This window comes from Thermobia domestica, chromosome 8 (assembly GCF_964235325.1).
Source record: "Thermobia domestica chromosome 8, izTheDome1.hap1.1, whole genome shotgun sequence".
NCBI classification, from domain to species: domain Eukaryota; kingdom Metazoa; phylum Arthropoda; class Insecta; order Zygentoma; family Lepismatidae; genus Thermobia; species Thermobia domestica.
Window position 1 is genome coordinate 278,970,838 of NC_137461.1, and position 72,089 is coordinate 279,042,926.

Genomic DNA, 72,089 nt, shown 5'->3' on the forward strand with positions numbered 1-72,089 from the left:
GTACAAGTATTTACGATACCTTTTGTACAAGGTAAAATCGAAAAGTTATTACAGTTTCGAATTATCACTAGCGGTCAATCTATGGATATTATAACTATTTTAGCTGTAGCAAAGACCAATAATAAGTAGAGATTATGCATCGATCTAAGGACTGTTATTCAACATTCAATTTTGCGGCGGATTAAACAGGAAAACATAGATGATTTGTTGGCCAAATCACAGGGAAAACGGTTTACCAGCTTCTTGTCGTACCATCAGAGTGGTGTACATCTGAAATCCAAATCATACACAACGTTCAATTTTGAAGGAGAGTGTCTTCAACATCAAAGAATACCCTTCAAATGCCGTAACAGTAGCATAGTTTATATACGAAAATGCCTTATATGCAATTTAAATTTTTATTTGATTCAATTGATTTGGACAAATTCTGAACGAGAATAAAATAACTCTAGGACATAGGGACGTCTATTACTCCCGGCGAATGCTAAGGAAGAGTTCCAAAGTACAATCAAGTAACACACTATTGATTTTGATCCAACTCATTGCAAAATAATTTTGTAGTAAAGTAATATATGAAATATATACCGAGGGCTACAGTGCATTAGAAAGGCAAAGTGCAATTTTAGTTATGAAAATTATTATCCATACTCCGTGTTCTGTTTTTGTGTTCATTTCTTCTCGTTATTTGTTATATATTAGTATTAAGTATATATAAGATTATAATTAAGATTTAACTGCAAATGTTTCTCTCACACCAATGACGCACTTGGGGGATTAGCACTGGAGAAAAAGTTGCCGGGATAATACCACATAAATATCCAGTTGCTGTGCCAAACAATTCTGAAGAGTAAAGATGAGTCTACAGCAAATTAAACAAGGAATTCTCCAAAGTAGAGTGCTGATATTGGAGGCGCGTATATAACTGACATGTACGCGAAAGGTCTGCGGACCTGAGACTTCACTACTTGGGGCTAGCCGTAAGAAAACGTCATTCGCCGGCTAATAGCTTATTCCCCTTAACACAAAATTATACATAATTCCCTACGCAACGTGCGTGGTGGCTGCACACAATACCGGAGTTAAACCCCCTGAGTACCAAAGCTCAAGGTACGGGTTGCAATGGTGGACTGAAGAGGGTTGGCAGTTTATTTCAAAAAACACTCATTTAGATCACCTGTATGTACATGCAAACGGAATATAGAAAATAATTTATGTTGATTTTAGTCTACTGGTTACGATGCACGATACACTGCGATTACTGCTTGAGAAAGTACAGATACCGAGCTGCAAAACCAGCGTGACTAGCGTCACTTTGGTCACTTGAACATCTGGTCAGCCAGTATTTCTCTAAACTACTGCAATGTTTGCATTAGCGATTAAACAAAGCACTTAATTTAGGTCCAAATAATAATATATACTGTGCATAATAATAAGTCAGGGAGAACATTGTTGAGGTTCGTCGCTGACAAATATTCTCCAGTTGTGTGGGAAAGAAGCAATTTCCCCAGAAGAAAGAACTTATATGCATCGCAGAATAAAGTATAAATCGAAAAAAATAGTCAATGTCTTCACGAAATATACAGAGCGTCCAAAAATACTTTTATGTCCTGGTGGCTGTTATACTCCTATGCTTCGAAATGCAGTCATTATACGTTGCCTCATATCTTCTGGTGTAATTCGTCTATTTGTGTAAACAAGGTCCTTGAGTCGAACTCAGAAGTAACAGTCCATGCATGTCAGGTCTGGAGAGCGAGGAGGGAAAGAAGTATTGGACCCTCTTCCTAAGCAACGGTGCGGAAATTAAGTATTTAATGCACCTCTGCATATAGGAGCAGTATGTGCTGGACAACCATCCAATTGCATCCACATATTAGGCCGCAAATGAAGTGGGATGTTTTCCAGCAGTTGCGGTAGATGTTCTGTGAAGAATGGATGAAACAAAACCGACGTTAATTTCCATCAATAAACCATGGCCCAATTACATGTGTTCCAATGATACCATCCTACACATTGATGCTCCAGCGTCTTTGTCGGTCTATCTATAGTGTCCAGTGCGGATTCTTCGCAGCCCGATAATGCGCATTGTGTAGGTTGACATGACCACACTTGTAAATATTGCTTAGTCTGTCCACAGCACCTACATACTGAAAAACGTTGGGTTTTCCTCAATTTCTGACTGGCCAAATTACAAATGGAAGCCCTCTTACACAGACACACACACGCACACACACAACAAACACACAACTTAATTCGTACCGTGCATTACTTTTCCACAACACAAGTACTTCACTACAATTCGTACTAACAATCCTTCAACAAAGCCTGCTCAACTTACTGGAACAAATTATGTTCCAGCGTACCTCACGTTCGTGCCTTTCAATTCTAGGTTGTCAGCGACTGTTTCCCTCGAAAGTTGTATGTCTTGTACAACAAACATAAACCAGCAGACAACACAATCCAGTTGCAGTTAGTGTTATCAAAGATGTGTATGTTTATTCATTTCGGTGTTTTCTTTGTGGTTATAGGTTTCACTACATTAATGTCTCATGAATTTCACTTTTGCACGACGGATAGGAAAGAAAAGGACAGGTAATGACAGGGCTGGAACCTTGCGTTAATCCCATTACTGAATACTCAATTTCCCAGATTCGTTTATCCCAAGATGTTTGTTTTTGTCCAAAACATATTCTCAAAGAATTGTTTATCGTAAACACGTATATTTCACTCGGATTCGACGCCGCGTGGTATGGTGATATACTTATGTCCCTAATTCCATTTCCATATATAAAATCTTTAAACTTAGCTGATATAAACACCAAGTGATTGGCATGACCTATGGAAAACAGAAAACCGTTTTTACACATTAATTTATAAGGTTTGTTGATAATGCTTTAACTAGAAAGGAATTTTATTGGTTCAAGAAAGACTCTTTTTGAAAATGAATCCACGACTATCAGACAATAACGTCCTGATTTACTTTCTACCATTGGGCCTATTAGGTCAATTTGCCAACATCCACTTACTATCTTCTCATACTGAGAAATGAACTTTCCTGCAGGTTTTACATTATTACTTTTATTTAACTGATATTCCTTACAAGCAGAAACATATTCCCTAATTTCTTTTTGCATCTCAGGCCACGTAAAGATCGCACAGATTTTCCCAATAGTTTTACTTATTCCGGCATGAGATCCGGGTAAAATACTCGCGTGGAAGAACTCAATTATACTTGGAACTAACATTTTAGGTAAACAAATCTTATACGGATTTCTAATAGCTTTAGTTTTACGATACAATATATTATTAATCAACTTATATACCTCAATCACCCCTTTTTTAAAACATTCTCTAACATAATATTATGACTCTCTATATCTTTACTTTTAGAAATTAGATCGTCCATATACCACTCTACACCTTCCTCTTTTAACGGATATAACAATTCAGTTAGTATTTTTGATAACACATGACATCCTGCATCTAATCCAAATGGAAGTACCTTAAATTCAAACAAACCCCTATGCGTAAGAAATGCCATCAAATGACGACAATCCTCCGTTAATGGTATTGTTAAATATGTTTTTTCTTATATCAAGATTGGTATAGATTTTAACATCTGATAATTCAGCTAAAATATCCTCAATCCGGGGTGTAAACTGTGTATTTAAACAAAGATGCCGATTCAAAGCAGAACGGTTTACGACTATACGTTTAGATCCATCGTTATTATTAACAAGAAAACAGGGAAAAGCATATTCACTATTACTAGGTTGGATTTTAACACCTCATCAATAATTTTATCGAGTTCTCTTTGAGATGCTCGTGACATGGGATATTCTTTCTTACGAAAAGGAGTATAATCATTTAAGATAATTTTGTAATTAAAATCCTTAATTTTTCCTACATTGGGTGAAAATACATTAGGAAATTTATCAAGTATCTCATTCACACACCCTTGTAATTCCGGATATTCCTCCAAGACTTCCGGATCCACTCTCAATTGACATGGATTCTCGATAGACTGCTTATTTCGACTGGTATTTGAAAAACCAGTGGTCTCCACTGAGCTGGGAACACTGGAATGTACCCTGGTTGGTCCCTGAGTAAATTCCCTAACATGTGACTCCCGACAAACGTTTGGATGTAACTCGCTTAAAGATGTTTCCCTCAAAAGTAATTTTGTTGAAATTTGGGATGGTTCTTTGCAAAACAAATCAACAGCATAAGTATCTTCACTTAAATCAGATGGGGGGGGTCCCTTAATGAAAAGCTAAAAGAAACCACAGAGTTCTCTAAAGGAAGAATTAACTTGTTGGTCACTAAATCGATCTTTGCCTTTAACTGTTTAAGTTCATTAATTCCCATAATAAAAACTGGCTCAAGATTTTTCACCAAAAAAATTTTATCGATACACTCGATTCTTTAATTTAATGGGAATCCTCACACATTGTTCTAAAGTCAATTTCTGTTTATCTATTCCTACTCCTGTAAACTTTTCAGTAAATACTTGCAGAGGATATTTTAAATTTTGATTACATCTATCAAAGTTTTGTTTATCAATAAGCGAAGCTGATGAACACGTGTCTAGCCCCCCACGTCTACGAGTTCCTAGCACAAAGCATCGACAAAAGCTGCAATTAGTTTTCCTGAAGTATTATTTTCTATTGTTCCATCCTTTTTTTAATATTCACTGTTTCTATCAACAAATTTTCGGGGTATTATTCCTCCCTCTCCTCCCTCTCTGAAAATACGAAAGTTGTATTATTAGCAGGTAACGAACTAAAAACGTTTAAGTTCTCATTTTCTACACCATTGCGAGACACTGAAACTCGATTCCCTTTAAAATTATCACTATGCATTAAATTACTCACTGGTCTAGATGCATAATGCTTTGTTTTTATGTTGTTAATTTGAAAAACTCCATTATACACACTATCACTCACATTAGGGTGTCCATGTTCAATATTATCTACCGGGATTCGAACTTCGGACCTCTCCATAGGAAACTATACTGCTGCCGATCACTGTTAGCTGCAAAGCGTCTCTTATTCCTCCTATCAATATTCATAAACTGATATTGAAAGAATTTGAAACACCCACACCATTAGAAGATTGAACACCGGACCCAAGTTCCTGATTCAGAGCCCTTACCGGTCACTATTCCATGCAAAGCATCTTTCCATATTCATCCCCATGTTCACTTTTAACAACATTTTATTCAGCAAATACTGTTTATTAGCAGGAAAATTGGCTACTCGGTTCAGTCCACCAAAAAAAATAACAGGAAACCTCTTTACGCTCTTCACCTCCTCTACTTGAAATCTTGGTTAATGCACTGTAAACTTCCAAATTGCTTTGATGTAAGTCATATTGATTTAATTCACTCAACAATTCATCTAATGACGTAGCGTAACGATACTTATATATGTCATGTTTTAAGTGGGGATTCATTCCTTCCATAATAATTTGTATAACTTATTTACTATTCCCATAATTTAGGGATCCATAAGAAACAATATATGAGGCTATTATTTTGTTTACATAAACTAATAATGTTTTATGCATAACCTTAATACATCTATTTATGATGGCTCGCTTACCTAATAGTATAATGTATCTTTGAAACAAATGACCTGTAATTTGTGACCATTCGATAGTCATTTCATATAAGGAAATTAATTCCTGATTTAATCTACCTTGCGCTTTTCCTAACGCAGCAATCAGAACGGTTTCTACAGGAAATACTTTCAATTTAATAATACCATAGACTACACTCATAAATTGAAAAAGCTTTACATCATCTGATCCGTCTACTACAGGAATTCTACGTACGTGTTCATTAAACAAATTACAAGAAGCATTAACCGTTAATTTCTCCATATTAAAATTAAAAGGCGCAAAACTATTCAGTAAACGTACGTTCTGAGGTTAATTACGAATAATTTCAACTTTATTTTTATCACAAAATGGATTTGTACTTTTCTTTTCTTTCGCAATCGCCTCCTCAGCTGTTTGATCAAGGTCAATAAACAGATTAAGGGAGCTACGACTACTTGTTGTAGACACACACAAAGGTTCCAACTCCGCTGCTATTAGAAAAGTTAGAACACACAAGGCTAGTTACATTATTAGCAGTGAACGACTATAAATGTTGCCTACTTGATTCTGCACCCCCTTCCAAATACGACAAATCCCAACCTTGACCTATATTAGGCGGAATAAATACTCCCCATTCTCCTCCTACAAACCCAATTAATACTAGCTGACCAGGCCTTCCCGCATGATCTTCCATATTTATGAATAATGAAGAAAGTAAAAGTTAATGCTATAATATACAAAAATATTCCACAAGAATAATATATCTGCCTAGTAGTGACTGCATACTTACAAGCATTTGTTTCGTACAAGAAATCCGGTTTTACCATACAGCCTTCTAACCATCCAGAATTCAAACCTTTTTTCCTACAAAAAGAATGCATATATATATTTAACAACTCCAACAAAAAACCTATAAAGTAACGAACAAATAAATGTATATACATGTATTACATTGTACGTTCCTACCTATAGTCTCAAGGATATAGGAGAATCTTCCAGAATTGAAACATTTTTTACTACAAAAAGAATGCAGATATATTTAACAACTCCAACAAGAAACCTACAAAGTAACGAAGAAACAAATGTATATATATGTATTATGTTGTACGTTCCCTCCTATAGTCTCAAGAAAACGGATTTTACTCCAGCACTTTAAACCTATCAAGTATGTAAGGCATGTACTGTAACTAATTTCAATGACTTTTATTATTATTATTATTGAAGATTCGATTGCTAATGTTTGTAACGTGCCTTAGGTATGGCTCCGTCGTGGGCCACTGGCCGTTAATGACCAGGACAAATATCTATAAAGGGAAACATATCCTACAGTAATAATTGTTAAGTGAGGGAAATTACGCGAGATCCTCCTAGTGCAAATCTTAACTATATTTTCTATATTAATTCTCATCTATAGGATAGGATAAAAAAACATGATATAAATAATCAAAAAAGATGCTGTTAGGATATTGAAATAAAAGCTTGTATATGAGAATTGAAAACCTTATAACAATAATTCAATCAAGCAACATATATTTTCAATGGATTTGAACAAGAATAGCAGTTTCTACATATGCAAATTTATATAATAATATATATATTTTTATACTAGAAAAATTTTTTTCTGTATATATTTAAGGAGTCTAATAGAGTAGCAACATCTACCCTACCACAATTTTATAGCATTGATTTTCTTTTAAAAAAATTATATTCAAAATTGTTCTAATAACACGCTGTTAAATCATTCAAATAGATGTAAAATATATTTACTCCTAACTAATGTAATACCTTAAACCAGAGAAAATAACAAATTAGTATAACAACTCACCCATTTACAAAAGTGATATATAATTCCATTCACTCCCGATTTAATTAAGTTGGTGTCACAGTACATAACTTTTATCCACAAAATTTCGCCAAACCGAAATAACACTTTTCGGGAACTAGATACCAATACTTTAGAAAATATCTGAATATAGATTTCTTTTTCAGGAATAAACTCTAAAATTCACTAATTCTGAAACGCGGGATATATATTAACCTTATAAACAATTGACTATAACAGAACAGATAGTGCCCACTTGCACAGTTACAATCGAATAGCTAAGCCGTCGTAGGTACGTGATTCACAACTTTCCGTCAAAGGCACTAAAACGATTACATCTTTATTTCGGGTTGCATACTCCTCAGCCAATACACTCCAAGATTCTTTTAAATGAAAGGGAGGTTAAAATTTTCGCACGTAACAGTGCGTATTCAAATTTTTATGTTAAGAATCCTGCGACATATCCGCAACAATTTTTATAGACATACTTTTTAGTATTTCAAATTATATGTCCGTAGCCAAACTCTCTATATAAATATTGTTGGGTGAGTACCGCAGGATGCTTTATCATGAATTGACAAGATTTATAATTCGATGCTTTCTTTATTATGATATTCTTTAATTGTACACCTGCATTAACACAATTAAGGTGTTATACAGATTCTGTTATTCCTGTGTTTTGTATATTGTTGTATGCTAACGATCACGGTAAAAATTTTTGTCTAGCGTCTTTCTTATTCATTGTGTCATTCATTGTGTATTATTCAACGGGTCTTACTTTCGGGAAACCGTGTATATATATGTGTGTGTGCTTGTGAGTTTCTGTGTTTTTGAATTCAATTTTGAATGAATTGGAAATCATTTCTGCTCTAAACTGTATACATATTTTTCTTTTTATGTTACTGAGCTTTTTATGTTATAATCTTTATTGATGATAAAGACAGAATCTTTCGATGTTTTTTCTCAGAATGGAATTTAGTGACACCAACTAATATGTCACGTTAACACAATTTCTAATGCCTATCCCAAGTGATTACATCCTATGAAATTTTAATTTTCACATAAATTTATATGTGCAAAGTCAAGAGTGGTAATACTCTTACAGCACTAATCACTTAAATTACAAAGCAACGGCGTGGAAATGACTGCGAACAAAGAGATAAACCTTTAATGTTGCATGAAGGTAAGAATGAAACTCATATTACTCTAGAAATATTGTAGTTCAATTAACTATACATTGCTAGCGAATTACTAGTGTATATTTCTTATTCTCACACACTATCCTCAAATATTGATTTGGAATTTAAATTAATATCGATGTAATATACACGATTTACTTTTCTAGATGTTTGTAAACTCACCAGATGAATTCCCTCAGCGAAACAGAAACGAATTTGTACACGATGGAGGTAAAAACAGCACATTCTTTATGTTAGACCTTTATCCAATGTTAAGTACTCCAGAAGTTAAAGAACTTAGTGTAAGTCAACGAAAGTGTATTTGGCCGAAGGAAGAGCAGTTACTTGTTTCTCCCGTTTATAACAGAGCTGCTTGCAGATTGCAATGCCAATTTCAAAACGTCATGCGATATTGTGGTTGCACCCCGCACCTGTTATATTCTAGTGGTAAGTGTCAATTAGTTTGATGACTTATAAGAGTAGATATCCAGGCGTTAATCCCGATGGGAAAATTTTGGCCCCGAAACCGTTATTAGAGTGCTCTAACCCGGCCTAAATCAGTATGTTGCTATGCTAGAATAACGAAGTATACTCTTGGACGCCTTCCAGATGTAGAAACAAGATCAAACATGACTTTTTTCGTCTCCTCATCTTATATTGTTTAGTTATTTGAACCGCCGCCACCCTGTGCTCCTCCTGGAAAGCCAAAGAGCATAAGCGTTTTAGCCCCTTTTCCTATTCCCACGGAATGCCAGTAGGTTATGAACGGAAGGCATGATATTCAAATGATCGAAGCTTCTCAGCAGATTGTATGAAATTGACCTTAGTTGCTAAGGTAAATATTATATTTCATGATTTTTTTAAAAAAACGTGGGATTAGAAGCAATATATGAGTCTCATGACCAAACACATACGCATACAAAATCGTGTCGCTTAGCCCCCTTGGTCCTATTCTCACGAAGTGCCTGTAGGTTATGAACTGAAGACGTGATATTCAAATGATCAAAGCTTCTCAGCAGATTGTACGAAATTGGTCATAGTTGCTAAGGTAAATATTGTATTTCACTATTTTTTTAAACGTGGAATAAGAAATAATATATGAGTCTCATAACGAAACACATACACATACATTCCTTCCCCATCCTCCTGCAAATGGATTCCATTGATTAAGCATATTCTAATCGCGGAAGCTTCTCATAGCATATCATATTGTTTTAAAAACGTAGGATGTGAAATGTGTTATATGGATATTCACATGATGATGTCTGTTATGACAAGTAATTAAAATCACTTATGTAGAAAAATTAAAGATCAAATTATGTCAAATGTATTTGCTGCTTATGTTAAAGCCGTGATGAGATATTGCAATATAACATATTCCCATACCACAAAAAACTACGCATCGAATATTAGAATTGAAATACAGTCCCATAGAGATACCTGTATAAACAAAATGAAACATGACTTTCCCAAGTCTTGATGTGAAAGATATTATCTTATGTATTGAAATCGTAACGAGATGTTTTCGATTATGGTAGGCATGATCGCACTTGTTATGACAAGTTTCTCTAAGGCAAACACCTGTGTGTGTGTGTGTGTGTGTGTGTGTTTGTATACAGAGAACATACGTGATTCAGAGTTAGAAGAGTAAACGTGTGTGTGGATCCTCTTCCGCGTAAAAACTTTCACTTCATATTTGTAATAGTGAGTGTGTGTCTTTGTGCGTGGTTGATCCGTTGGACGACTAGAGCTGTGGATAAGTGTTATCATCAGACGATTTTATTAAAATAGGTAAGTAAAAAATATATTATTAAAAATATTACGGCCTATGATTATTCCTGAAAGAATAAAACAATATGTTAGGTCTTCATTTAATTATAAATGTACTGGAGACAGTGTATTTACTTTGCGTTTTCGTGTTTGAAAATGAGATGAAATTCTAACGTAAAAAACACATACATATAAGCGACTTTGTATGATGTATGATGCTTCTGTTCCTTCCATGAAGAATTCTGAGAAAATGATAAGTTGGAATTCTTGAATGTTTTCTGACTCGCGGCCGTGAGCAATGTCTGGTGTTTTAATTTTGAAAATTTCATGCGTTCCTGTCTGTTTGTTTATCTGTCTGTAGTACGTGCTCGGGGCCAGCAAACATTAAAGGCGCGTACAATGAAATCTTTGAGTTTAACGTCCCACGATTATGCCAGCGTGAACAATGAAATGAAATCTTTGAGTTTTACGTCCCACAATTATGCAAGATAGGCTAATGGGAAATTTTTGAATTTTACCATCTATGGTTTGAAATCTTTGAGTTTTACGTCCCACATCTATGTCTGCTAGGTTAATGAAAACGGTGAAGATGAGAAATGAATGACATGTTGGAATGAAGAAAGTGGAAGGAAACCGGAGAACTCCGAGGAAATCCATGTACACGGCTTTTGTCCAGAATAAAGTTCACTTGGCTGAAACAGGATTTTGAACCTGGCACCCCCATGCACCATAGGTGAACGCATTACCACTGAGCCAGCGAGGCCCCCTGCCGAAAAGTTAACAAAATTTGGCCATGGTCTCAGAACAAGACGAAGCGAAGATATGTGTGTATTAACCATTGATAATATCATATGATAGTTTTAAATAAATTGCATATCTGTCTGTGATCTGGGGAGTCAGACAAGGGAGCCAAAAGGTTATCAAAATTTGGTCATGGTATTAGACAAAGACGCGGCGTTTTGGGGAGTTCAACCTGGGACCCATGCGCACCGAACAACCGAGATCCATAAAACGAGAGAGAGGTCAAACCACAACACTCATGCAGGGTCGCTGTGTTCAATGATGATACTCTGAACTCAATAACACATCATCTAAGGGGGTTGAAGATGGGGGTCTCCAGGGTTGATAGAGAGACACGTAAAAATAATTTAAAATGAACGATATTAGTGTCAAATATATAGTTTTCGGGGTCGCTGTGTTCAATGATGATACTCTGAACTCAATAACACATCATCTAAGGGGGCTGAAGTTGGGGTCTCCAGGGTTGGTATCAAGACACGTAAAAATAATTTAAATTCATTGATATTAGAGTTAAACACATATTTTTCTGGGCCTCTGTGTTCAATGATGATACTCTGATAGTTTTTGGGGCATCTGTGTTCAATGATGATACTCTGATAGTTTTTGGGGCATCTGTGTTCAATGATGATACTCTGAACTCATTAGTACAGTATCTAAGGGGGTTGATTTTGGGGGTCTCCAGGGTTGGTATCAAGACACGTAAAAATAATTTAAAATATTGATAATAGTGCCAAATATATAGTTTTCGGGGACTGTGTTCAATGATGATGCTCTGAACTCGTTAGTACACCATCTAAGGGGGTTGAAGTTGTGTGTCTCAAGAGTTGGTATGAAGACACGTAAAAATAATTTAAAATCACCAATATTAGTGTCAAATACATAGTTTTCGAGGCCTCTGTGTTCATTGATGATACTCCGAACTCGTTAGTAGACCATCTAAGGGGGTTGAAGTTTGGGGTCTCCAGGGTTGGTATCAAGACTTGTAAAAATAATTTAAAATTATTGATATTAGTGTCAAATACATAGTTTTGCGGGCCTCTATGTTAAATGGTGATACTCTGAACTTATTAGTACACCATCTAAGGAGGTTGTTTTGGGGGTCTCCAGGGTTGGTATCAAGACACGTAAAAATAATTTAAAATCATTGATATTAGTGTCACATACATAGTTTTCGGGGCTTCTATGTTCAATGCTGATACTCTGAACTCGTTATTACACCATCTAAGGGGTTGTTTTGGGGGGTATCCAGGTTTGGTATCAAGACACGTAAAAATAATTTAAAATCATTGATATTAGTGTCAAATAAATAGTTTTCGGGGCCTCTGTCTTCAATGATGTTACTCTGAACTCATTAGTAAACCATCTAAGGGGTTGAAGTTGAGGGGTCTCAAGGGTTGGTATCAAGACACGTAAAAATAATTTAAAATCATTGATAATAGTGTCAAATACATAGTTCTCGTTGCCTCTGTCTTAAATGATGTTACTCTGAACTCGTTAGAACACCATCTGAGGGGTTGATGTTGGGGTCTCCAGGGTTGGTATCGACATACTTAAAAATAATTTAAAATTATCGATATTAGTGTCAAATACATATTTTTCGTGGTCGTTGAAACTCTGAAAGAATAAGTAAAAAATTCATGTACAGAAAGTTTATACACTAGACAACACACTTGAAGCAAACTGTAAACATACACTTGTTTCACTCCCATGGCATACGAAAAAAAGTTACAAACCATTTTAAATACTTAAAAGGTATGCTATTTTTCTTTGAGACTTCTGCTTTCCCGTATAACGAATTGAAATGATGTGTATATATACTGTTTATATTTATTTGGATTATGTGTATAAGTAACGAAAAGAATTTCTTTTTTATTTTAGGTTGAATACAAATATACGCGTATCAGGCTTTCCTTATCCTTACCGATATTATTATTCCTTCGTTAATTACTTCTATATAATATTTTTATTTATATATATATATATATTCTCTTAAACACTTTTATTGATATTCCATTTTAAATAACACTTATATTCTCTATTCACTATTTATATATTCATATTGGAATTTTTTTGCATTACGTATATACATCTGTGAATTAAAAATGGAAAACAAGTGTACGCAGGAGTTATTAAAAGAGATTACTGCATTTCTTAATGACATAGAAGAAGAAGAGGAGGAGATCGCAATAAATAAAGAGACGCAAGTTCTTCTAAAAGAAATATTTACCGTAATTGGAATAGAAGAAGAAGATCATCAGGAAATAAAGAACAAGATGAAATGAAGAAAGGTACCCAAAAGGAGGAACTCATAGAAGAAGAAGAGGAAGAGATGATCACCAATGCCGAAGAAGAAGAAAGAGATGCAGCTAGTGAAATTCAAATTGCAGAAGAAACAGAAGAATATGAACAACTATTAGAAATATTGGAAAGTGCAGGTAAGAGAATGATAACAGAAGAAGAAGAAGCATCCGACCGTATTGCCCAAATTAAAATATGGTTAGGAGATTGAGCAAAAGAAGAAGAAAACATCGAAAAAAGAACAAAAGAACAGGAAGAATAAGAATTGCTGAATCTAACGTTCTCCCAAATAAAAGGAGAGACTTACAATGAGGAAGAGAAGAAGAAGACAGAAGAAGATGAGTTCTACGAAACTGAGCTAGAAAAATGGATTACCAATTTGCTTTCTAATCCTGAAAAAGAAGAAGAAGAACAACAAGAAGTAATATATCCATCAATTATGGAAATATTAGCAGAGGCTAATACAGAATATACAGAAATAGAAATCGATTTTGAGGAAATAGAGAAAAGAAGGGACGAGTAGCTATCCGTATTTGAAGCAGAACGAAACTCAAATGTGCAAGTAGGATTTGGAAATAACAGACGTAATGATGGAGACGATAGATTTCATATAATAGAAGAACGCAGAAGACAATACAGAAGATACAATATGTAGGGTACAATGTTAAGATTCCTCCTAGACCCCGTACGTGCAGGTGAAAATCCTTTTACTGGAATTGAAACAAGTCTACCGGCTTGAATAGATTATTTGCTACGTAATGTGGACCAGCATGATTACGTAGGAATAACAATTACAAATGAGAGAGAAGGACTTTGCCCTTTTTGGTTGTCGTTCAGAGGAGCTAGAAATCTCTCAGCAGAAGTTCTATGAACAAGTTATGAAAAAGTACTGCAAAGTAATGCAGCTTTTCTTATAAATGAAGATTACATCGTGAATTTTCATCATGTAGGCATGCCGAGAGGACAAAGTGACTTGAAAGAACATATTATGAATGTCGAGGAATACGTAAAGGCAAAACGTGGTATTTGTTACAATTAAGAACAAAGGTACAAGGTGTTTAGCACATGCAATTGGATGCCATTGGATTAAAAAATACAAGGGAAGAAATGAAGCCGAATACAGAAGATATGTAAAACAATATAAATATACAATTGAAAAAGAAGCAGAAGACCTATGTGAATCTGCTGATGTATATCTCAGTCGTGGTGGTGGAATTCCTGAAATCTACTTAAAGGATTATAAAATTACACTGTATAGGGGATTTTCAGGAAGTGATGTTATGTTTGAAGCACCATCAAGTGATAATGAAAGAACACCTTTAAATTTACTCTTTGTAGAAAACCATTACAACGTCATTGAAAGCTTGACAGCATGTTTTACCTGTAATTTTTATTGCGAAAGTTGTCATAAGAAATACGAGAAAAAGCATGAACGTTTGAAACATTATAAAGCTGTATGTTTTCGTTGTCATCAGAAGCCACCATGTGACTTTAAAGAAACCCATATTACTTGCAACGATTGTAATCGAGTATTTTATGGCCAGTCATGGTATGACTATCACAAGTCAGCGGCGTATCAAAATGGAAAACCTTTATGTTCAACTGTAAAATGTTGTGCCCAGTGTTTGAAAATTTATGTAGTGAAGGAAAAAGGCTCTCACGTATGTGGAGAAGCTTATTGCAACATTTGCTATGATATAGTACCACCCAATCATGAATGTTACATGAAAGTGAATGAAAGAAGAAAATCAAAAAAAGCCAATGAAAAAATTATCATGGAGAAGAAAGCTATGATTGTGTTTTGAGATATTGAATGTACACAAGATACGAAAATAGTAGAGAAGGACGCAAACATATATGAGCATATACCTAATGTCTAGGTTAGTCAGCATACATGTTACAGATGTTATGAATACAACGACATCAAAAATAATTGTATCGTTTGTGGAAAACGAGAAAATATGTTTCACGGAGAAAATGTAATAGATGATTTTCTAAAACACCTTCAACAGCGACGTCCAAACATTAAATCAGTAACATGTGTAGCCCATAATTCTAAGGGCTATGATGCACATGCCATCATTAAGACCATGGTTGAGAAAATGAATTGGACTCCAGAAGTAATCATGAATGGGGCGAAAATTATATCTCTTAAAATGGGGAACAAATATTCCTTGATACAGTATGCTTTCTTCCTATGCCCTTAAGTAAATTGAGTGGTGCATTTGGTCTTCAATCGTGCAAAGGATACTTCACACACTTTTTCAATCGACGTGAGAACCAAACATATGAAGGTACACTTCCAGGCATTAGATATTATGGAGCAGATACCATGAAAGTAGACGAAAGACGCAAGTTTCTCCAATGGTATACTGAACATCGAAACGATACCTTTAAAATGAAAGAAGAACTCATCAAATATTGTGTACAGGATGTTGGAGTATTACGCCAAGCATGTATTTCCTTTATGAATACATTTGAATCTGAACCAAAGGTAAATCCCTTACTTGAATGCATTACAATCGCCAGTGCATGTAATTTGGTGTATCGTAGAAATTTCTTAAAGGAAAATACGATTGGTATCACAACAAATAAAGGTTATCAATGGAGAGGTCTACAATCGGTTGAAGCAGTACAATGGATAGCTTGAAAAAAAACAAGAAACATACAGATAACCAATGCTGCTCGTAGTAAGGGAAAACGAATTGCATCAATGAAAGTAGATAGTGTTTGGACAGATCCCAACACAGGAAGAATACACGTGTGGGAGTATGAGGGCTATTGGGTCCATGGATGTATCTACTGTTACCCTAACGACAGAGATAAACCCAACTATAACAATGTTACAGATACCATGGAATTTCGATATGAACCAACAAAGAAGAAAATTCAAAAATTCAAAGATTTTGGCAGTGAAGTGCATGAAATATGGGGCTGTGAATTAAAAAAAAACAGTTGGCAGGAAATGAAGAGATGAAGAAGTATGTTAGTAACCATCCATATACAAAGGAAACTCCACTAAATCCTCGTGGCGCTTTTTATGGAGGACGTGTGAATGCCATACACTTGTATCATAAAGCACAAGAATCTGAAGGAGAAACAAGGATGTTATTTCGTTGTACCCATATATTTCTAAGACTAAGCAATTTCCAATTTGTCATCCTACTATCTATCTGCCTGGAGATTCAAATATTGCCACCATTGAAGAAGTAGAACGATTAGTTTAATTAAGTATTCTAAATCTAAAAAAATATCTTACACGCAGTACTTCCTTACAAGTCAAATGATAGATTGATGTTTCAATTTTGTCGTACATGTTGTAATGAATTAAACCAGTCATTTTGTAATCACAGCGAGGAAGACCGAGTTCTAAATGGTACATGGGTAGCAAATGAAGTAAGAAAAACATTACAAAAAGGATACAAAATATTATATATTCATGAAATTTGGGCATATGATGTTGTTCAATATGATGAAACAAAAAGTGGTGGCTTATTTGCAGAGTACAAAAACACCTCCCTGGAAGCAAAAACGGAAGCTAGTGGATAGCCATCGTGGTGTGAAACAGATGAGCTAAAGCAGAACTACATTCAGCAATTTTATGAAAAGGAAGGCAAACGTCTTAAAGAAAATGAAATTCAACACAATCCAGCACTTAGAAGTTTAGCTTAATTAATGCTAAATTCATTTTGGGGAAAATTTGGACAACGTGAGAACATGGTTCATGTAAGTATTATTAATGACCAAAGGAATTATATGAGAAATTAACATCTCATGATATAGACGTTCATCAAATATTTCCAGTAAATGATGATATGATATATGTATATTGGCAATACACAGATGAAGTTCATGTTTCACTACCAACAGTAAATGTCGTCATAGCCGCGTACACAACAGCTCAAGCAAGATTAGAATTGTACAAGTATTTAGATCAACTGCAAGAAAGAGTATTTTGATACTGATTCAGTCATTTATACGCAAAAACCTGGTGAAACTACAATTCCAACTGGTGACTTTTTAGGCGATTTAACAAATGAAGTACTCGAGTATGGTAAAGATGCCTATATTTCAGAATACGTCTCGGCTGGACCCAAGAACTATGGGTTACGTATTTTTGATCCCAGTACGAAGAAGGAGTTTCAAGTATATAAGATACGGGGCTTTTCATTAAACTATGAATCTTCAAATCACCTAAATTTTGATGTAATGAAGAAAATGATAGTAGGCAATGAAGAGGATGCGGAAGAAGAAGAAGAAGAAGAAGAAGAATCTCGTCACACTCAAGTCAAAATTACCAATGAGAAAAAAAATTGCCGCAGGAAAGACCATGCTATCGTCAGCATGCTCGAAACAAAAAATTATAAGACATATTATATAAAACGACGTAGAATACCAAATTCATATGATACTCTTCCATATGGCTACACTACTTCCAACAAAAGAAGAAGAGAAAAGCAATAAGGCCCTTTATAAATATATGTATGAAGAAAAGTGATCATACTCTTTAACATGGATACGACGTGGAAACATCCCTTTTCATGTATTGTTGCCGGATCAAGTGGATGTAGAAAAGCCTCCTTTGTAATACGATTCCTGTCCAATATATCACGTATGGTTAATACATCGTTTCGTCATATTTGTTGGTACTATGCAGAATGGCAAAATGCATAGAGAGAAATTTTGACAAAAGTACAATTTATTGAAGGATTACCTCGAACAAAAGAGTTTTTACCTGAAACTGAATCACATCTTATTATAATTGATTGTCAAATGTGTGAAGTGAACCGCAATATAGTTGATTTCTTTACAAAGGGTTGACATCATAGAAATCTTAGTGTACTAAATATTACAGAAAACATATTTCACCAGGAAAAAGGAAGCAGAGATATAAGCTTGAATTGTTCTTATCTCGTATTATTCAAAAATTAAATAGATAAATCACAAATTAAACATTTGAGTTATCAACTAACTCCTGAGAATCCAAAATTTCGTCAAGAAGGTTTCAACGACGCAACAAAGTTACCATATGGATATTTGTTTATTGATTTAAAACAGGATACGCCAGATGAACTTCGTTTTCAAACAAATATCTTTCCTGATGATATTTATCATTACGTTTGTGTTTCAACGAAACAGGAGAAGAAGATGTGTTTATAATGTTGGTTTTAAACTGTTTCTTCATTCTGACAATATGTCTCCAAGAGTAAAACACGGAGATCTTCGTACGCTGAGCAAAGCAAATCCTAAAATACGTAAACCTATAGTGGCCTATGCAGGCTCTTCAGTGATTCGAAGTTTTTCCGAAAGTTCTTATAATGTATTAAAAGGGAATGTACCACTTACAAAGACAGAAAGCAAGATTAAAGCGATACAAGAGGACGCTTCGATATCTTGTGAAGAAAGGAAACTCCATCCGAAAGAAGAAGAAGCATTTATTAGTGCAGCAGCAGGGTGGAATCCTACCGGCATTATTAGCTCCTATTTTAAGTGGTGCATTATCAAGTTTACTATTCCGTTAGTACAATGGAACACGCAGAGATGATTTTAGTTCCACCTGAAGTTCTGAATCGTATACAAACACCACCATCATCATCAGGCCTGGAGAAACGTGAATCTAATTTGGATCAAGAAATGCACGATATTTTACAGTTATCATTGCTTAGTGACCAAGAAAAGTGGAATCAATATAATAATATTCTTCAAAAATATTTACATTTAATACGTAAACAAGAAGAACCTGTGACACTTTCAATTACGTCATCTAAATCAGAGAGGCCTGAAGTAGAAGAAGAAATATTATTATCTATACCCAAAATGTTTCATAAAAGAGCTGAATTACTACTACATAGAATGAAACATGATGATAGTGCCACGTGGGATAATAAAGGAACTGTTTACATCAGAGGTGGTAAACTAGAAGGATCTCACATTGTAGATCTCCCATTCTACCGGGATGGGAGAAATTTTGTAATTATTTATCTTCTATTAACACACCTCAAGAACTTATTGGAAATCCAAAACATTTGTCATATATTTTACGACGAACTCAAGCATCACCAATGGCATCATTGTCAAGGGAAAAAATACCTCTGAAATCATTTCCAGAAGACGACGAAGAAGCAGAAGAAGAAGAAGAAGAAGAAGAAAAGGAAAAAAGTAGTATCTCCGATAAGGAAAAGGAAACGTGCCTGTAAAGGTCCAGTATGGTCAAGATGGAAACCATAAACAAACAGTTAAGCAAGATTTAGTACAACACTTCACATCCTGCCTCGTTTTCAACTGTTAAAAATTGTAGATAGCTACAAAGAAGAAAATTCCTATACATTGTATAAGAAAATATTTACTGCAAGAAACAACATATACGTTAACAAACCTGTACGTTGTCGCTTTAAAAGAGGTTTTTATGTAGTTAATAACATTGATGATGAGTGGGAAAGTGATATTAATGACCTTCAATCTCTTCATAAATTTAATGATGAATATCGTTATATTCTTACAGTGATAGATGTGATCAGTCGATATGCATGGGCTGTGAAATTAAAATCTAAAAGTACAATTGATGTCTTAAAAGCATTCAAACTTGTGTTCAAAGACAGAAAACCAATTACGTTCCGAACTGATAAAGGAAGTGAGTTTACTAATAAAAGAATAAGAAGTACTTAGAGGACAACAAAATAAAACACATTATAACTAAAAATCATGATATAAGAGCTAGTACTGTAGAACGTTTTAACATAACTCTAAAAGAAACAATGTGGAAGTATTTTACAAAGAATCAAACGTATAATTGTTTAAATGTATTACCTCTTCTTGTGAAATCATACAATGAAAGTCATCATTCAAGCATAAAGATGTCACCTGCACATTTCTCCCAAAATAACCTATTACATGTATGGCATAACCAGTATGATAATAAAATGAAGAAGAAGAAGAAAAAGAAGAATCCAAATTTCTCAAAACATCTTAAGATTGGTGATACTGTACGAATTAGTAAATCTAAACGTACATTTGATAAAGGATATATGCTAAACTGGACTTGGGAAATATTTAAAAAGAAGAAGATAATATCAAGAGATCCACCTGTTTATGAAATTGAGGATTTAAACAAAGAACCACTGGATGTATTATTTTAGAGAGATGTGACGTTATTAAAGACGTTTTACATAGATAAAATCATACGTACAAGAAGAAAAGGCAGCAGGAAAGAATATCTTGTTCATTGGAAAGGGTATCCTTTTTCTTTCGATTCCTGGATACCTGCATCAGACGTAAAGAAGATCGAGAAGTACAATGGAACCTGATGGAGATTTTTACGGTACACTTCCCAGTAATAGTTCTATGGAATATTTTCCTGACAACACCTTAACATTATACACTACGAAACATCAGCAAAGAATGGAATTCCTCGAAAAGTGGGAAGTGGCTATTGTTGAAATTCATGATCCTCATTCAATATTAAATATTAATGAAGAAAATAATAAAATTTTTTGCAAAAATGTAAAAAGTGATGAATGGAAATTTATAACTATTCCTGTACGTTATTACACTGACATATCAGAATTGATAAAGATACGTACAACAGATTCACAAATTTACATATTTCCTATACTCGTGAGAGTAATACCCGTTTTATACGACGTCTTCATAAAGACATAAGTGTAGACGTTGCATTATCACCAAGTGATAGTGTGATGTTCGGGTTTGATCCAAACGTTGATTTAATGATATGCAACAAGGCCAAAGCATTCCAAATGTGCGTTTAGGACTTCCATCTACAATGTATGTGTATTGTGATATAATTCCATCTGTATTTGTTGGAGATACAGTAGCACCATTATTACGTATCATAAATATGAATCCTGTGAATCGTTCATTTGGAAGTAGTGTTATAGAAATTATTAATCCTCCACATTATGTATAAGAGGAGGATTAAAAATCCATCTCCTATGGAGAAGATGCATTTTTTACACATCAAAATAGATATAAGAGATAGCACAGTCTCTCCACTGGCATTCACTTTCGGAGCTGTATGCGTTAAACTACATTTTCGACCAGTGCGTCAACATCAACAAATATGAATAATCCATATTTACAATATTATCAAAAACAAGCTTTTTCTGGAACTGGAAACGCTTATGTTGAATCCTCTTAAGTTGGACATGGAATTGGAAGTTTCCTTGGAGGATAACTTTGTTCTGTCATGCCATTAGTAAAACATGGAGCTAAAACTGAAAGAAAGGAATTATTAAAATCTAAAACAAACGCTATTAGTGATGTCGTCGTCGATAAACAATCCATTAACGAACCCTTTCATCAACGAATGGGTGAAGCGAGATCCGTCTTGCAAGACAAAGCAAAAAATAAACTGAAATCTATGCTAGGATCTAGATATCTATTAAGGAAAAGAAAAATTACACATGATTCCATCTTTAACCCTTCATCATTACACATCATCAAGCGCAAGAAGAAGGGAAAGAGGAAACGTACACAGAAAACAAAGAAAAATCAGTCGTATAAGAAGAAGAGGAAAGTATCACAGGATATTTTTGATTAAATCATCATCATCATGGCTTTCTTACATCATCAATCCTGCGAGTGTGTAAAAAGTGAACTAGATATTTTTTCTACAAAACCAACGCAAACCAGTATATTGGATAATCATGTTGTTACATAAAAAACAATCAGTTCACTAGCTGTTAATACTCATATAGAATTTGTCATCCAAGGAACAAGTGATGAATACATACATCTAAGACATACTCTTCTTTACATCGAAGCTCAAATCGTAAAGCCTGATGGATCAGCATTTGTTGAAAGTGATAAAGCTGTGGCTCCTATTAATGACTTTTATAAATTCTATGTTTAGTGAAGAGGAAGTGTATTTAAATAACAAACTGATTTCATTTCCATCTCATAATCATCCATATCGATCATACATTGAAAAACTGTTAAATTATGATGTTTGTGCTAAAAATACCCATCTTCAATGTGCATTCTGGTTTCAAGATACTGCTGGACATATGGATGGAACAACTAGTGCAAAAGTGCAAAATGCGACATGCTTGGACATTTTCATTGTGATATTTTTAATCAAGATAAATTTTTAATCCAAGAAGTAGAATTACGTCTCAATTAATTCCTGTAAAGCCAAACTTTTGTCTCATCGCTGGTGATTCGTCTGTTGAGGCTAAAGTGAACATTTTAGACGCTGTTTTACATATAAAAAGATTAATGTTAGTGCTACAATAAAACTAGTACATAACAAGCTTCTACAATCAACAACAACCAAATATCCTCTCACAAGAGTGGAAATGAAGTCATTCGTCATTCCAAAGGATCTTCAGTCAAATAAATGATAATTTATTTATGGGAGTATTACCAACTCGAGTGATTGTGGCGTTTACTCAAAATGATGCCTATACAGGAACAATAACTTTAAATCCATTTCATTTCAAACATTTTGACATCAATTTCTTGTCTCTATACATTGATGGAAAACCTGTACCTTCAAAACCATTACAACCAAATTTCGAAAATAACCTCTATGTTTCCTCATATCAGATCTTACTTTGTGGATGAGGTATTAACTTTTCCAATCATGGCAACAATATTCCTCGCTTTGCATTTCATCAAGGATACACTATCTTTGTTTTCGACATTACTGAAGATGGAGAAGCCAGCGCTGTGCAGCATTGGAAAGTTATACGTCAAGGATGTGTTCGTCTGGAAGTTCATTTTACGAAGCCTCTACCAGCACCTATCTCATGCATTACGTACGGTGAATTCCAATCTCTCTTAGAAGTGGATCATTAGAGGAACATCATCAAGGATTTTTAAAGGTACGTTATTTAAATATCATACCATATATCTACAAGTCTTCTTTTTTATACATGATGCCCTCTACACTAGATTTATTGAATGCTTTGCAAACAAATTCTTTATTTCACAATCATTTCGTTGGCGTATATGCAGCAATCAATTACCAACACATGTTCCACTACCTGCGGCTTTCATCATAAATACGATCCCTCTGAAAAACTTGACACACACTGTATTTTCGAATATATATTCAGACTGATGGAGGTGCCCACTACTTCGATATATTTGGATTTCCCTCATATGTAATGCAACATATTCAATTTCTACGTATAAATTCCACTTCTTATAAATTTAATAATAAACAATTTCAAAGTGTGAAATCGTCCCTATGTGGGCATTATTCATATCTTTTTTCCTTTACTTCAAAGCTAAAGGAAATTCCTTAAATGAACTAAATAAATGATCACACTTTCTCATCAACTCCAGAAAAAAATGATCGTTGCTTGCTGTATTTACTTTTACAGGTAATCATTTCTCCTCTATACATATCATCATGTCTTCTTCTTCTTCTTCTTCTTCGCTTATTTGATTTCTTTTTTCATTATAGATAAAATTCTAGCTATTATTATTATTATTATTATTATTATAGCGGGTAGTCATTTCTTCTTCTTCATCTTCTTTATTATAATGTGTTTCTGTATATATAATATCATTTGTTGTTTTATTTGTTCATGATTATAGATAAAATAAATTTTATATTACGTTTTTCAATTTTTTTCATGTCAGAGAATAAAAGATCTTCATGGATTGTATGGACATCATCATTGTACAGTATGACTTCTATCTACGTTTCATCACCATCAACAGCAGTAGTATCATCTGTGAAGTTATCATTCATTGAACTGTGTAAAAAAAGACAACACAACTGTGTACATGTGTATGGACAGCATCAGTGAACACTATATGGCAACTGTGAAGTTATCATCAACTGAAGTTATCAAATCTAACGTAATCTCTTTTAAAAATGCAGTATACTTACCGTCGTTTTAATTTTGTAAATAACATCATCAACATCAATAAATACTTTGTATTCTTTTTCTCTTTGAAAACAAATGTTTCATTTCTTATTTTCCCCATTTCCTAATAAATAAATATGTTTTATGATCAATTATGTAATTAAATACACATATAAAACATACTTTTAACTCATTCAATTAAAGAATTTCATCCTTTTTTCAAAAAAAAAAGATTCTAAATCTGATTTTTTTTAAAAATTCAATGATGTAATCACATAACTACATAATAATAATAATAATAATAATAATAAATTCAAATACTTAATCAGATATTCTTTCGTCAATTAAACAAAGTATGTGATTTCAATATTGTTATTATAGGACTTTTTTTTAAATTTAATATTATTTTACTTCCTTTTTAAAAAACAAAAAGGTCCTTTCATACTTAAGACAAAGTTGTATAATAATAATTTCAAACACTAACTTTTATTTTAACATTCATTTCAAGAATTTGAATTCATATATTATACATATCACTAATAGTACACGAGGAAAAAATGTTCGGACTTTTTTCTTATCATAAAAAATTAAAAATCCTATCATATTGAGGTGTATGAAACGAACACAAAACACACACACACAAATAAAACATTTCACTTTCACTATATATTTTATTACATTTGATATTACGTTGCTTAGTATACATGAAAGAAACAAATCAATTTTCTTCTTCTTTATGAAGAGACGCTCACTTCATTGATACCCTCCGAAGGTTGATTGTCGGTTTCCCCCACCATGGCTTTGTCGGTACACTATCAAATAAATCACTTATAATTGAGTCTATTAGTTTTTGTTTTCAAAATACTTTCATTTCCAATTTTAATCGTTCACCATCAATGTTAGCATCACTGTTCTTATCAAGAGAGACACTTCGAAAACTGATGTTCATACCATCAATAATACTCTGTTCATCTACACAGGTATGGATTCCGGCCAGTCCTCTGCATGTAAGACACTGCGATTGAACATGATTACGAATAGTATTTGTACACAAGTCAAAATATTCAAGTAGCACAACACTGCAAACTTTACTGTTTTTCACAGCATGTTCAATACACGGTAATATTTCCAAGAAATAAAGCCAATCACTTGAAGCTAAGTACACAGTGTTTCGAGGAGGAAAAAGTGATCCTTTCTTCTCTAACATCACTAATTTTTCACCCATTAGTTTTCGCACAACCAGTTAGTTTGTTCGACCAAGAGATTTTATAAGTTAAGTTCCACTTGAGAATATAAATAGTCCGTAACAAATGTTGTCAAATGTACAAGTTTCTTCCATCCTGCCAAATATAACTCCACTCCAAACACAAGTCCTTTGCCAACACGAATCACTGGTTCAAATGTATCACTATCCAGACCAATAGAAATTAATTTCGTTTTCATTCAATTAAGTCCATAATCAACATTTAACAAGTACTCTTTCTAGGTGTCCATAGTTGATGCACAAACACTCAAAGACATGTTACTCCAGTAGCTGGTCAACACAGAATAACGACACTATGCATACAGGTGCCTGTGTATGCATGAAGAAGAGGGGGGAAGAGGTAAATTCATGTTTCATCTTGTTTGTACATGCCACCATACATTTTTCGATTAGTAAACCAGTTCAGTAAATTCAAGATCGTGCATGTTACGCCCAGATACATTAATCTTCATTCTTTTATATATTAAACAGACATTCCCTCTTTGTAAATACGTTAATAATGTACCATTATCTGCTTCCAATTTTTCAGTACAACGTTCTGGTTAAATCACTTTTTCGCCTCCTTCAAATGTCACACATGCCTTCCTACCATATACCGTTGTAATTATCTTACAGTTTACAATACGAAATGGTACTCCAATCTCCAAATCTCGCATTTTTGTAAATTGTACCATTGATGGCATTTTAAGCTTATCTAATAAACTCATTGACGATGACATCTTTAAATTTGACGTTTCTTCCTTTGCTACAGCTGTTAACAGAAAGATCTACACAAGAACATACGTTCCGCTTACGCACTTCGCAGGAGGGGTGGGGGTTTGGGGATTTAAATTACTAGCCAATACACGACAAGAACACGAAAAAGGCATGTTTCATCTTGTTTCTGCATCTGCTAGGCGTCCAAGAGTATACTTCCTTATACTAGCATAGCAACATACTGGTTTACACCGGTTAAAGCCTTGTGGGAAAATTCCCACGGCCATAATTTTCCCACGGGGATGAACACCGGGACATCTATTATAAGTATGCCTTTTAGAATATTGTTTTCATTTTCAATAGTTTTCCTGAAGTTTTGACTTAATGCAAGACAGGTCGCATGTTTCGTCACTTGAAAAGTAAAATTGATAAAAGCCTAAAAATGTACAAAACCTCATTTTTGAATAACGTTTCTCTTGTGTAGTGTTAAGAACGTTTGAAATAAGATATTTTTAAACACACTATTAATAAAATTTTGATTGGCTTCGGAGCAACAATTTTAACAGTATGTTGAACGGCTTTCAAGGTTTTTTCGATTAATGCTATTCGACCAAAAATTGAAGTAATAGCAACAGATATACAATGTGGTCAGATAGTAAGTTTACATCCCTGTATTGATCAAGTATACCATTCTAGCTCATAGGTTTATTTGTTTCGGCTGGTCTAAACTTAAAATATAAGTAAAAAGTCATTAAGAACAAATGATAAAGAAACTATGTCTACATAAGGTACAACAATAAGAAATGATATGAAAACAATGAGTTAATGAATTGGGTCTTACTTTCGGGAAACCCTGTATATATATGTGTGTGTGTTTGTGAGTTTCTGTGCTTTTGAGTTCAATTTTGAATGAATTGGATCTCATTTCTGCTCTAAAATTTATACACATTTTTCTTTTTATGTTACTGAGCTATTGGGCGATTCATACTAAATTGAAGATTGAAATTGTTTCAGGAATGTATAAGGAATGTGACCACAAAGGATTAGTATGTATTTCGGAGAACTTTAGCCGTAAGTAATATTTAAGTATTTAATGATATACATGTTTATCAGAAAGACATTGTTATATATCGATAGGAATATTAACCAGACTTAAATAACATTATGACAAAACATGAATATATTATATTCAAATGTAAACTCGCTCATGAATAAATGGTTGTGTTTTTCGCCGGCGTATAGTTATATAGTTTGGTTTATGTTAAGCAGTAAGTAAATCATATGTATACTTATTGATGAAAGTTGTAAGAATACACATCAGCAATTTGTGACATAAAAATAATTAAAATAGGTTCCATGAGAGTAAGAAGACACACATATTGCACATTTCAAGTAATTTCTATGGCACTGATGCCTAATACCATACAGTATATTTTTCTTGGGTACACCTGGAAGTCAGAAATCAGGCTTTAAATATTTTGTTTGTTGTCTTTGATATAGACCACCCACTAATTTTCTATATTGTATTTGAGTGATCCAAATAATAATTACATGTCTCGCAAAATAAACCCCATTCCGCAAAGTAGTGAGCCAATTCAAAGAGTAAGACAGAAAGATTTATACTATATATAATTTCTTCAGAGAAATATTGTATAATAATTATTTTGTTCAACTTGGCATTTTTTGCTATATATTGTGCAATTGTAGTATCTACTTGAGTACGGCATCGTTGAATTTTCCCCTAGGGAAAGGATGCAATACATATTATCAACTTTGAAGTAAATTTAGGTAAAATGATTCTATAAACTTAACAAATATTACCAGGTAAAACGGTGGTAAAATTCACATATTAATGAAAAAATAAAGATCTCACCTTTTAAAGAATTTCCTGAAGAAGATGTCGGTTCATAAGTTTTAGTCTCAACAGTACGTTCTTCACTGAGACTGAATATTGACTAAGTACTAAATGAAAGTTCTACCCTTTCTGTGTGAGACTCGATACTGCTTGGTTTCAGTATTTTCTCTTGTGCATTTTCATCGAAATACTCTATTTCAGCATAACACTGAGTTTAACTGACGAGCGAAGAATTTCAAATATGTCCATCAAACAACTTAGCTTGGCGCGATCTTCTAGTTTTCTGTGGTTAATTTGAAGAACATTTGGTATGTTACAAATGGCTTTTTTAAAAACAAAAGCTTCCTTGTTGACAAACTATGAGGGTAATCATCCTTGGCACGCGAAACGCGGCTTCGATTCCCTTGGGAGATCACAATATTCCAATTGAATGTTAATCAGTAAGTCTACGTTTCATATAGCTTTGCTTTTGAAAGGTACGTTAAACACTAAATCAACTCAAGTCACAATGCTGACAACAAAATGTTCTGTCATCATAGTCTTTCGATTGACGTACTTATATAATCCCAAGTGATCTCTATGACCACTTCTTATGTAGTATAATACTTAAAAGCATATGGACCTTAGGCTATACTGATTGATTACTAAAATACATACCTTGGAAATATAATAGCTAATAGCGAGTGAACTCAGTCACTTCCCGATACCCTAAAAGCACTATATCGTCTAAAAGAAAACTAATTATTACATATATCTGTCAAGATAATCACTGTTCGGGAACTTTAAAAAGAAGGAAATAATTAAAAAAAAGTGTTCAGAGTGTGAGACAATTGGACATTTATAATTCACGTAATACGTAGGGGAGATTGTATCTGTAAATAAGGAAAGATTAAGATTATGGTTTCTACATACTCATAGATTATGGTTTCTACATACATGTCATACATACAAAAGTATAGGAGTAAAATGAAAATATAAGCAAATACAACAAATTGAAGCACATTGCATAGATATTGATCTTTTGTATATCTAAAGTGGTATATGAAAATTTAGCACGATCATTTGACCAAATTAAGCGCGATATTACAATTATGAGTAGTTAAAATACTTAAAATTATATTATATTTTATTAGTTTTTTATATGTTATATAAAAAATTATATTATTTTTTTATAAGTATTCTTACACTTCAGAGAGATACATCGCTTTCTATACTTTCCATTATGTTGTATTTCTCTACTTCCGTTTTCGAAGTTAATAAGATACAAGATCATTATATTGCTAAATTTAGAGCTGTAATTTTTCAGTATATCTACCATAAAACGTTCTGCTTTACACTTAAGGTAGTAAAGTAACAAAGGGTTTTCAGTTGTTACGTTCCATATAAATCTTTATGTTACTTACCTCATTGTTATTACGTGAATCCATAACTAATTTAACCCTAAAATAATGTCTGTTCTATGTAATTTTTATATGGACTTAGCAATATTGATAGAAATGTTGCCAATTTATATAGAGTTAACGTAGAACCTCGAACGTTTCGTTTTACTGATCCACTGAATTCTATCAACAAATCACAATCACTAACAAAGAAAATTTAGGCGGCATTACCTTTCCATTTTCTTAATTCATTTGTGGTACATCTGATGTCGAAACACACTAATATTTTATTTGGAAATCACACACTTTTCTTTCAATTTAAAAGACATGCACTGTAATTTTGTAGCGACCAAATCATCGACAAAATTAGTATCAGTTTCAGAACCTAATTCAGCTTTATCTTCCTGGAAATCATTACATACAAAACCTAGTACAATTATTTAATATGGTAAAACTTTGTCATATATAGGTATAGGTAGAGCGTTAATAAAAAGCGTGTCCGGAATCGACTCCCACTACCGACTTTTATTACAAAATTTCTCACTATATTAGTATTTTTACAAAATACTACACAAGTAATCTCTCCAAATTTACAAGCTAAGTTATACGTAGTCTTTGACCATAAGGTCACAGACAGGATCTCTACAGAGTCCCGAAGCAGGCTAAGTAGAGTGGAATTTTGGAATCTGTGCTCTGAAGCAAGCAGAGGGAAAGTTAAATGGCCAACAGAGCCCCGGAGCAGGCTAAGCGGCTATGGTTAGGATTTTCAGTGAGAGCCCAGAAGCATTCTAAGCCAGGAGAAAGGATAGGCGTAGTCTCGCAGCAGACTAGAGGCCCTGGGGTTAAGTTACAAACGGTTCCTAGAAAATAATAGGAGGTTTACCAGAAAAGTGATACAGAATTGCCGTAGTGCATCCAATTTATAGCGTTCTTTGGGTGGCGGTGGCGCCGCTGTTCCGATGTTGTCTTCTGCTCCGTGGGAGGGGCTAGAATCCGTCGTCTTCAAGTGATTGTAGATCCATCTGGTGTAAAATATTCTTGCCAAACCACATGGTAGTGTCTGTAAACATTGGCGTGTGGGAATGTTTGTTTACCACATCACATGGCACATTACAATATTGATATAAGTCTATTCTGAAATATTGCATCATTGACCATTTCTTAGTACACTGAATAGTCACTTACCTGTTTTCTGGTTAATGTCATTATAATTATTAGGATTACCGGCCGTTGAACATGTTCAATTTCTCATTTCTGTTATTGTAATGGTTGGATTAAATTTGATGTGCCCTATTTTCCCTAAAAGTTCATCTATTTTGTGAATTTATGTCGTGTTGATGTTAATTGATTATAAGAAGCTTAAGAACAATTTACCTTATTATTCCTGGTTATTTGGTCGTGAGACTCTATTCGTGAGTATCTGCTGTTATTGTTCAGGATAATTTACATGATTATTCTTGGCCATGTGGTAATGAGACTTTAGTCGTGACTATCTATTGTTATTCTTCAATAGATTGATAGTCTACATAAGTGTATACTTTGGATTTTTTTTCAAGGATTAGGGAAATAACAATAGACTACATTAATAATTTTTAAATTACCATTATATCTGGATGGGTTCACCACATAAACCTGTCACGACACTGTAACATTTCTTTTTTAGTATTCATGTAAGCACTTGAGGCCATAATAGTAGTCAAATCAAAGCTACGTTGATTAGGATTTTTATCTAAGAGAATGCCGCATAGAGCTTTCAAATATTTCACACACATCTTATTAGTCTAGTCCGAAGAACGAGTATTCTGCTAGTATTTATTTATTCACACTGTACTTAAATTTGCAAATCTAAAATTATTATGTTCTTCTTTGCAGAAAAGGAACTCGAAAGAAATTGTGTCTGTTATCCTCGTTGTAATAATGATAATTATATATTAACCATTATTGGACAAGGAAGGTAAGTAAAAATCTGGTAACCTACTCGTACACTTTAGAGATTCAGCATTAATGCTATTTTTCCTTCGACTGGTAATTTTTTATCCGAATTTAATTACTATTAATTTAGAAACAAATACCGAATTAGGGTTTCGAAAATTTGCAAATTTTGATGCATATAAAATGGGATTAGAGAAATAAATATGTCCAATAAAAATCTCTGTATGAGTAATATTGTCTTTGTTATAATTTGACTTAGTATTGTGACTTTAACGTTAGGTGAACGTTAATTTTTTGATTCACAATTACAATTAACGTAGAAATAGTACGTTCCAAAGTTAACAAAATATCTATATTAAAATATACTTTGAAATCATATTCATTATTATCGCTATTTTTAATGTTTGCTTTCATTCTAGTACTAAGTAAGTGAACATTATTATTTTTCAATTGTAGAGCATGTAACGTCAAGTATTGAACACAATGAAATAATTCGCATAATGGAATATTCAAATATAGCTTTATTATTAAATAAAAGCTAATTAAAACTGATTTGTGTGCTATGTTACTAGGATAATACGATCACTAATCTTTTATCTTCCGATCCTTAAAGAATATCACATTTGAGCTGTTAGTAATCATTTTGAAAATTTCACCGAAATATAAAAATTGTAATTGTTTTGAAAAATAAAAATGATACATTATGTTATTGTATCGGAGGCAAATCAGATAGCGAAAGTTAGAGGAACAAATAAATATCAAACGGTTATAAATATGTTCTGCAAATGTAAACAAAGGTCTTATTATGCGCTTGGTAATTAAATAATATTGTCACGGAAAATATGAAATTAGACTGACACGAGAAGGTCCAACTAATTCGCTCAAATGTGTTCGACACAAAGCACACCTGATAGAGCATCATGAGAAATGAAAATATGGACCAGAATTTATGGACCAGAAGGGTAGGAACTAAGTTGACTTCAAAACGTATGGCAAGATAGCCCCCACCACTTTAGAAAATTGAAACGATGACTAGGTTATTCGTTTGTACTACGTTTGTACCGTTTGTACAGAAAATATTTTCGTTTGTACCATTTTCCTTATAGGGTTACTTGAGAGGTCAACTGGGGGGCTATCTTGGCCCCAAGATTGTAATAAGTATCTAACCGATCTATTTTTATTGCGGAAATATATAGGTAGATATGACACTATCTCCTCTTACACATGTTTGTCTTCCTATATTACGGGTGATATATCGAAATCTGCATTAAACAGAGGCACATCATATAAGTTGGAAATTAGAAAGGAAATCGGTTTTCAAGAAATTCCTCTCGAAATACATAAACGTTTTTGCTTTTGTATATGAAGACTGTCTAAATTATAGCGTTTACGTCATATGCACCTATTTCCCTCCATTTTATCCACCTACGCTTCCATTCCTCATGCTCAGTACAAATATAGCATAACATATGTGTTTAACGATAAAAATAATTAATGATAACTCAGTTATTATATAATGGATTGAAAAAACAACGTAATATAGAGTCCAATTTTTCATGCGTAGATTTTCAAAACAGTCGAAATAAAATAATAATTTGAATTACAAAAGAGAACCATTATGTAAGACACAAATCAATAAGAATAAATCTATTAAGAAAGTTTACTATTGATGTTTTGACAATAGCAAAATAACATGGAATATGGTTAACGACACACATTTTAAAGCACACATGAGTAACACAAGTTAATGACACATATAAGTATCTCTTCTATTTTATTTATTTATGGCTTTCTTCAATTTTAATATATATTAGCGAGTATATATAATTGTGCTGAACAGAATTAGATGTTTCGTGGCAAATCGTCATGAGATAGGAAGCGTTTTTGAGGCACTAAAATTATACCATTACACATCAATAGTAGTCGTAGTCATTACATATTCAATTCGAATATTCAATTTGAATATGTTTCAAATCAGGTATCTACATCATAACGTTTATCACTTCAACTATCCAAAATATGTTAGGAAATTGAATCGTAGCAAGACATAACGACTCTACACCGCACTTTTGCTATTTTCAAAATTTATACTGTTTTTATTTTTTAAATAGTACTCATACTGTTTTATTTGCACGCAGACTCAGTGGTCAGTGAATGCCAGTGTGTACGAATGCATAAATCAGAGCGTGAAAATCTTCCGAACTGAATTAATCTTCTAGTATCATTAATATGTTTCATATTATCCATAGAGCACAGCCCTATTGAGTACTTTGAAAGTTGCACTCTCTTTGGAATCCCTGATACTGTCTTAATTTATCTGATCTAGTAGTAAATTTGCTGGTCGGTAGTATATATATATATATTGTTTGGCACCTGCACTTAGAGTAAAAGCGGTTAAGAATTTGGAGAAACGACTATCATGTTTATGAATAAAGTAACAGTTGGAGTGAAAGTTAGAACGGCTCCTGATCTATGAATACGGCTCTTGAACGGTTGTTCATATATATAAATTGTTTTTACACTCATTTTGAGTACAAATGTACTCAATTGACTAACTGAACACAAAATGCAGAATTTAAGTGAGGGTAATGTCTAATATAGGCTTGGTTTTGTGGTGAAATATTTAATCATTAAAAACGTTCGATATATGACTAATACTGTATGTCTCGCAATAACTATATGGTGTTTATGTCTTTTTGTGTAGTAACAAGTAGTGTTTACATTTCGAAATATTTGATTATTCATGCATATACTTTAGTTAATATAGCGTCACAGTCGTATGAACTAGATTATTGTTTCATTGTTTTCTTACAATCTCATATCTCTAAAAGTTCATACACTAATATTATTTTTCAGAGTGGAGGAGGTAAATGCAGGAATGATAGGGGGAATAATTTCTTTCCCGTTCTATGGTTTCAAGAGAGGCGTCATGTTTGGTAAACTGGAAATGTTAGGTATTGCTATATATAAATATTACTATTGTTGAGACGCATGCAGAAACTGTTTTCTTAGATTTGGTAACACATTAAAGCATAGTGTACTCGTAACAACTATTATAATCAATTTTACTACAGGGATTCCGAATCTTATTATTAGATCACGACAACTTTTGTTTGCCGATGTCGTAAAAGTCATATTCTTCAATGTAGAATCGAAATGTGGCAGTCGTCTTCAATTATTTGCTACATCTTTAAAAAGCTATTGAACCTTCGGAAATATTAAGTCACAAAAATCGTAAGATGCAAGATTTTAGCATTTCGGCAGCTCACAACTTATCACCTCCAGTAGTTACATTAACGTTTGTTTAAATACCCAAGTTATAGAAGGAGTGTTACTTAGAAAGATTCTTGTATCTCTTTCCCACCCACAAAATATTCCAGTAACGTTAGCATCTCGATGATGATGTTCAATTGTAAATGGGGTTCATACACTAGTTTCATTACTACGACTGACTGTAACAAATTTGAAATATAAAAGTTGTTTCTACAATATGAAATGTTAAAGAATTATTGTGCAGAATAAGCAGAAAAGTAATACGACTGTGCAAACTGTGTGCCATTATATGTTTCAAAGTACTTTAGTGTTCTAAGATAAGCACTCTATGAAGACTTACTGCATGCACCTCATATTTAGATGTCTTTGGTCCTTCGTTTTTAAAATGGTGATAAAAACAGTATCGCTTTCATAGCAACTATTTAGTAATTTTAGAATTTAGTTTTCTGGTATCATAGAACGTTCTTATGACAATATAAGGTGAATTATTGTCTGTAACATAAACAAGTAATAGGAATCATTATAATATTTAATTGAAGTGAAAAATATTCAGCATCGGTTAAAGGAGCAGTTCGACTTAGAAATGCAATTTTTACAATTAATTTCCATTTGTAGAGTTGAAAATTCTAAAAGGAATGGTGTTTGTTTGATCGCGATACGTTCACTCGTTAGCGAGTAAAAGGAAGAAAGATTTTGTGATGACGTCATAGGTGGGCAAAGAGCGAGAGCAGGCTTACAATACATACTACACACTGCCAAGCATTTCGTTTGTGAGAGGTGCGGTGGCAAGTTCTAAGTGTGGTTTCCTTTGTCAGAATTGGTTGCAAAGACTTACAAATATCATCTGCATGTAAAAAATGATATTTGATAGTGGGCTGTACAAACATTATTATAATATTATAAAACGTATCCTATAAAGCATGAGTTCAGCGTTTCAAAAAAAATATGTAAATAGATGGAGGATGAGATTGCTGCAACACCTAAGTACTTTTCCTTTAATAATTTTTCCGATTTCCAAACATAAGTATGTTCATTTTCACGTTTTGTTGCAACTTTTAACGCTCACCCTATAATTTTGTTCTTCAAGGTATGTACACGAGTGCAACATATGAGGCAAAAATGATATAACATCTGTAAAGTTTGTCAGAATACGAAAAACACTTCACCGGTTAAATATCTTTTATTCTCATAGCTGTCCACGGAACAACTCTCATAACCCGTTTCATCATCATTGTCACATGATACAGAGAAATTAAACGATGAATCAATGTCTTGAGGAACAGTCATCGTCACTGATTCCTTCAAGAAGCAGGTATATTTCACTCCCTAATTCACACTGTATAGCTGATTTCAAATCAGTATCTTGAGAATCATGAATGACATCGTCTCTATTACCTTCTAATGCCTCGTCTTGAGTACAACCGTTAATTGCGTCTTGTACGATATTTGTACGTTGGTAACTGGATATAGATCGGTGCTTGTTCAATGGCTCGGATTTTAAACCTTTCAATAATATACTTGGAACAGCATTCTTTTTCAGTTTGCGTGTAAATAATTCTCCAGTCATTAGCCAGAAGTGGATCTAGACGGTAAAACCTCATGGGGGGAGGAGTCAGAACCCAGACTATGATATGTATATCATGTTTCCTAAAAAGTTTCAAAATATGTAAATAATAGGTTAAAGCAATTTTGTCACTCAAAACTGGGGGCCTAGGAGTAGGTGGGCGGCACCTGACCCTCGGTAGGTGAATAATCGCCTTTCTTTGCAGGGTCTCCTGAGAGCAAGGACTCAAGTTTCCAGTGTCTCACGATACGCTATGGCCCACGCACCGTCCACCCATGATCTTTTACGACCTCCATTTTAGAGGTGTATTCGTTCACTTTTATGAGCACTTCTTAGGGGGTGTATTCATTCTCTTTTATGAGCATATTTTCCACCCCTTATTTTAACATAGCAGAAACTACGAACACATAGCAGAGCAGATAACACATAAGATTACGAAACACAACAGGGGTTTACTCGTTCCGTTTTATGCTCACTTTTTCAACCCTTCAGCATAAATCTATGTCACATAGCAGAGCTAATACAAGAGTATGACTTATTTTCCAACCCCTATTTTAACATAGCAGAAATTACTAGGACTACGAACACATAGAAGAGCAAAGAATACACAAGACTCATTCCCTTTTATGAGCATTTTTAGGGGTTGTATTCGTCCTCTTTTATGAGCATATTTTGCAACCCCTATTTTAACATAACATAAATTACGAACACTTAGCAGAGCAGATAACACATAAGACTACGTAGCATATCAGGGCTGCATTCATTCCCTTTATGATCACTTTTTGGGTTGTATTCGTTCCCTTTTATTATCACATTTTCAACCCCATAGCAGAAACTACGAACAAATAGCAGAGCATAAGACTACGTAACATAGCAGGAGTGTATTCGTTCTCTTTTATGGTCACTGTTTCAACCCCCATTTTAACAGAGCGGAGAATACGAACACATAGGAATACACAACTATTTAACATAACAGGGCTGTACTCGTTCAAACCCTATGAACATAGCAGAGGTAATAACCATTCTTTAACACATAGCAGAGCAGATAATAAGGGGGTGGACTCGTTCCCATTTATGATCACTTATTCAACCCCTATTTGAACATTTTGCCATAGCAGAGACTACTATCACATAAGACTACGTAACATAGCAGGGATGTATTCGTTTCCAAAACTTATATTAACATACAAGAACTAGTAAAAAAGTGTGGCTTATTTTCCAACCCATTTTCTTAACATAGCAGAGCAGAGAATACATAAGACTACGAAACATAGCAGGAGTATATTCATTTCCTTTTATGATCACTTTTTCAATCAATATTTTTAACTATAAACATAGCAGACAATGAATACTTATGTAACATAGCAAAGGGGTTGTGAACACACAACTATTTAACATAGCACTGATTACATAAAAAACATTTGTTCCGAACCCCTAATTAACATAGCAGAAATGACACACCCCCTTTGACCCCAAACTACTGACCATCGAGAAAAGGTCACTCAAAAACGGCGCCACATTTAGTAATAGGTCATCAAAGGCCACATGTCCCAAAAGTGATGACCATCGAGGTCAAAGGTCAAAACGCTTAAAATCTAATACCTCGGAACGGAGATACATATAGAGATGATGTTTCCACATTTAGTAATTGGTCATTATCTACTACAAGTTCCAAAAATAATGACCATCGAGGTCAAAGGTCAAAATACTTAAAACCTAATAACTCGAAAACGGAGCCACATATTGAGATGGTGTTTCCACACTTAGTAATTGGTCATCAACTGCTACAAGTTCCAAAAAATTGACCATCGAGAACAAAGGTCAAAATACTTAAAACCTAACAAATCGAAAAAGGGGCCACATATTGAGGTGCTGTTTCCAAATCTGGTAATAGGTCATCAACTAGTACATGTTAAAAAATATTGACGATCGAGGTCAAAGGTCACATATTTAAGCCTCAATAACTTGTAAACAGCGCGTCGGAAAAATTTGTTTGACCTATTAAGTTTTGTACCAAGCAGAAAAAAGTGAAGAATGAATAAATTTGAGTGGCTTATTTGCTATTGTACTAACGAGAAAGAAACCAAAGATATAAAATTCTCAGCTAGTTAAAATGTCATATAATCCTGTATAAACAAAAAGAGATAAATTTGGGTGACCTATTCAAAATTGTACGAACGAGGAATGTCATCTTAACTAGCTTAAAATTTTATATCATCTTGTACTACTCAAATAAACGAAGGAATAAAATTGTACTAACCTACGGAAAATCGAAAAAGGACCATTATAACTAACTCAAACTTTTATACCATTTTTACTACTCCAATAAACGAAGGAATAAATTTGAATCATGTATTCAGTTTTGTAACAACTGGAAAAGAGACCGAAGGAGGACCATGTTAACTATTTAAATAGACATAGGAATAAATTTGTACACCGAGGAAAAGCAAAGAAATATCATTTTAATGCCATTCAAATGAACGAAGGAATATATTTGGATAGGGTTCTGTTTAAACAAACGCAAAATGCCGATTTTAACTAGTTCAGAATTTATGTACCTTTTCTACTACTCAAGTAAACAAAAGAACAAATTTGAATGTTCTGTTTTTGTATCAAAGCAGAAAAAAATAAGAAGGACCATTTCAACAAGTTCATAATTTCTGTACACTTTCGCTACATTTCGATTTACGCTCAATACACTGTACCTTAGGACCCCCACTATACTAACAATACAAATGTTAGGTAACTTTTTCGGACCGTTCCTTTTTTATTTTATTTAAAGTGCATTAATATTGAGAACCTTAAACATCTACAGCAACAGAGAGAATAGTTTCTGAGTTGAATAATTCAGCATTTTTCTATAAATGGTGTGCAACATGGAACTTTGAAAACTGTTCGTTGGTGAGCTGATTTTCACTTTGATATGATCTCTTCTGCCTTTTCCTCTATCACCAAAATGGCCAAGCACGCTGTTTCTTCTTTCTTTATTAATTGCAATGATTTGTTGTTATTCATCAGTTGTCTTCAGAACTCTAATTGCTTTGGAGTCTGTTCGACATAATTAAGTTAACATCGAATTATGACGCAACTCTCGTCTGTAACAATGGCAGTTCTGGTTGGTTAAATCTTACATTCAAATATATTTTTAGTGATCGGGAAACTTTGGACTTTAGAGTCGTCCCTCTATAAAAATTGTTCGGTGAGCACCTTAGGATTTCAAATGGCACAAGAGCTTGTTAAAATGAAACTTCTTTGTTTTTCTTCTGATTGGTACAAAAATAAAATAGACCACTCATTTTTATTCCTTCGATTATTTGAATAGCACAAAAAGGTATAAAATGATGATTTAAATAAAATGATCCTTCTTTGCCTTTTCTAATCAGTGAAAATTTATTCCTTTTTCTTACTTGATTAATTCCTTCCTTTTTTCTGCTTCGCACAAAACTAAATACCCCATCCAAATTTATTTCTTCGTTTATTTGAGTATTACAAAATTTATATAAAATTCTGAGTTACTTAAAATGGTCCTTGTTGCTACAAAAGTTGAATAACCACTCAAATTTATCCCTTTGTTTTTTTAAATAGTACAACATGGTCTAGAAATTCTGAGCGAGTTAAAAATGGCATTTCTCCGCTTTTCCTGGTTAGTACAAATTGATTACTTTGTTTACTTGTGTAGCATTTTTCTGTTTGGTATAAATTTAACCCCTCGTTTGATTAAAGTTACAAAAGAGGTATAAAATTCTAAGCCAGTTAAAATGATCTTTCACGTTGGTACAAGATGAAATAGGACACCCGTATTTAAATGTCATAAAAATGTATAAAATGCTGAGCTAGTTAAAATGGTGCTGCTTTCCTTTTCTTCTGATAGCCACAAAAATAAAACAGACTACTCAAATTTATTCGCTTGATTATTTGAATAGCACAAAAAGATATGAAATGCTGAGTTAGTTAACCCTACAACGGCCAACCTATTTACCTAACATAAACAGCCAAGATGAGTCCAATGGACTCACACTGTTAATATCGTGTTATCAGATCTTATATTGTGTTATTGAGTGTAATTTCGTGTAATATTTTTAAGTGTTTTCGACGGAACATGCAAGTATAACAACCACGTATTTTTATAGTGTTTACAAACTCGTCAGTGTTGCCATCTGATGTAAAATTTTCGTGGAAATTAAAATTATTCTTCTTCTATTGTTTAAAAGGTAGTGTAATTATAAATTTTAGTAGAAACAACTTTTGCTAACTACTAGACTTTCAAGAAACGCTTTTCTCAAAGTACTGTAAGTTATTAGAAACTTTATATGTAATGCAATTGAAGGGGTGGATTCCAAAAGAGCGTTAGTCAATTTTTGTCAATTTTCGGGTGTTGGTTATATTAAGCTCCATTTCAGCATCTTCGTATATTGAACATGCTTTCATACCAAAACTACATAAATCAAATTAGTTGTAGGCAAAAGAAAACTGAGTTATTGTCCAAAATGCATTTAGTCAACAGCATCCTATGAAGTAATTTTGTGACTCATGCCTACCAAACACTTATAAAACTCTTGCTATAGATGGTAATTTCACCGCTATCTTACGAAACGTAAGAATTAAAATTTTCTTTTACGTAGATTACTTTTCTTTCACGAAAATAGAATGATGAAAACTCACACAAAATATCCTCTCCTGAAAAGCTCACTTTCTTGACTTAGGCTCTTTTGGAATTGAGCTCTTCAATTGTTGGTTTACAATGTTCTCGTGATATCCTGGATCTACTGAAGAACATGCTTCGTTTTACTTGTTTGTTGATTTACATTTTTTGCAGTATCTAAGAAGAACCGAATCTTCAGAACACACATACCTTTGGCAGGTCTTGCATGTTTACCTTTATAATTGTCCTTTTCGCGCATCACACATGTAAAAAGATACTTTCTTCTTTTTTTCTCCAACCTTATGTTATTAACATGCATTAGCCTATATCAATAGTTTTGAACTCGGCAGCCACATACTGGATTGATTTGTCAAGACCTACAGCACGTCTATTGCCAATATGTGGCCGGATGAGACTTTCTGCTATTGCAGTAAGAATATCCTTTCTGAAAGTCTTCCGATCAGGATGTAAAGTACTCCAGACGAATAAGCTGCAACAGCTCATACATCAAGCTTATTCATAAAAATAAATGGTCTTACATTAGTCTTTCTTTGCCATGAATATTCATGGGCCAATTGGTCTCTTCCTTCCTTCAGTTTGGTAAGAATTCGGGTGGAACGAACGTCTTTTGTTTTTCACTGTTCCCACTAGTGAAAGACCATTGCCAAACAATGTGTTGGCGAGATCAAAATGTGTGAAATTATTATCGCATATGATATTTTTTTACTCACAGAATAAGACTCCGCCAAATGCAAGACCACATTTAGTCCCAAGTTTTTGGTTGTTATTTTCTTTCCTAACGTAAGTTGTACCATACAAAAGGATAGTGTGTTTTGGAATCTGCTATTCATCATACCTTCATCCCACACTTACCTGGTTTCACCGGCATATATTGCGTAAATAGACATCTACCTACGAATGGAATAAGCTGTTTGCCAACATTCAAATTTTCTCCAGGGTCATAGTGGCTTTTCTAGCATTGGTTCATTCCTTTCCAAACTTCACATATTGACGCCAGTTTATCTTTATTTCTTCTGTCACTTGTTGCTGTTTTGTCATCAAATTGGATAAATATGAGCTTATACTTGAACCTGTTTTTACTCATAGCACCGCGAAATATTGGTGGTCCATACCTTTTATCCCATAGCAGTTCTGTGTTCAGATCTTTGGCTTTGGGACGACCAGTAGTATTCAAAGGTCCAAGTAAATACTTCAATACTCTCTCATCGACCGGCATCCACTGATTCTGCATGTTGCTTCTTCATGAGTATACCGAACGATAATCTTCACACCGTCTTGAATAAAAAATAACAGAGCGTCTAAGGGATCTTCGATTATTTTATTTGGAAAAAGGAACCTTATTTACTCCCCCTGATGATGTTCTGAGATTTCGTCTTCTGTGGTCAAGGAGGTTCAAAATATCATGTACTTCCTTCCTTTGCATATAAAATCTTTTCATTACTTTGGCACCGATTTTCAAAATCTTCAATCTCAGAACTACTAATAATATCAGAAACTTCTGATGCTTCACTTTCGCAAATACTTCCGCTATCTTCATGTGCACTGCACATAATGTTTCGTCTTCATCCCCAACATCTGGCGATTTACTTATACAATATTTGAAGAAGCAGACATTTCTGCACTTCCATTAGCACTAACATACATTAACAGTTCCACCATCTGCACCACAACAAGAATCAACTGATACAAATGTGCCATATAATTAGTAATTTAAAGACAATTACCTATATTACCACTGGGAACCCAAATATATGAAGCAATTTAGTAATGAGTCCATTGGACTCATGTTGGCCTTTTGTGTTACCAAATTAGAAATATATTTTTGAAACCTACCCTAACGTATATTTTTTCAATTCCAAATTGTATTTACATTATCTACCGATAGCATATCTATAAAGAGACATCTATTGAGCAAGAAATAAATTACAGCTGGATAAAAATTATATGCGATGAGTCCATTGGACTCACGTTGGCCATTTAAGGGTTAAAATAGACCTTCACTCCTCCGTTATTTTTAAATAATACAAAAGCTATAATGACCCATCACTTTTTCCAGTTGGTACTTAAGGAAATAGTTCACTCAAATTTTATTCATTCTTCACTTTTTTCTGGTTCGTACAAAATGATATAAAACATGGCCCTTCTTCGCTTTTTTCTTACTGAAAAATTAAAAGTTATCCATTCGTTTGTTTAAGTAATTCAAAATGGTATTGGAACCTCTGAGCCTGTTAAAATGGTCCTTTCTGGTTAGTAGAAATGTATTCCTTAGTTTATTTAATAAAAAAGCAAACACAATTTATTCATTCCTCAATTTTTTCTACTTGGTACAAAATTGAATATGTCCCTTAAATTTAACCCTTCTTTTATTTTAATAGCAAAAGAAGGTATCAATTGCTGAGCTAGTTACCATTGACCTTCTTTGCTTAAGTAATTCAAATTTATTCTTTCGTTTGTTTTAGCTAGTTAAAGAATGGACCTTCTATTTAACTCGGGTTGGTACTAAACTAAATAGGCCACCCAAATTTATTCCTTCGCTTATTTGACTAGCACAAAAATATTAGTTCTTTCCTTTTTCTGCTTGCTACAAAACTGAATAGGTCACACAAATTTTTCCATTATTTATTTGAGTATTACAAAATGATATAAAATTTTGAGTTATTCGCTTTTTCTGGTTACTACAAATGTATTCCATTGTTTAATAGTGCAAAAAGGTATAGAATTCTGATCCAATTAAATATGACACTCCTCGTTGGTACAAAATTATGTAGGTTACTCAAATTTATTTCTTCGTACTATTAATACTACAAGATGATATAAAATACTCAGTTAGTTAAATTGAACTTTCATTTTTTCTCGTTAGTATAAAAAGTTGAGGACACAAATTATTTCTTTTCTTCACTTGAATACGACGAAAATGTACAGAAATTATTAACTTGTGAAAATGGTCATTCTTAGTTTTTTCTCTGGTTTGATACAAAAACAGAACATTCAAATTTGTTCTTTTGTTTATTTGAGTAGTACAAAAGGTACATACATTCTAAACTAGTTAAAATTGTTATTTTTCGTTTGTTTAAACAGTGCATAATAATATTGAATTCTAAGATAGTTGAAGTGGGTGTTCTTCACTTTTCCAATTGGTACAAAAGAGAATAGACCTCCCAAATTTTATTCATTCTTCATTTCCTTTTTCTGGTTGGTACAAAACTGAATGGCACTAAAATGCTATTTCTTTGCTTTCTCAAGATGTGGCTCCGTTTTCGAGTTATTAGGTTTTAAGTATTCTGTCCTTTGACATCTATGGTCATTATTTTGGAATTTGTAGTAGTTGATGAACAATTACTAAACTTGGAAACACCATCTCAATATGTGGCTCCGTTTTCGAGTTATTAGGTTTTATGTATTTTGAACTTTGACCTCGATGGTCATTATTTTGAAACTTGTAGTAGATAATGACCAATTACTAAATGTGGAAACACCATGTCTGTTTGTGGCTCCGATTCGAGTTATTAGGTTTTAAGTATTTTGACCTTTTCCTCGATGATCAACACTTTTTGGACATGTGGTCTTTGATTACCTATTACTAAATGCAGCTCCGTTTTTGAGTTTGTCCTCTGTTTTCCAATTTGGGGACATGCTTGTGTCATTTCCGCTATGTTAAATTAGGGGTTCGGAAAGAATGTTTTTATGTAATCAGTGCTATTTTAAATAGTTGTGTGTTCACACCCCCTTTGGTATGTTACATAAGTATTCATTGTCTGCTTTGTTTATAGTTAAAAATAGGGGTTTAAAAAGTGATCATAAAAGGGAATGAATACACCCCAGCTATGTTTCGTAGTCTTATGTATTCTTTGCTCTGCTATGTTAAAATAGGGGTTGGAAAATAAGCCATACTCTTTTACTAGTTCTTGTATGTTAATATAAGGATTGGAAACGAATACATCCCTGCTATATGTCCGTATTCTCTGCTATAGTAAAATAATTGTGGAAAAAGTGATCATAAAAGAGAACGAATACACCTCTAAAATGCTCATAAAAGGAAATAAATACATCCCTGGTATGTTTCGTAGCCTTATGTGTTATCTGCTCTACTATGGGTTTGTAATTTCTGCTGTATTAAAATAAGGGGCGAAAAATATGCTCATAAAAGAGAATGAATACACCCCCTAAAAGTGCTCATAGAAGAGAGTGAATACACCTCTAAAATGAAGGTCGTAAAGGACCATGGGTGGACGGTGCGTGCGTCATAGCGTATCGTGAGTCACTGAAAAATTGAGTGCTTGCTCCCAGGAGACCCTGGAAAAAAGGCGATTCTTCAGCTACCGGGGATCAGGTGCCGCCCACCTACTCCTAGGTTCCCGGCCCCAGTCTAGATCCGCCACTGTCGTTAACTTTTCTTTTAGTAAACTTGACTTCTCGAAGGCATGCTCTTCAAGGTGGTTGGAACACGTGTGATTTTATTTGCTACATTTTTTCCCATAGATTTTCTTGAGCCATAATTTATATCGATCTTGTGATTTCTCACGACTTACAAACGTAAGAAAAGATACTTTACGTCCTCAGCTTCCATTGCACAAGAATTACAACCGAAAACACAGCAGGTGTTATGCAGTTTTTCTTTTTGACTTCACAAACACAGCACGCGCTGTACTAACACGTGTTTCCTACTTCACACTAGTGTTCTTTTCAACGAAAAAAATCCGGGGGGGAGAAAGGGACATTTAGTATTGGGAGAGGCACATTATTTTTACACAGTAATATTATATTTATTACATCTCTCAATGCCCCGGGAGACAGCGCCACCATAGAAACATGTCTGGAAGAAACACTGTTTCGCACATAATAATTATGTTCAAACATAATTACTGTTCTCTCTCACTCTAGTCTTTTTTTACTAATGCAATAGGAAAAACAACTTACAAAAACTTCCCACAAGAATTCAACACAGAACAATTAACAAATCCAAAACTCAATCTATTAAATCCAATGCACTATTAAATTTTTATCAGCTGCGTACAAGGGAGTGGTTGCTGACTCACATTGAGTTTCTCGCGTATCCCACCAATGATGTCAGCATTTACGATTCATCAGAAACAAATGTCTGTAGAAGCTGAACGAGACGGCCCATCAAGATATAAAAAATACGGGTCTCTTATGTTCTGTTACTTTTTCTATTGCACCAAACTTGTTTTTAACTCGAAATGCTCCTTTAACAACTGTGAACTTCATTATGTTGTAATGTAATATCTCAATAGTTTTGAACAGTAAATATAAAGTTTTCATTAAAGCAAACCAGTGTTTTTAATACTTTGTAGCAACTAGTTGTGACAGTACCAAGTCTTCTATTTTTTCTTAATTATATACATACATTTATGATATATAAACTACGTCAAATGTTACAAATATTAAGTACCAGATACAGTTGTGAATGATGATTTATTTTGAACATGTTGTAGTTCAATATTCAGTGTTGCATTTAATTTCATAAAGTTTCCTCTGATAGAACTGCAATGTTTAGTTCAAAATTTCTATATGTTTTATCATTTGGTGTTATCCTTAAGTAAAATATAATTGAATTTCCATACAGTGATAATTCTCTTTCCGTGCTACACCCTAATAAATGAATATTTCTTTTAATATATTAGTTCCCGACTTGCCTTGTGGAAGTTTCAAGATTCTCTAGAAATGATTGGTTTCCTCTGTGAAAGTTTATATACTCGATAAGTGTGGTATTTTTAATTCGTTAGCTAGTTTTCAATAAATAAAATAATTAATTGAAAATACCATTAATAACTAGGTAATTTTTACCTTCCCAGTGCATAGTGTTTCCTATTATATTAGAATCAAAAATACATGTATTTGCGAGAAAAGAAACATAAAGAAACAGGGAAATGTAACTGCCTTGGTACAATCTAACAAGAAAAAATGAGAGGAAGGTATCTTAAGGAAAAGAATAAACGAATACTGTTTGAGACTGGAGATCCACGTCTACTAACTCATGTGAGCGGCACAGTGTTATAGCAAATAGGCTCTGATAAACAAAACCTAAAGGAAGTTGAATTCAAAATAAGCAGTCTGGTCAGCACTAGTTTAAAAATAAATTGAATAGTCTCATGTAGTCTTTAAATCTTCCTTGCAATCTACCTATAGAATTATAATGCATTATTACCGTATGATACCCTCTCAAAGTTCCTTTCTAGTTATTTCCCAGTAACGCAAATAACTAGATGCCACTGCTAGAAATGTAGGTCTGCAACTTGAAATGGCTAGACATGTTACGCAATATTTTGAATCAATTTGTAATGAATAGAGTTTCATTTGAACTTACCGTCTTAGTAAATGAATTTTGTCATTAGAATTATCAATCTAAATTAACAAGAAGGTAATTGCTTGGTATTCTCAATCGGCTTCCCTAAATTTTATATAAATTATTTGCATTTATACGATTCTAAATTATGTAAACAACAAATTCGTTCCTTGTATTAGAGGTGACATTTGGTTCTTTTCGTCAAACACGAATTGCTGATTGTTTCGTTTCAGAGGCGAGTAACAAAAGCATTTTACCTGATAAATGAGAATTTACTATCATAGATACTTTTGTTAGTTACTTTTTTGTTAGCTTTATAAAACATGTTTTTAATTTCAGTTGCTTTTGGAGGAATTGGTGGTCTGTTCTTCGGCATTAGTATGATAGGTGTTTTAGAGCTAATTTTCTATATCGCCATTGATATAATTCGGTATACAGTGAATGTGATGGGACCACGGAAAGGGACAAATCAGTGGCTTCCAACCGGGAGAGTTTCATGTATACACAATAGGAACGAAGAACCCAATGTTTACCTCAGAATTCTACGCAGAAATGAAACTCGAGTTGTCAACTTGCACCTAGTTCAGGAAGAAGAACCAATGAAACCAAAGAAGAAAGTATTGAGAATTTGTCGCATGTTAAGAAGGTAAATTGAGTCGCATATTAACATCAACTGGAGAAACAATGTAGTTCTATTAATGTTCAACAAATATTAACAAGTATGACTAATATCTTGAGACAAGTAACTAACAACAATACTAGTTGCAGCCCGAATTTCTTTGTATCCAGCACCGAACATTGATGAACATTGATGACGATTCTTTCTAAACTAAAACAGCGATATCATGTTGGTTCGTTGTGAACAACATACTCGTTGGATCGCCGAAAAAGATGTAGCTACAATTCACAAAGTATTTTGCGGATATGAATATTTTGTGATCTTACGGATACAGAAGTTTCTGACTTTTCGAACCTCTTATTTCCCCAAATTCTATATGACAGCTCGAGCTCCATCAACATTCTTCAACAAGCTAATGTAGTGAAAAATATTACTTTATTTCCCATATAATTACAATGCTAAATTTGGAGAGTATTAGTTTTTGTAATCATTCATATACCGTACGTACCTCTTGCTCAAAACTCTACCTTCACTCTTAGTTATTGTCCGAGTTCGGTTTCTTGTAAGATGTCACCTAATACGTAATTTCCCTATTTTAACCTATGATTGTGTTCATAGTTACCTCCGATTACTCTAAAAAATATATCTTGTAATATACATTCTCTTGCTAGCCAAAAATTGATGGACCGATTCATTCAATCAAATTATCTGCCTTTTCCAAGTGTGACAAAGTCCATTAGCATTTGTACTCTGCGTACTGTGACAAGAATCTCTGAGTATATATATCAATCTCTGATGTTGTTGTATAGTAGTCATATTGGACATATTGTTTAATTCTATTGAATGTTGTTTTCCAGAATATTTAGTATACGAGGAGTTCAGATTTTACTAAAGAAAAGAAACTTGGTTTGGAAGGAAAATGTGTTCCTTTGTGTTATCATGTTATTACTTTATTTGTGAGATAGGAATAGGTAAACTTCATTCCGACTTTGCTTTTCAACTTTATTTTGTTTTGATCGTTAAATACATTTGTTCACTTCTTACACACATATGGCATTTTTTGTTGTATACTATTTCAATTGCTTTTATGTCCCCATTTTGAATTCAATATTTGTTTTCAGTATCGACGTGCTATTTTGTCGAATTTAGACCTAGATTGAAGTAATTTCAGTCTGATTTTCAATAACAATATAAAAAGTATGTCTCCATTTGTTTTATTACTAAGGGCATAAGTAACATAGGAGGTAATTATCTTCAATGAATAATTAATAAAAATAATATACTTTACGATATTCTAATGTGCCTCTTAATTAGTGTATGTTCATATATTTGGTCTGAAATTTCACGTTGTGTGTCATGGAAGTGTATTTCTTTACGCTAAACACTTCCTGCAAACAAAGGACAGCCATTTTCTATATTCCATGGTGTAATCTAATACTCTAAGCACCAATTTAATCACCCTTACTTTGATGATACTTTTAAAAGTAATATATTTATTGTGGCCTACAATTGAAAAAGTGTCAATTCCGTTGGGATTACATGGCCAGCACACGCACTATTAGTGTTGAAAACTTTGTTGTGTTTCAAATCAGCCTAGGTGATTTGGACTCCATCTTAAACTGTAGGTTTTCACTTAGTGGGACAACATACTTCAAGAAAGCAAAATTTCAAAATCTATTTTAGTCAGGTTGTAATAGTAAATTTATATGCGTTCAAAGCAGCAGGAGATTATGTCTCTATCGAAATCGCCGAACCAAAACCCAGATATTCTGCAGCTATTCATTCAGTTCACTGAAAAAGGATGTCAGTGTATATTACCTTCATCAGGAAACGAAATATATTTCAAATGCATTTCGAATTTAATTCAGGCATAAAAATCTTGAACCATATTAGGAGCTTGTTTATGATATTGAATTTATTCAGCATAGACTAGTGAACTCAGCTCAAAATATATATACTTTTTAATGAAACAAATATTTAAAGGTTTGTGGTCTCTTTTCTATTATAATGTAAAAGACAACGTCGAATTCATAATCTCGCTTCACTAAGATTTTCCTTTAAAAATGTTTACATTATTGTTGGGATTCTGGTGGTGCAGTTCATTTTTAGGTGATACCAAGGAAGATGTTGGGTGTGAAAATTGTTAAAAGTTAGAATATAGATAGTGTAAACAAAAGAAGAAAGTAATTAGGTTTAGAAAATAAAAAGGGGAACTAGGTGATTGTTTATATGTGTATTTAGTTGAAGACTGAAATGAGCCAGTTGTGGCTGAAGTTAATTGTATGTTCAGGAGGTATTATAGCCTAGTGTGGCTATTGATATTTCAAGTGTATTGTATAGCCTGGAGTGACTTACATTACTGCAATGGTTTTCAGAATACAGAAAGGTTCCTGTTTAGTTTAAGTAGTGATATAAGTGAAGTAAAGATAGACCGGAAGAGAAAGTGCTACAGTCATTCAATTGTAAAATCTATTAGTTTAAGCAATTAATTAATGTAATTACCTTTGCACTAACTAATTTTTTAACAACCTAACAATTATTCATGAGCGTATGGCAATACATAATGGATACACTTTTAGATGAGAAAGTATGACAAAGTATTTAAACTAAATTTGAAATACATTTAATTTACTAATACATATGTAATGCGCGTAGTTGAAAAGAGGATTTGTAAAGAAACCACTTTAATATGTGTTTTGCTGGGCCGCGGTGGATCAGTGGTAGAGCGTTCTGCTCTGGTGGTTGGGGTCCCGGGTTCGAACCCAGCCACCGGCAAGTGAAACTTGTGGTGGACAAACACCGTGTGCGTGGGTTTCCTCGTGGTTCTCCCGTTTCATCCCACTTTCTTCATTCCACCATTTCATTCATTTCTCATCATCACCGACTCCTTTAGCCTCACTGGCATAACGTGGGACGTAAAACTCAAAGATTTTATTTCATTTTCTTTATATGTTTTTTTTAACCAGAACATAGATTTTAGATTTCGAGCGAGCAATCAGGAGATATCTATATTATATTGTTTCATGTCTTAGCATATCTGTATAGATTGAAGTAATTATTTTGGAATTCACTTTCATTTAAATAAATAAGCATATCATGATTTTGCAATCTCATATTCACATATAAACATGCATTATTCTCATACAATATAACCGTTCGACATGCCAAGGAAACAAGTGCTCTTTTGGATTCGTTCAGCGTATTTCATCTTTAAGATCTATACTTATAGCTTATTCCAAGACTTAATATACAGTAGTTATAAGCATACATTGCTAATAGACAGTAGACTGTTACAAATAATGTTATTTCACATTCCGACGCTTTTAAAGGAACCATTTTAGTTTTCTCTGTTTTTTCAATAACTGCATTTATTCTATTTGATACTTTTGTGTTAAGAACTCTACCCATATTTTGTTGCATAATGATGATGCTTTTAGTCTGTGAAATTATTGCACCCAATACGTATTCAATTATTTACTAAAATAATTAAAATATTATAATGATTGATACTTAATGTATTATTGTTATTGTTCACATTATATATACAAAGTGGCCCATTTTAATCTTTCCAAGGAAATATCTCGTAAACGGTTGAACATAAATGAACTACACAAAATTTTAAATAGTTAATACCATGGGGCAAATCGAATGGCGATGTTTTGGTGTCCCCCAGCGTTGCTCTTCAGGGGTCCGGGGCCCAACTTTAAAATCTTAAATGGAAACATGGATCGAGTGACACCTCCTTCGATATATCTTTAAAAATTAAAAAGTGATGTGGCAGAAAATTTTTCATATCGGTCACCGTATTCAAAACTACCTCCAAGATATGTTACCTACATCAGAAAAACGTCCAGTAGCATTAATATGGAAACGATTGAACATAAATGAACAAAACAAAAATTCAAATATTAAATCCACGGGGCAAATAAAGTGATATTGTCGCGGTTTCCTCAAGGACCGGCTTTCACGGTGGCCCAGGCGCCACTTAATAGTTTTAAACGATAATATGAGTCAAGTAGTAACTCGTTCGATCGACCTGCATACACTAAACAGTGTTATGGCAAAATATTGTTCATACGGATCACAGTTTTCAAAATGGCCGTCAAGACATGGTGCCTGTCTCAGATACACTATTATGAAAACCTCTATCTAATCCAGTACCACTAATATGAAAACGGTTGAAGATAATAACGGATGAACAGAATAATACTCCTATAGGAAATCATTGAGGGTAGTTATTATTCCAGGACACGAAAATGTTTAAACACAGGAGAAAATGAATAGAGCAAAAGTGCCATAAAGCAAAGCAGGAAATCTTTTGTGACAACTCTTTTTAGTGTTTGAAAGTCTATCGAAGGAGTTATGACATGCCCCAGGTTTCCACTAAACTTTAAAGTTGGACCCTGGACCCCCATGAGAAGGCTCTTGCGCACACCTCGACATCACCATTTGATATGCCACCACGGCTTTCTTATTGGAGCTTTCGTTTGGTTTATTTCTGTTCAACCGATTCGATATTAGTGCTACTGGACAATTAACTGATATAGGTAACATATCTGGGCTGCCATTTTGACTACGGTGACCGAGATAAAAAAAAATCTTTTGCCACAACGCTTTTAGTTTTCAAAGATCTATCGAACGAGAAGTCACTTGCCATATATTTCCATTTAAAAATTTAAAGTTGGTACCCTTGAAGAGCAGCTCTGGAGAACACCATGATATCACCATTCGCTTTGCCCCGTGGTATTTCCTATTTTAGTTTTTGTTCAGTTCGTTTGTGTTCAACAGTCTTCGAGATACTTCCGTGAAAATATTAAAATGGGCCACCTTGTATATAGGTCTGAAAATGTTGAAAGCCTATATTAATTGAATCATTTCATAATTTAAATTAAAGCCCTAACAAGACTCTTATTAACTTTGAAATTAGGAAAAAAAAACAACTGTTATTAATTAGTAGATGATTTTATTCCAGATTTTTGGCTACTAAAATATGCAAACCCATTCGTAAATCAATAGAAGAATATATCACATATAGCAGCTTAGATGGCCTCAAGACCTTAGGCGAATCAAATTTGCATTGGATTCTCAGGTTTGTTTTCTTTCTATTTCCATTTTCATAAAATAACATATTTTGTTTCATGTACAGCAACACACAAATAAATCATATTTTATTTTAACATGATATTTTATCGTAAAAAGTAGCGTGATATTTAGTGAAAAATAAATAACCTGATAAATGTAATATCCTATCATGGAGTAAACTCTGATCGCGGAATGAACTAATTGGTCTAAATGGCCTTTGAAATTATTGAGTGTTATTCTAACTTGTACCGGTATATTATTTATTTAATCTTTGAACTGCGAGTACCATTGATACATCAACAAGCTCTTTCTTTCTTTTTCATTAAAGTACTATTCTTTATTATGCAAGTGCTCAGTTTTGGTCTCTTGCTTGGATAATTGAATATGAACGCAACTGACCTAATGTTGTTGTGAGGAGACGGTGTATCTTCTGGTTATTCTATTGAATATCCAGGAGAACTAAAAGTGACAAAGGTTGAACCCTAAAATTAGTCTATTCAACCGCTATGCTCACTTCTGAGGAGTTGACTTTTGTTGAACCATATGATATTTGTTTTTTAAAATACTGATACGTTCGTCTTCTTTAAGATCATACAACTCTGTACCAACGATGAACCGTAACGCTGAATATTAAGACAGTAGCAAAATATGTCAATGTACCCTAACTGTGACGCTGGGAGGAATAACACTTTTATTTAGAAAACGCAATTAGATATAAATTCATTAAGAAAGTAAAAGTATCATTAGTAAATCATGATGTAGATTGCTACTTAACTTTACTCACTAATGTTGCAACCAAACCCTAGGACAAAAAGTGAGTAGATTTGGTCGCAGGAATGTGCGAAAATTAACAAATGTAGAATCACAATAACTCTCAACCTACTATGTAACTAAATAGGTGTTGCAAGTTATTAAAATTAAATGATTTCAGTTATAAGTCTAAAGTCGCAATGATATGAAAGATTTTACATGTTTTTGTTTTGAATAAGAAAGTTAACTAAACAGTTTTGAATGCACTCGGGAAACTAGGAAATGGGTCAGAATTCTAATTGTAACTTTTTGTCTACCTTGAACCCCTAGGCCGCGTGAAGATATATAGTTTGTCTCTATATCCCAGCTGTAAGCTAGGTCTGGTGTTATACATCATGTTCTTTTTATACATATTTACTATTTTATTGCATTCTGAAAGGTTCACATAATTACTAGAAAAAATCCTCTATAATCATGCTATATAGTCCAGAGCATGAGTGCTTCGATATTATTTTAAAATATGATGAATCTTGTAGTGATCCATTGAACTGGTGAAATGCTTCGTGGCGGGTTATATGTCGAATATGTCAGTTTTTATAAGTAATTGGATACAAGGATCTTCCAAGATAGGTTATATATTAACATTCGCATATACTGTTTTGTGTTCTTAGCCCTATACCATTTATTTATTTCTGAACCAGTTGCACTTGTTATCAATGATGAGAATTGCACCAGCGTTGGTATATTGATATATTAATCTGACACTCTTTATTACAGTAAGAAAATGTTCCAAAAGTAGTTAGGGTACGTTGTTGGTCATTTGAGTAACCATGGTACATTAAGTAACCATGACTAACAAATGCATAATCAATGCTTGTGGTACACTGAATGCCATGTTTCTGAACATTGAACTTACGGAATCTGATTTGAATTTTTAAAACTAATTTTTACAATCCAAATTCCAAGCAAGATTATTATGTGAGAAAAGTTATTATTTTGTGAAGATTGGGCATTACACCTTTTCCTTTGTTTAAACATAAAGAGTCAAAGCCAAGTGTCTCCACAGAATTGTAACTTCAACATAGAAAAGACAAAGTGAGAACTTCACGTTCAAAATTCTCACATTAGTTTACCCTTCGGACAGTCAAACTCTGAACGTTAGTCAATCGGTAAAATGAGGGGGTCCAACTGATCCAAACTTATATATTAAATCTAAACATATTTATTGTAATACCTCTTCTATCAATATACGTTAGGTATCTTTTTAAATTATTGTAACCTTGTAAGTATACGAAACGTTTTTATTGTCACATAACACAGTGCTTATATTAGTTTAGATATTTCTTTTCTTATACTTCTAAGTTCGACAATTTCCTTTGTCACTCTTGTTTGTCACACCCAAGACATTTGATGATTATTTTGCACAATTCATGTTTTCTTAACACACCCACTCTTTGCAGAAGTAGTATTTCACTTTTGACTTCTTGTCTTCTTTCCTTATGTAGAGAAAACACCTTCCTCCTTTTGTATTCCTAGGCTGATATTGACCCGAAGTCATAATTTCTAGAGCTCCCACCTTTGATAGCATTTATTGAAAGCTGCATCAATATATTCCATGATACCATTGTACATATGCCATGCCATTCGTATCCTAGAGACAATTGCAGGAAGTGCTAATTCCTTGCATAAGTCTCGAATGAACAGATTTCTTCTGTAAGATTTCTCTACCTCAAGTCTGTGTGTTGAAAGCATAGAAAGCTGCACTGTATAAAAGATCCATAAAGGGGCGAATTCATTTATCCTACAACGTCTCCATTATCTTTTGAGGAATTGTTGTGCAACACTACGTTTCTTTCTTTGTTACTTGTACATAAAATTTCGCTTGGTTTATGCTGAGTTGAAAGAAGAATAACAGATTTGTTTACATCGGGATGGATAAATTCGGAAATATTATTTTTTATCTTCATTGGATCCAAAAAGATTTGCCTCAGGAGGTTGTGACTGGGCTGGTACAAATTCTTTGGAAATTTGTATTTAAAATGATTCTCTACATAAAAATAGGTTTTCTCCAAAAAATATATTAACTAAAATTATTAACATATTTTTGATACCACATTTAAAAGTCTATTATTTTCTTTATTAATAATACAATACTTTTTCACAGACGTTTCTAAGTGCTAACCCTAACTTCCTTAATGCTGTTTCGATACGTGTCATAAAATGGATATGCTGAAATGTTTGTGGGAAAATCTTTTAGTATTGAATAAACATCGGAACATTCCGAAGTTATAGAGTATACATATTTACAAAACATACAATTTCACATTTTGAGAAAATATTTTACTGAATTTTTTGCATTGTGTCGCTTTATGTTGAATATCCAAAAGACACAGTACGTCTTCCTTGCAAAAGACAGTTCAAATTAGTTAGTATATTTATTTATTTGTTGAAGTGGAGATTTCCTTCTCTGTACAAATAAAATGTAAGAAGTTTACAAACATCTTAATATCAAATCCAAAAACACTTGGAATTTGTTTAAATTCTAATGGCGTTTTCACTGAGAACTCGCACCGGGACAACGAGAACAAGGGTCTGAGAACTTGTTAGTAGATTTTAGATGTTGGAAAATTCGTCCTTAGATTTTTCTTTAAAGAGTCTCATTTCAGAGTGTATACTTTTCAAGTCTAACCAAGATTAAACATTCTTGCGATCATTAGGTATATTACGATCTCTTTTTTTCCTTAAAAAAATGAACCAATAATTTGTATTTTCTTGCGTCTTAACAAACGTAACCACACCCGGTAAGATATGTTCTCTAAAATCGGGTGTTAGGTAATCCGACTGGTAATTTAGAAACGTCACAAGCGTAAGTTAATATTCCGGTAAGTTAATTTACTGCATTGCTCTATTTCTTTTTTATTATCTTACCATTAAAGACTAATGCAAATATAATCATTTATCAGGTATTATGTATGACTAATTTTATATACTCATTTATCTCTTCAGGATGTTGTGGTTCATGTTGTGGGTAACTGCTCTATTGGCATCTGTGTATGTGGCTATAGATCTAAGAAATACCTATTACAGAAACTCAGTATCCTATGAAATGGATTCAGACCCATTCCGACCAGATGAACTTCAATTGGCAAATTCCATTTGTATTTATAAACGAATCAACTGGACAGAAACGTAAGCTTTTTTAGTCATATACGAGAGACAAGTGGAAATTTAGTACACTTAGTTAATGTTGCTAAACAAATTGGGGAAGACCTAATTATACTTTTGCGCCACAACTTACTGCCCTCTCTTTTAAAGTTGAACATATGGTTTATAGATTATGAATTCTGATTACTATTTCTAGCAAACTTTAATAAAATGTCACTTTCGCTACAAGGCACTGCTCCGATTAATTTGTACTAACTCTTAATTTATCTTTAAAAATCTAAAAGAGACAAAAGGGAACATGGTACGATTGCTCAATTAAATAACGCAAAAGTAGAGCATATATTGTACAACTTCTATTATGTATGCGTATTTGGCTGTTGGCAAATATTAAAACTAGAACGGTAAGATTGCTGAAAAGGAATATATTTGAATCCATTCAGAATATAAAGAACATATTTCATTTATTTCTCTAAACTTCTATTTATATAGAAGTGCTCGTATAAGGAGATCATAGTAGCCTTAAGTCATAATTCCTGATTAAATTTGCAATGAATATTTTGGTTACGTCTATGGTTATCATTATCAGTATCTAGAAAGCGAAATCAATACCACACGCCCCTGAATATGCATTCTGAAACTGCATAATTCTTCACCGCATAAGACATATTTTCCATATATTAACATGCTGTTAAAACCAGAAGACATGAAAACCACACTTTTTTGTGTTCAGCTATGTCGTTACAAAATATATTTTTGATTCATATATTTAATTGACTCATCGCCACCGAAATGAGGTATATGTACGAGGGTCACTACGAAAGTTTTGAGATGTGAAATTACTTACATACTTAAAATCAATTTAACACTTACATTTTCTCCATGTATTCACCATTACAATGTACACACTTTTGCATTCCCGAAAACCATTTTGGAAACAGTATCGCCAGTCTTTTTCTTCAAGTGTTGAAAGTTCATTCTCGTAAGCCACTACAGCTTCTTCAGGACTGCAAAATCTCTTCCCACGCACGCTATCTTTGATCCTGGGGAACACAAAAAATCGCACGGGGCCAGGTCAGGCCTATACGGTGGATGAGTCATAAGTTTGACCTCCGTAAATTTTAAAAACTGAATTGTAATGTTGGCCGTGTGTGCAAACGCGTTGTCATGATGAAGCAGGATCCCACGTAATTCAGTTCTTGGAAGCCGTTCCCGAAGCTTCTGGAACACTTTTGTTAGGCAAACAGTGGTGTACCACTGAGCAGTAACAGTCCTTTGTTCTTCAAGTGGAACACTTGCAACATGGCCAGATTTGGAGAAGAAAAAACGAAATGAAATCTTTGAGTTTTATGTCCCACGGTTATGCCGGTTAGGCCAATGGAGACGGTGATGAGAGATGAGTGAAATGGTGAAATGTAGAAAGTGGGAGGAAACGGGAGAACCCCGAGAAAACCCACGAGCACGGCGTTTGTCCACCACAAAGTTCACGTGACGGGGGCTGGGATCGAACCCGGGACCACAAGCACCAACGGTGAACGCTCTACCACGGAGCCACCGCGCCCTCTTGGAGAAGAAAGTTGGGACCATCTTCTTCCCCACATTTCGCGGTCTGGAAAGATCCAAACTGTAGACTGGCGTTTATTATCAGGGTCACATTGATAGATCCAAGTCTCATCACCAGTAACAATGTCAGAGAAGCGTCGAGAATTGCCTCCATCAAATTTCCCAAGTATTTCTTCACACCAGTCCAGACGCATGCGCTTCTGCTGTTCAGTCAAAGTGTGAGGCATCCAACAAGATGAAACCTTCCTGAGTCGAAGATGATCTTGAAGATTTTTTGTGACTGCTGGCGATGCAATGTTCACTATAGATTCAATGTATTTGAAAGTTGTTCGAGGAGTTTCTCGAATAATTTGTTCTACAGCGGAATGTTTTCATCTGACGCAGCTGTTGCCGGACGTCCAGCTCTCTCTTCATCTTTAAGCGATGTCCGGCCTCTTCTGAATTTACCAAACCACAGAAAAATTATAGCACGGGAAGGAGAAAGGTCCCCAAATGCTCACTGCAAACGGTCAAGTCTTTGTGTCGAGTTCAAACCACTTTTGAAATCGTAAAGGATATTTCCCGAAAATGTTACCTTTCGAGCTCCATTCTAGACAGCTGAATACTGCTCACATCAACAAACAAGTGAAGGCGATACGGCCACGCCGATAAGCAAGACGAGTTGAAACTTGCTTCGCTTCTTCGCTCTCGATACCACTACCGAACGCAATTCTTGGAATTTAAATACTGTGCCACAACAATGCCTATCTCAAAATTTTCGTAGTGACCCTCGTACTTCATTATCCCCATTTTCGAACAGGAAGTGGTAGAAATTAAATTTTAGTATTTTGGCGGTTATAATCAATTAGGTTAAAACATAATATATAGTGGAAAGAAGTATTGTATAATTCATGATGTGTTCGTAAACGTTTTCTATCTTAACCTCATAATATGTAATGAAAAAGAAAGGGTAGACAGTTTCAACATTATATTTTACAAATCTTTATTGGAAGGATTTAGGGAGAAGCTATTTTGTGGAAGCAATTCATTGTCTTAAGAATATGTCATGTTGGCTTCATCAACAGTATAATCAAACACCAAAATGTTGATCATCATTGTTGCTTCTTTTAATGTACGATATGTATAGGAGAAAACTTTAAGGCAGAAAGGCAGATTTGAATTGAGTACATAAATAGATTTGACGCCAATGTTATTCCTTTAGTGCATTAGTACATCGTATAAATCTTCTAGTTCGTAGTTTGCGTATTAATCTTGAAATACCAAAAGCAGAATAGTACAGCTATTAATGAGTATTTGGTTATGGATTTAGTTTCCAGAAGTAAGTTCAATTTATTATGTTATACACCTATTACACCCGAGAATAAAAATATAATGTTGATACATCTAGCATTAGTTTTGAGATTGTTTAGTTTGGTATTTATTGAAAGAAAGTGGTGCTAAAACTACACAAACGTGCTCTTTCAGAGAAGTCCACACTAAGGCAAGTAACCATCCTGGAATATGATAAGTGGCAACAATAATATTAAAATTCCATCTTCCACCCTATATCTATATCAAAGATTCCTCTATGCAATTAGTCTTCCAGAAATGCTTTGTTATTAACGCATTAATTCAGAGTTTAATGGGCTTCTTTTGTGGAGCATACACCAATATACAGCTGAAATACTGATCCTTACTAACCTTTTGTGACGACACACGATTTCTTGCTGACCTGTTGCTATTTTAAAAGAACTTCAACTTCTCCATGCAATCTAACTTCAGCAATTGTGCGCATGTTCTTTGTTGTATTGTAGTTAATTTATTCCTATTTTTATTATTGTGGATTTTGAGTTTCATTTGTTTTATGATTAATCATATCTTTGTATGGGTGCAAAAAGACCTAGTCGCTGATGCAACACGACAAGCTCTTAATCTTCTCTACTCTCGACAAAATTTATTTTTACGTTGACCTATTTTTGAAGCTGCAAATGACAAGATTTGCAGACAATGTGACAACTAACCAAAACATTTCTGCTCATTATTCTCTCCCCTTCACAAATATAACAAAATAACAATTACACAATATGAAAATAAGGAAACTAGTAATCTGTGTTTCTTAAATCAATTTCATTTTTTTCTATTCTTTTGAATACCAAAAACACTGAATTTTTGAAATTCTTTATCTTTCACATTCGAAACTGCCTTAAGTACGCTAAATATTGATCAAAATTTTATCTCGTACATGTCCACTAACGCTCAATGTAATATCTTCTATGCGACTATTTTTGCGCACAATGAAACAATTCTCGGCAGGTAGGGTTTATCAAACAAGCTTATAACTTCTGGTTGAAATGTTTACCTAACATTTATCACAACGAATGTTGAAATTATGCTTGAAATATTTCGAACGTTCCCGTAATTATTTGTTGTACGGAGGTTTTCTGAGCAATATCTTCGTGTGGAAAATATTTGATGTAGTCGTCATTTTCTTTTAAGATATATCTGTGAGAGAACGTAGCAGCGAACTTATGTGCGCAGATTTCAGTTTCATTAAAAGGGAGGGAATTGAATGGGCAGAAAACTGTACAATGGTTGGCTTGGGTAGAAGAAAGAAACTTTCAGATTACAAATGCTGCGCGTAGTATGGAAAAAAGAATTTCATGAACGAAAGTAGATTGTGAATGGACAGACGACGATGTATTAAGAATAGAAGTGTAGGAATATGAAGGGTGTTTCACACATGGTTGTGCTTTTTGTTACCCTAATGACTGAGATAAACCCAGAAGTTATAATGCTGCAGATACCATGAAATTAGGATTTGAAGCAGCAAGAAATAAGATTCAAAAATTAAAAGATTTTAGATGTAAAGTTGAAGTGTCTGGTGTTGTGAATTTAAGAAAACAGTTGGGAATAAACTAAGACATGGAGAAGTTCCTTACAATTCATCCGTGCACAAAGAAAACAATGCCACATGAAATTCATTTTCAAACAACTAAACATCCTGATGATGTTTATCATTACGTTTATGCACCAAAGAGATATAATATGATGATGATTAAGTTGCGTTTATAATGTTAGTTTTAAAAAGTACTTCTTCATTCTAACTATATATCTAGAAGAGTAAAATACTGTGATCTTCCTATGATTTGCAACGGAAACCATACATTACGTAATGTTATAGTCGCAAATACAAACTTTTAGTGATTCGTAGTATTTTTGAACGTTGTCATAATGTACAAATACATTATGTGCCTGTTACAAAGCAAGATAGAACACAGAAAGCAAGATCAAAGCGATACGAGCGGTCTCTTCGATATTGTGTGAATAAAGAAAACTACCAAAAACAAGAAGAGGCATTTAGTAATGCCACAGAGTGGATTCTTACCTGCATTTTAGCTCGTTTTTAAGTGGTACGTTATCAAATTTACTATCATAGAAAATATTTTCTTTCCACTTGAAGTTATAAATCGCATATAGTCACCATCATCATCATCATCCCTGGAGAAACGTGAATCTAGGTTGGATCAAGAAATGAAAAACATTTTATGTTGATCCTCTCTTAGTGATGAAGAAGAATTGAATAATTAGAATAATGTTCTTAGAATATATTTACATTTAATGATAAAACAAGAAAAACCTCTGAAACTTTCCACTTCGTCAACTAAATCGCAGGAACCTGAAGTAGAAGATGAAAGGTTGTTATCTTTACCCAAAATGTATCTTAAAACAGCAGACATACTACTACATAGAGTGAAACAAAACAATGACATCCTGTGGGGTAATAAAGGAAGTGTTTACATCAAAAATGATAAACTGGAAGGATATTACATTTCAGGTTTACTTTGTCATGTTACGCAACCAAGAAAATACACAAATCTACCTGGATGGGAGAAATTTTGTAATTATTAGCTTGTAATTACACACTACAAGAACTTATTTGAACTACAAATCGTTTGGCATATATTTTACGAGGGAACAAAGCATCACCAGTAGCATCATTGTCAATAGAAAAGAATCTCAAATCATTTGTAGAAGAAGAAGACAAGGCAGAAAAGGAAAGGAAAAGTATTATTTCCTATAAGGAAAAAGAAACGAGCGTGTAATCATCCAGTATGGTCAAGATGGAAACAATAAGCAAACAGTTAAACAGAATTAATTACAATCTTTCACATCATGATTCGCTTCCAACTCCTAAAACATAGTAGATATCTACAAAGAAGAAAATTCCCTTGTGTTGTGTAAGAAAGTGGCTACTGGAACAATTAACATATACATTCCAAAGTAGTAGATCGTCGTTTTAAAATATTTTTATGTAGTGAATAATTTTCCTCTCTGATGTTCCTAAATTGAAACTTTTGCAAAGTTTGAAAAGGGTATCCTCTTATCATAAATACGTTTACACTAGGCATGTATAAAATAATATATTCTTTTCCATATTGTTCCAATAATAACTTTGTGAAATTTTCTGACCGTTTCTACAACGGAACGTTGGTCCGATTCCTAAGATACTTGGGTTGCATATCAAACCAAAGCATATATGCCCTGAGTAATCCTAAGAGACTGTTTCTTCTTTGTTAGAGGGGATTCAACAAATAAGGATTCGATCCCTTTTCTTCTAAGTTTACAAAGTTTCATTTTTAGCGTGTTAGGAACCTTCAGGGCTGCTTTAAATTTATTGAAGCCTTTTATTGCACAATCAATATCCAAATCAAGTAATGTTTTGAACTATACTTCCACTCTTCTTCAATCTCTTTCTTGCACTAAATTACAAAGTAGAAGGGTTTCAAGCATTTTTCTCTCTTTTCCTCAGCGGATACGACAAGAACTTTCTAAAAGCTAACTTTAACTTCTCTCTTTTTCACTCTTAATTTTTTCGATATTCTCGACATCTTTGTTGCTATCATAATCAATTAACAAAAGCTCATTGAAGGGTAATTCCTTATTGTTTATTTTTCTACTTTCTGTTTCTGTACTTTCAAATATATAGTGACATTTCCCTCAGTGGTAATTGTATTTTCTCCCAATAGAGTATGAAGGAATCCAGGGCGTTCTGTGTGTCCAGACTAAATTATATAGAGAAAGTCTTTTGTGTTTCCACGCCTTGAAATGAAGTTTTATCAGTATATAGGCATATTTCTGCGATCTCAACTAAGTAAATTTCAAACATTTCAAGTGAGTCAATTTTTTTTGAGTAGGAGACAGACTTTACGAGATTCAAATGCAACAACAGATAGTTTTCCATCTTCATCCTTCTCGCGCAATGTACATCCAGAATCAATTCCCGAGCCGTGGGTGAATATATAATTAAGTTCGTGCAATTTAGGAAAGAATAAAACTAAGTTTAAAGGAAACTGTGCTCAAAAAGTTTAAATATATTTTAAGAAATTTAAAAAACAAATTAATTTTGAAAATTATAATTGGAAAATTTAAATTAGTTCAATAATAGGTTCAAATGGAAAATTGTACCAAGATTCTATCAAAAATTTTAAATTAATGCATTTTAACCTGAGCACTTCTTAAAAACTATGATCAAAATTTTTACACTGATAAAACATTTTAAACGTGAAATATTAAAAACATGTTTAACGGTCAATTAATTAAATTATCGTATTACGTAAGATGATCCATTCCCTAAAGTTCCAATATATTTCAAAATTGTAGTAATACATATTGACTATATATTTAATATATTTTGAGTAATATATTAAGGTGATAATCATATTAACATGTGCTGTGAATTTGGAGTATTTTAGTAGGTTATCTTTCTTTCCACGTATAGACGAAGAATTCGTGTAGTCATAGAATTGTATTATCCTTAGAAAAGTCAAATCGTAGAAATTACTGTGATTTCTTCTACCAGTGGTATGGTCTTCGTAGTGCTCTGTTATTTCCTAGCATTGGCATAGCAAAGGGACCTTAAATTTGAAATTTTAACTAAAATGTGCATTTGACGTTATTACTCGGTAAAAATTACAAATTGATCAAATTCTGCTAGTTTCTATAGTTATTTTTGTCTTTGTCAACATAAATTCATTAAAATAGGGATAAAAGTTTCAAAGGTCACGGGCATTTTGGTATAATTTACTTCAGCACTTGTAGTCTCAGTCACGCAATTCAGTATCTTTTCTTGTCATCCGGAGATATAACTATTTCATAGGGAAAAATGAAATGAAATCTTTAAGTTTTACGTCCCACGGTTATGCCGGTTAGGCTAAAGGAGACGGTGATGATGAGAGATGAATGGAAAATGGTGGAATGAAGGAAGTGGGAGGAAACGGGAGAACCCCGAGAAAACCCACGCACACTATTTCATAGGGAGCAAGCATACCAAGAAGTATGAATAACTTACGCCTGCTGTTGCAAAAAAGACACTGTCGTGTTATAGTATAATTGTATATAGGTTCAGCCTAAATAATTCTTTGCATGAAGCTTTCACAGCGATCTGAACAATAGTAAATATAATGGTACAAATACAATTAGAATGCACGTTAGTGTAAACAATATATTTTGTAAAAATGAATGTTCTCTTTCAGACCGTGTGAAATGTTGTTCAATAACTGCTCTGTTGATGGCGTTTTGTTTGATTGCTGCAAAGTATATACAATTTCCACATATGGAGGCATGACATGTGCTATAGGCAGATTTTACCATGGGCCGTAAGTGTAATTAGTATTCCAGCATTAACGTTATATTTAATTTTCACGTTTTAGGGCAATGAATCAATTTATGAACAATAGCATCATAATTCAATATATTATAATTTCAATTACACTAAATATTCTTATAGCCTGAAATCAATATAAATATTTATCGAGGTGTTCACTCACTGTGTAGTTATAAATTTGGTAGAAGATCTGAGTAGGCCAGTTATATAAAGTGCACGTTAACTTACTATATACAGCCAGGACATCCCTTCTGTCGCTAAATATATCTTATCGTCTTCATTACCCAACAAGGTATATGGCATCTCAATGGGCAATGTCATAAAATTGAACAATAAGAGGAAAACGTAGCTTCATTGGTTTCTTGAGTCTGGGTCCGACGATTCTTATTTTTCTTAAGTCCTTTCCACTGGGAAAAATGCTCAAGTTTCTTTATCCAATCTTGATGGTGTCTGACAGGGATCGGGAACGGGACCAGAAGTCATCAACTCGTCCTACTGGCTTGGTGCCGTTTGCATCGTTTCTTTGAGAAAATTATTACGATACAGAAAATGTGCTCAGACCTGCTTCACTGCTGCAATAGCAACACACACACATACACACATATACATATTTATTGAGAATGAGCTTCTACTACATGCTTGAGTTGTGTCTAAAGAAAACTTACTCTGACAGATATATTTTACAACGTATGCTTGTAGGAGTAAGTTTCCTGGTATGTCACTATCAAAACCTTATTAATAAGAACAAGAAGTGTGTCAGTAGAAATCTGAACTACAAAATTGAGTTTTTCATCAATTAAAACGGAATAGCCACGTAGGTTACATTTCTTAAAACGGCTCAATATTTAAACTTGCGAGACTGAGAGTGTAGATTAAAGACAAGGACATCATCATGTCCTTGCTTTTCAGTTACCCAGGAAACAATGTGATATAGGTCGTACAATTTTTTGATTACAAGTATTCACTTTCTGCCTATTTCTTTTCGGGCGCTCGCAAACATAGTCATGATTTATTACAATGCATTGTTTATTATTTTTGTTAATATTTAGTATTATCATTTATATTAAATTTATACATGATGGAATGAATAATTATAAATGAAATGAAATCTTTGAGTTTTAGGTCCCACGGTTATGCCGGTTAGGCTAAAGGAGACGGTAATGAAGAGTAATGAATGAAATGGTGGAATGAAGAAAGTGGGAAGAAACGGGAGAACCTCGAGAAAACCCACGCACATGATGTTTGTCCACCACAAAGTTCACTTGACGGTGGCTGGGATCGAAACCGGTACCCCAAGCACCAGAAGTGAACGCTCTACCACTGAGCCACCGCGGCCCTAATGAATAATTATAGTAACGCGATAGCATGCCATGTACAACTTGCACTGTGCTCTGCGCCTTACTATATAATACATTTCAAATTGTTTAAGCTACCTCTAAATATTAACTACTTTGATTCAAATTTCACTGAAAATAGTTTTTTTTATAGAAAGGAAAAATATGAAAGGTTCAGAGGTTGAAATTTCATACATATAAAAATAACCACCACTCTAGTATATATAAAACCACCCTAATTAGGACTACCCTAATATAGATAACAAGCTCTTTCCAATGGTGTTACTCACATGTACATATCTTATACCTGAACCGGAAAATTCGGGAAAACCCGGATTTTGTCCTAAAAATCACTCTTTTGTACGACTTGTGCACCTTGGGCACGGCCCCGGTTTCACTTAGGGATCTCAGAAAAAAAAGTACCCAAAAGCGCATATAATCCGTATGCAAAGTTCCAATCTCTTATCGTGTAAACGGTAAGCGTGAAAAGTTTTTGAAATTTGCTTTAATAAGGAATAATCTAACCCACTTAGTGCCGCCATGGTCACCATTCCGTTCCAAAACGCATCTGGAGCCCAACCTTGGCTTGAAGAATAAGAAATCGCCTTAAATATCTGTTATAGAATCTAAATAAACGGTCAAAGGCGATACTACGCCATGGTAGCAAAAATTACCAAAAATCCTAAAAGGAATAAGAAATGATTAAATAATTTTGATCGTCATAGCATAAGAAATAATCTATTCAGTGTCACGATTTGCTTTTCTGACTACAAGAATTAAAGCTACGTCTGGCTGTTAGTAAATTCAAAGGTTAGTCAATGATATGAGTTATAATGTCAACATATGATGAACATTTACAAGAACGAATTTCCCACATTATGTGTAGAACAACTTGGATCCGCTTGGAACAATCAATCATTTCCATCTCTGAAACATATGCTATCCTCTCCCAATATGTGCAAAGTGTGCTCTCTCTGGAAAGCATTCAGGGAAAAATGGAATTAATATGCTTTGTACGGCTGTACAATACTGCTCTCCAGCATAAAACACGTAGTATGACAGCGGCTAATAATGTTGGTATCCATGTTATTGCAAACTGATGATCAAACAGGAAACTGACGTATGTGAATGAACATTTTAGAATTGTTTCAGTAATGGAAGATATTCGGTATATATACTCTAGCAAAAATGTTTAATGATATGTTCGCAATATCAGATGGCTGAGGATAGTTTCAATTACTATATAGATTACTGTAATATGTTCCAAAAGTAAGTTTTCCGTGCACTTTTTTTATATACATACATATTTGAATTTAGATAAAATGTAATGTACAAGTAATACAAAGTGTAACTAGATGCAAAAGAATCAAACCTGCAAGTGTATTATACTTAATAATATAAGAATTTTCTTTATTAGACACCATCAAGTTTATAAAGGTAAATGTTCGGTAATTATTATACGAATTAGGAAAGTTCAATGCAATCTCTTGATGACTCGCCACATTGAAAGTTACGAAATTGCGTATTTATTGTTATGTGTGTAATATTGTGTAGCTAGTAAAACAAATTGCTTAGACACTTGGAGAAACTACCCATAAGATCAAATAGCTTTCTGAGCCCTTGTTTGAATTTTGTGTAGCTCGGAGTATCTAAGAACTCCATATTTTCCACATCTTTTGACCTAAGTAAATATCATATTAATGTGTAGAAATACTCCAACGGGTTATAAATCTTACTAAGAAACTGTCTTTGTATATATCCAGTGGCGTGCCCAGGGGAAGTTATTGCTTATGAAATACTTCTCTTACAGGGAATGCTATGAGAATATTTATAACTACCATATTATTTAGATTACTAAATTTGCAAGATTTGAGCCAAAAAATGTTATATTCCAAATTCCGAACGTATTGCGAAAATTAGTAGTACATAATACTATTAGTAGTAGTAAATATCTTATTGCTTCTTCGATAAAAATAATATATAGTATAGGGTAATAACAATTAAATACATTCAATAATTTTTCTATAAATGTCTCTATCATATCTCGATATCCCAAATAATGTTGTTGTATTTATACCTAGCTTTAGAGATATTACAATGTACCTTTTAGATTATGAGCTACTTTTAGATTATGAGAAATATGCTACGATTTTGGATGTATAGCCGTTTGGTATTTTCTCCTGACATTCGATATTATCACAATGTTTGTTTCTCTATGTGGTGGGTTAAGTTTCTCTCAGCTAATTTCTTCGGAATTTCTTCAGTACGACCCTACCTTTTAGGGAATTTTAGAGATGAACTTTTACTTAATGAGGTTCAACCTGTCAGAAGGTACCTATACACTTGGAGATATAATTTATAAGTATAACGCAATATTTTAATCTTGTTTGTTTTTAATGTATTGTGTACAATATAAGACAAACATTTGCAAAATACTGTATTTGGTTTATTACTTTTCAGTAAATCAGATGTAGAATTGACACCATCCTTTGAGCATGAGTTAAGAATGAAAATGAAATGGGTTCTTATTCCTACTATTGTAAGTAGCAGCTTCTTGAGTTATTTTTGGCATCAAGATTTAATTTCAGTTCTCCAATAGTTCAGGGTCTCACAGATCCTATAAAAGTTTAAGATTACTTTAAAGGGAATTACCGTCGCGACCAAGATAGTATATTGCGAAAAGTAATATTATTAATTTTCCTCTAAATATGATTTTAGTAAAAGTATTGTGCATTATTAAACCCAACCTATTGTACTCCAACTGGTCCTCTGTGTGAGACCCTGGAAACCGACCTTTAATTCTGGCTAAATCTCCACTTGTTTGTTATCGTTGGTTCGGAATGTCGAAAAGTTACAAAAATACTATTATATTATTCAAACAAGCTCCAATCATACAAACAAAAAAACATATATCACATAATCAATGAAGATTTATTGGCAATTTCATTTTTAAGAGACAACGGGACTCACAAATATAGCATAAAATATATAGGTTACATCAAAATAATAATAGAAGGAGAAACTTTATACAAAATGCCCTCTTTATCCTGAATCATTAAAAGAACTCACGGTATCACTTTTCACACTTTACCACTTTATACTCCAAGTGGGAGAGAGACAGGAGCTCTAGAGTATTAAAGGATAGGAAGGATGCTGTTGCAGTGGAAAGTCTCTCACAATGTGTATTATTCTTGAGAAGATTTTAACTTCTTAATTTACACGGAACATCTTAGTTTTGCAACAGTTATACTATTATCCAAACTTAGTATCAAATTTTCGGCATGCATAATATTGTACAGGTGGCAAAAGATGGTCGAGACTATTTCTTAGGAGTTTGTCAACGTACTGAAAGTAAGTAAATGTTTCAAAGGCTGGTTGCTGTGTTGTTTTTCCACTGGCTAAATTCCCAAACGACTGACAGTAGATTCCTTAATCACACAACGTGAAAGCAAATTGAATTGAGTATAAAGCATATACAAATTTTTGCCTAAGTAAAATATTAAGTTCCAACAATTTGATTTTCCTACCGAAAAACTATATTTTGTGAGGCGATCTATGATGAGAGTTTCTTAACTGTTCTATCTACTGCTAATATCCATTGTATAGTATTTTTGTAAGTTACGCGTTACGTAGAATATAAGTTTAAAATACTATACTGTATGTGTTGCAGTAATAATCTACATTTGCTTTGTTTTATCTTGTCAGTTCATTCTAGAAAATACAAACATATTTAAGAGAATTAAATTAATCATATTTACACTTTTCAGTATGATTCGGTATGTGTCGTATGCAGTTCTATTATGTATTATATTGAGATTTTTCTTACTTTATTCACAACATTGACAATAATAGCTTCTCTTAGGATGAATAATACAGTTTATTTATGGAGCAGAAACATGTATCAATCTGTTTGTGTATGTAGGCTATGTATGTAGTTATGTATGTATCCATCCAAGGGTCTAAAGAGTCAATAGCCACCGTTTACGCTTAACTATACACTGGATAAAACGGACTTCACTGCTGTTTTACACTATGGTTTATCGCCTCCCTTGTTCATATTCTGGATCCGCCACTGTAATGTATGAACGTATCTATCTAGCTAGCTACGTATCTGCTAATATTTAAACTACAATCTGCTTATGATATAAAATAATAATATATTTCAATTCAATTGTACCAGCGGTACTATATTTCAGAGCACAGTAGCGTAATGATTCTTATCTATTTTGGCGATTTGTAAAATTAATATAATTCACACTATATCAGACGATCCATGTAGTTTTTGCTACTTGAAATTCCTACGTTGAAAAATTATAAACCAAAAGATCAGTGTTAAAATTTTGCCAGATGTTTCTAGTGACGGGTGTGGTACATATAAGAAGAGGAATGGTTAGCGGAAGATAGTAACCATTATCTCTAACTAACAGTATCAGAGCAGGAAGGTTCAAATTACTCACAAATTGGGAATCACGATGAAGAGGCGGGTAAAGAGAAAACCAATAACATGTAAAATGATGTTTTCGTGACTTTACACAGAACTAAGTGGTGTTGTTAATGAGGCTACAAGATTACAGGCATAATCTGTTACACAATAATTGCACATGCCTTTTTATTGGATATTTGTTTTTAGGAGAGATTCTGTATAAACAAAATCGAGTTAGATTGAAAGCAGATTAAGATGGAGTAGGTAATATACGATTCGTTTATGTCATCTGTGTTATTGGAATCAATATCTCTAGTTATGTTAGGGTGATTATGTGAGAATTAGTTCGAACAAATATTTTAATGAAAACACATATATGCAATTTAAAATATAATGCAATATATATATATCAGGACTAATATGTGTGTGTATGTTTTTTCTCTTTGGTCTTGTTAGGACGTTAAACATTACATTGAGCTAAGGGACGTAGTAATTTGAAAAAGGCGCTTTTTCGGTTGTTTATGTGTAGAATAATAATAATAATTAACAAGTATATTTTGTACATTCCAATTACAAATCTAATATGACTTAGGTTTAGTTCTTTAACTCTCCGGGAAAGTTACTGATTTTATAGCTTTTGATAAGGGATAAAATTCCAAACAGAGAACAGTGAGATTTCATGTCGCGCATCAAAACATAATAATGCTTTGAAATATACGGTATTCAAAAGCATGTTACAGTCATCGCATTGTTAAAGCTTCATATCTGGATGATGTTCTCTTGTATTATGATTAAATATTTTTCGGTACATGTAGAAATCTACAAAATACACCATATTTAAGTAAAGTCGTACTCTTGAATGTTAAATCTTATGAAATTGGAATCCTCACAATTCTCCTCAGCTGCCGGAGCGCTGGCTTGGTGCCTTTAAATTCCCCATCACTGAGCTTCGAAGTAAGAATTGTTTAAAAGTATTTTTTAGAAAAAGCTTGGAAGAAGTTGTATAAAATTACGAAAGCAATTAGTTTGATGATAAATCTAAGTGATCTACGCGATTTCAGAGATACTTTTGTTTAACTTCATATATATCTAAAAAGTATTGGAAAGGTGATAATATAGTATAATGTCAATGAGAGTGTATCAGCTGATAAGCAAATGTATAGAACAAAAGAAATAGGCAAAATTGTATTATAGAATTCTATTAACACATATGAATTTCGAATGAAATTTTGGCTTACATGCGGCGTTAAGTATGAATCTGTACTCCTCAGGTTGTTG